The following is a 69,744-nucleotide window of genomic DNA, read 5'->3' on the forward strand; positions in this document are numbered from 1 at the left end:
AGGCTCACAGATGACGCTGGAAGGGACACTCAGAAATAGTGCAAGGCATGGTTACAGGAGGGGATTGGCATTTCTGTCATTAACCTTGGGCTGAATTTGGCCTCCTTTTGCTAGGGAACAATTGCAAGCTTCAGGTCAGTGTGTGAGCTGGCAGTGCTCCAACAGCCTCTGCTGAGCCCCACCTGTGGGGGGAGCCCCTGCCTACAAGAACTGCTCCCAGGGACACTGCAAGGACACGCAGGCAGTGCCTTGAGCTCGAGCCTGGCAGCAGAGCTGGGCTTTGTCAGGCTCCCAGCCCTGCCTGGAGCCTGCAGGGCACAAATGCTTTCAGCAGCGAGCCCTGCAGCCTCACCAGAAACTCCATGTCCTCCCTGCCAGCACATGGAGCCAGCTGAGGATCTGCCCAGTGACCGCAGCAGGGGAAGGGGTGGGTGTAGGGAGTAGGGTGGGTGGGAGGAGGAAGAGAAGGAGGAAGAGAATGTTCTCAGCTACCACTTACCATTGGCTCATTAAAAAAAATGTCATCAGAGAACAGCATGGGGTCTTCTTGCACCTTTGCCATCTTCTCCTGGACCATGCTGCTCAGGAGGGCACTGTGATCTCCACAACAGCCGTTCGCCTTTTCCATTTCTTTCTCCTCTGTGAAGTTTTCCTGGGACACCTCTTTGGGCGGCCGCAGCAAGCACTGCCTGCAGCCCCAGGGAGAGACAAGGCCAGCAGATGGTTTCATGAGCCACAGATTTGCAGAGAGAAGTGTGAGCACAGGAGAGCAAAGCACTTGAGGAGGAGCAGCAGCAGCAGCTCCCCAGCAAAGGCTGAGCCCAAGCCACGAGGGTCCCACAGGGATCAGAGGACAACTTGCTGTTCCCTGGCCCAGCAGGGAGTTTCACTCCACCCTTGCAAGCTCAGCAGAGGTTTGCAAAGCCAGCATCCCTCCAGAGAGCCTCCTGCCTCAAAGCCTCTGCCACAGCTGAGGGAGAATCAACCAGCCATTTCAAGTGGCTTTTCTTCCCACTGAGCTGCTCGGGGGGGCACAGAAAGATCACAGAGCACCCACTGCAGCATTTCCCTGGCAAGGGGAGACAAAGCTGGCTTGCAGCTACGTGTTACCAGCATCACTCTTTGTTTCTTCCAGTTTGGACCTACGCGGTTCCCTTTCACAAGAGCATCCCAGAGCACTTCCACAGGAAATTGATGAATTCAGGCACCGAATCCCTTCAGGGACATTCAAGTTTTTATATGCAATATGCATGAAAACAGAGGCTCTGAGAGGGGAAGGAACTTTGTTGTGCGGGAGGGAGACAGCAAACTCCTGGAGAGACCTTTCCATGAGCCAGAGCTTTTTGGATCCCATCCCAGTGCATGGCACTAGAATGTCCTGAGAGGGAAAGGATCCTGCACTATCTTCTCTCACAAAAAATCCTCTCTGCTCTGAGAGCACAAAACCTCTCTGACAGCAGCACAGGGACACACTACCAGCCCGCATGGGCAAGGAGATTTTGAAGGAACTAAAGGGAAAAAAGAGGCTGTATCACCTTTGGAAAGAGGGACTGGCAACTCAGGAAATGCTTAAGGATGTTGCCAGGTCATGTAGAAAGAAGAGAAGAGAGACAAGAGCCCAATTAGAACCTGAGGAAATCCAGTCATCCCAATCAACCTTTCCTTCTACAGCCCCACTGAGGAAACCAAAGTTCCTGGCCTTGGTGCTTTGTTGCTGGTCAATCTGTCACTTCAAATGTGTTCTGGGGACTTTGCTGATGAATGCATTACACACAAAAACAAAGAGAACATCTGTCAAGCTGAACTTTGTTCATGTCAGTAGTAACAGCTGATGAACTTGCTTCAGGTTCTGCTCATTCAGGACCTCTTGCTGTAATTATGGGCTGACCTGTTCCCATTGCCACTGGTGAGGACATCACTGCTGGCTGATGGAGAAGCCTTGGGCCAGCAATGTTCATGTGCTGGACGTGAGACTTTGGAGGGAGGGGAGGAAAGACAAGGCCCCAGCAGCCCCAGAGCCAGATCAGTGCTCGTGCTCCTGCATCTGCCCCCTGCTGTCCAGGAAATCTGGGACACAGAAAGCTCCAAGGCCACTGGAAGCAAGAGCAGATGCCTTCCATCCTGCTCACTTCCAGCCAGGCTGCAGGGCAGCAGATCCGGTGCTTGGTTCCTTCTGTAGCTCTTTCCCAACTCCGCTCTCACCCAAAGGTGTTTGCACAGGGACAGATGAGCTGCCTCACCTCTGCGTGCTCAGCTGGTACCGAGCTGCCCGGGCACCGACATTGCGCACCAGCAGAGTCTGCTGGGTGCTGACCTTGACTGGACACTTGGAGAAGTCCAGCTGGGCAGGGAAGTCCAGCACAGCTCGGGCACCAATGGCCCGAATTGGCACAACGATCCTTTCCCTTGCAGTGAGGCACACCAGCTCGTGGCAATAATCCTGCAGGAAAAGAAACTGGCTCAGCACAGGACATTTAGTGCCATCCCCATGGCAGAAGAAAAACCATTTCCTATACCCCTTCAAGGGCATCCATTTACCTATTGCACCCTCACATGAACACTAAGTTCTACTGCTATGTCACGTTTTAAAGGCACCTGCGCACTTTGCAAAATCCGTCTCAGTGGCATTCAGCTCTTGTGTCACTTGGCTCATACAGATAACAGCCCTAGGCCACCATCATTTCTACTCTAAACTTTAATGATGTTAAAGAATTCCTAAGCCCCTTCTAAGCAACATGGAGCTGGGGAACACAGGGCATTGCTCTTTAGGCTTCTATATTCCCACTGTCTGAGAATAGGACAAAGTGTTCAACTAACTCTTAGCAGCAAAAGGAAGAGGAGAAAACAGCTGCACCCAAAGACATCCTGCACCTCTGGCCTGGTGCAGAAATATCAGTTGGTTCACAACTCCCCTCTAACTTTGCCTGTCCAACCAAGTCAGGAGAAGAACGGTGCTAAGAGGTAGCAGGATGCTGTTGGAAAGGGCCTCTCTTTGTTTCCCTGCAAGGCTTCCTCCCTTCCATGCCATGCCCTCAACCCTTCTGTATGAACAAGCCTCCAGATCAGAACATGAACCCTCCAGATCCCAGCACTGAGATCAGACTTGCCAGGGCCTCAGCACTGCTGTTCAAAGCTCCCCACAAAAGCACCTTTGGCACGGAATGGGTGCCAGCTGACAGAGCAAGCACAGGGACAGGCATGAAGACAGAGCCCCAGCAGTGTCACTGCCACGGGCTCTGGGCTCACAGCTCTGCCTGCAGCTTGTACCTGCCCTACACCAGCTCCTTCAGGCAGGTGTCCAAGTGCCCTGCAGCTCAGCAACCTCCTGCTGACCAAGGGCACCCAGGGCCCAGTGTGCCTGTGCCAGGCCGGGCTCACGGGCACAGCACATCCTCTGCCCTGGCCCTGCAGCTGTGCCATGCTCACTTGTGCTCTGGGACAGCACAGCTGACAGGCTGCACAACAGAGGGGGTGAAAAAGCACCGGCTGTGCTCCAGCCCAGGGGCAGGCAGGGAAGCTGTTGGCAGTCCAGGAAGGAGGAAAGCTCTCTGACCTCTTTGTTCCTCTGGTGTTTTCCATCAGAATGAAACCCATTCCACTGGACCTAGAGATGGCCCAACATCTATCAACAGCCCTCTGTCATTTTCATCCTGTTTCCCGTGCATCTTCCCTTGGCAATGCTCAGCAGTGTGCAGGGAGGGCAAGCAGAGCCTGTCAGGCCTGGCTGCAGTGCCTGCCAGCAGTGCCAAGGTGTGACTGGCTGCAGGCTGCCTGCCCACGCCTGGAGCCCAGCTCACAGCATGCAATGGGCTGGAGCCAGAGTGCAGGGAAAACAATGGCTGTGGAGATCATTGTGTGCTTTGGCTCCTCCAGCCTCACCTTGTTCCTGCTGGGGGTGAAGCGGATGCGCACAGGGGCAGAGGCGCCCGGCGGCACGGCACGGTACGCATCGCTGGAGCTCACCAGCTGGAAGTAAGGTGAGCTCTCCATGGAGACCTTCACGTGAAGAAACTGCAGCAAAGACATGAAATTATGATTTTGCCACTTGTGGAAACAGGACGAGGGGAGACCTGTCCATGCCCTGCTAACATCCCTCCCCTGCCCCTTTTCCAAAGCACTTCCAGCTGAGCAGGCACAGGCACATCATTCACAAGGCTGAACTTGAATCCCTTCTCTCTGGCTCCAGCATTTTGGCCAGGGCCAGTAGGGCAGCGCCTGCTGGGAAGGAAGGGCCGAGCAGGTCAGCACCAGCAGGATGGAGACACAGCACCTGAACCAAGTCACCTGCATGTTCAACAAGGCCAAAAAACCTGCTGGCTTCTGCCTGCACACAGCCATGAAGTGGTCATGTTCCAGAGGGGGAATGTGCTACCTAAAAGCAAACCAGCCCATTTCTGTGGGGGAAGGAAGAAATTCCCTTCTAGCAGATCAGGTTTAGGTAGGGACCTTCTGGGGATACAGTCAGGCAGGCAGAGCAGCAAGACAGGAGACCAAACACTGTGGTCTTACTGGGAATAAAAGCAAACCTGAAAAGCAAAAGAAGGAATGAACACAGCAAGACAATCCCTAAAACAAGGAGATGGCAAAGAGAATTTAAATGGGCAGTAAAGCAGTAAGGAACAATCATAAAACCATGAGAGCAACCAGCTTGCCAACAGTGACAGAAACACAGACAGGCGGTGTCTATTGACCGTGGGGCTTCAGAGGCATTTTCTGCCTGGAGAAACAGGACCAGCACTGTCTGACAGTGTGGTTCCAGTATGAAAAGCCAATCTTGGCTCTCCAGGGCTTCCTGCTGCCTGTGCAGGCAAGCTGGGCTGCTGGGCATTCCTGCCTGCAGCCAGCAGGCCAGGTTCGGCCCTCTGGGGTACACATGCACAGCACACATGCATTTTCTAGCACACTGATCTCATCAACCCCTGAGCACCAAAATGCTCTCCAAAAATCTAAACCAGGTGATTTGGACTCCCTCCTCTCTCCTCCCGCCAGCCCACTCTTGGCACAAGCCTCACTTGAGAAAATGTTTCCCTGACTGAAATTCAAATGGTCTCAAGTTTTCCTCCTTACAGTGGAACACAATTGACATTTTTCAACTTTTTCCCTCTCAGCTCTCTTGGGAAACTGCAAAACAATCCCAGTTTCTTCAGGTGAAGGTGGAAACCTCCAGGAGCACATGGCTTTGGATGTGCTGTGCTTCTGCAAAGGGAAAGCAGAGCACCGTGTTGCTTCTGGAAAAGTTGAGCAGAGCTGGATGAAGCTGAGCAGGAGCCTCAAGTGGAACCTGAAGGCCTCTCACTGCTTCTGCTCCATCACTCTGATTGCAGGGCTCTTGCAGAACACGGTTCCTGCAGGGCCAATGCCATTAATGAGAAGTGATTCCAGCATAAAGTGCAGAAGGCTCAGCCCCTGAGCTTTGCCTGTGAGCTGCACAAAGGGAGCCAAACTGGCTGAGAGAGGCAGAGATTCCTACCAGGAGCCAAGATTAACCAAGGACACACAGGGTGTGCTATAGACCCAAGGCAAAGCATGAGAGCAGGTAAGAACTGTACAGCCCTCAACATTCCTGTCAATCCAGAGCTTTCAAGAGAAGGAAACTCCTTTGGGATAGACACCATCAACGCCTGGCCAAAATCTGGGGACAATTCCCAGCACAGCAAGATTTCCACCATCTTGCAGAAGAAGGTGCTGAGACATTTTCTTCTGCATGTGCTGCAGCAGATAACTTGCTTTGCTGTACACTGAGGGAATGACAGCACTCTCCTCTTCCAGCACAGCGTTAAAGCTCTGCGTGCCAGCACTTACCTTGTCCTTATTCATGAGAGACAGCACCATTTCCGACACCTGCCGAGCGACGAAGTTCTGAAATACCAGCTCTGGTGGGGAAACCCCAAACCAGCTCTGTTTCGGGGCAGCTGACGGCAGCTGGAGAGGAGAGAGAGCAGGGAGAGCTTCAGCTGCTGTGAGGAAGGTTCATGCAGGAGAATCTTCCACTGATCCCCAGTGAAGTACAGACTCCGAGGGAGCACGTCTGCCCAGCCCACACTGGGCAAACAGTGGCTCACCCACCTCTGCTCTGAGCTCATCCACAGCTGCTGGGCCACACAGAGCAGGCTCAAGCCAAGCTGCTCTTTTGGCATGGATTTCTCCAGGTTTCTTTCTCCAGAATGCCAGGCAGCACGTTCCTAAAACACAGCCCTGTGCCCATGCGGTCACAGAGCTCTGGGGCACTGACTGAGCACTCATGGAGTAAGTAAAACCCATGAATTTACAGGAGACTCCATGGGAAAGGATTTGGGATGTCTTTTACTCTGAGACAGGGAAACCGAGGCCCACACAACTGCAAATATCTTTTTTGCTCTAGAACTTAGACTTCAGTAAGAAGAGCACAGGACCAGAGCAGGTGTGAGAGATGAGGTGACATTTGGCTGAAGCCAAAAGGTTATTAAGCAAAAGAATGGAATTTGTTGGCTCTGTGTGTTATTTGTGGTTTGCATTTGTTCAGGTTGGTTTGTTGAGTGTCACAAATAGAGGGACAGGGTTGAAGACCTGACCAAAAGGAAGGAGGACGAGCAGGGAGCGGACAGAAAAGTTGGTGCTCAGTAGAGAATGGAAGCTCCTGAGTACCCATCCAATGGCAAAGGGCACAGGGACCGCCCCAGCCGGGTACAAAGGGGATACAAAGATTGCCATTTTCTCAGAGGGTGTGTGTGTGCCCTTGGCTCTCAGGGAGGGAGACATCCCCAGCTCAGCTGAATCCTTACTAAGAAACACTTTTCTTTTGCTTTGATCATTTTGTTCCTTTTCATTGTATTTAAAAGTTAGTGTGTTCCAAAGAGAGGAAAAGGCAAAAATAAAAAGACAAATGAGCTGAAAATAAAAAGACAAGTAAGGTGGATGCTGAATGAGGATAAGTTTCAGTTATTTTCTCAGCAACTTGGGTAAAAGTAGAGTTGGTATCTCCTTTTTCAATGGCCTTTAAATGGGTGCTTTCCTGTCATTACTGCAACCTTATTTCATGCCATTGTAGAGGCACGTCTGGAATGACACAACAACAGCAAATGCTTCTGGAGCAGAGACATTGCTTGGAGAAAACTCTGCCCTGCTTTGTCTGCCTTCTCCAGCCACACTGCTGTCACCGCAGAGACACAAGCAGGTCTCCTCTGTGACTTCACAGCAGACACATTCCGCTGAAGGGAGTGGCTGCAGCACACTGTCCCTTAGCTGTGCCCTTTCCTGAGGTGTTCCCAAGGCCCCTCTCCAGGACAATCCTTAACCTGGATTGTGTTCCGTGTCTCTTGCTGCCAATTTCCTGCTCAACAGCCCACCTCAGTCACCTACCCGTTTGGACTGTGCTTTATACCGAGCTAGTCCTGCCAGAAAAGCAGCTTTAAACACACCTCTGAGTAGGCACTGATCCAGACAAAGCACATCCATTCCCCTCTGCCCAGGGCCAGTCCCCTGTACATCTGGCAGCCTGCAAAATCTAACACCCCGTCAGGCTCCAACACATTGTTCCAGCCCAAAGCAGTAATGCAATTTGTTGTGTTCCATCTGAAGGAATTCCTGCAGATCCTTGGCCTTCAAAGGCCAACGCTGCCACTCTGCAGGGAATCCTGTGACCCCGAGCATTTGATGGTGACCACACCAAAGCAAGAGGTGGCTCCTTCAGCAGGAGAATGGCAAAGGGCAATTTTGGGCCTCTGTGTCCCCAGCCTTCCTCCCATTGTTTTAGCAATGGCAGCTGCACTCCAGCACACCCCAGCAGCTTCAGCAGAGGGTATTTGTGTTGGCTTAGTGCAGATCAGGACTCCCAGTCCACCACTCCCAGCACCTTGCAATGACAGCAGGACCTGGACACTGTGGTATTTTGCTGGAGGCAAGCCTGTCACAAGCACACACCCTCTTCAAACTTCATGTGAAACAGAAAGGAAAAGAGCAGGAAAAGGCTACCTTTGGGCGAGTCTCACTCCTGTCTAGAAATGGGCCAATTCTGGGCAGAATACTCCCCCCAGTGCTGGCCTCCTTCTTCCTGCTGAGAAACTTCTCCCTCTGGAACTTAGAGGGAAGCAGCTGAAAGGCAAAAGTAAACCAGCTAGAGCCTCAGAGTTGTGCTTGTTCAGAAAGGCTTTTCTTGAACAAGTGGCACTGGTGAATAACTTGTGATCACAGCCACTAGGACATTCCTGGAAGCCCTGGGAGTTTCCTGCTGAAATACTTAGCATCAGTGAATTAATAATACAGAGTGGAACACACATACTCCAGCCATATGGCTCTGTCCCATTGGCTTCTCCATGACTGGATGGGACATGGTTGGGGATTTCTGCTCTTTGGGCATTTGTTTCCTCTTACGTTTCATTGGATTGAGGCAGTGACCTTTCCAGAGAATGGGGAGGAGCTCTCAGAACTGCCTGAACTCCATCCCTGCACAACGCTCAGAACTCACAGCAAGGAGATATCGCTGCTGGATGAGTCCAAGAGATGCAAGAAAGGAACGCTGTACCAAGAGTGAGGTGCACAGCAATGTCTCTAGGTTTTAGTTCTCCCTGTTGATTGTTTTCTCTGCCTGGGCTGACAGAGCCCTCCACAGAAGAAAACAGAGGCATCTCCTTGACAGAGCCTCAGCAGTGGGGCATCTTCAGCCAAGTGAGCTGCAGACAGCAAGGGACCTTTGCGGCCCTGGCTCCAGCGCTGCCTGCAGGCCTGCATCTGTGCCCACACAGGAGCTGGGAGAGAGCAGCTGCTTTGGAAGCTCTTCCAGCTGGGACCAGCCGTGGCTCTCAGGGCTTTGGGCAGAGTTTGAGCTTCCCCCCCCGCCCCCGCATGCCCAGGTGCCCAAGGGCAGCATGGTCAGAGCAGCACCGGTGAGTGGTGCCCAGCCTGACAGAAGGAATTCCTGTGGCACAGGGAAAGGGACAGAACACATGCTCAGGCCTTCAGCTGTACATTGGTTTCACTTGGCTCTGCTGGCACAGCCAGGCAAGACACAGATGAAGCATCCCACAGTGTTCCCTATTGCACCAGGACAGCCCCAGCAACAGCAGCACAGCACAAAGGGCTGGGCAGGGGCTCTGCAGCTTCACAGCACTGCTGGACAACAGGGGCAGGGAGAGCAGGGACACCAGGGCAGTGCCAGCCTTAACACAGCCCCAGGGGGTACTCACAGTATTAGGCTTCAGCCCTTCCCTGGACAAAAGACGAGGGGTCGGTGTCTTCTTTGGCAATCCAGACGCCATTTCCAAGGGACGGTGTCGCAGGTGAGCGACAGTGCCTCAACAAAACTGGAAGGAGCAACAATGGAACTCTGAAAATCCACAACCCAATTCATGGCAGATTCAAGGCATATTCTGGTGCTAAAAATCTTACATTACTTGAAAGTAGCTAAGTGCTTGTTTGGTGTAAGTAGCTAGTATAATTAGGCATCCAGTTGGACTTTATTTGAACTCTATGGCTACCTTGTGCAATTCAAAGTTAGATCATACTGAAACCTGGAGCTAAAAATCTGAACATTAATAGCAGTTCAAACAGACAAAGCTGTAGCTTAAATATTACTCAAAAATAGCTAGAGTGGGCCTCCTCTTCTTTAGGCTAAAGCACCCTTGCTCTCTCAGCTGCTCCTCACAGCTGAGAGACTAATGAGAGACTGGAATGTTATGGCTAATGGCTTAAATATCATTATAAAGGACTTTCTGCCCATTGTGACAAAACTCTATAAAGAAGCTGCGAACACCCAAGCCCACCCCTCCCTGAAAATGCCTCCTGACTGGAACTTGGCACTGTGAGTTAAGCTGCCTAAGGGAACTTGAGACAAGATCAAGGTGACACTATTGTCCCATTAGCTCAGGTCTGGGGACAAGTAAACAAGGCTGAGGAGTAAAACCTATCCACAACAAAGCCAAACCCAGCAGCTGTCCTGAAAATCAGCTCTGTCTGGGTTCAGGCTGGGGAAGTCATAGCCACAGACTCTTCTGCTGAGGCCAGGTTTGCACACAAACCTCCCAGCAAAGACCTCCACAGTGCCTCCAGACCCATTCCTGAGGCCTCGCACCAGAAAACTGCAGAGCATGCAAGCTAACAGAACAAATCTGAAAATCCAGAACCCAACTCATGGCAGACTCAAAGGATATATGGGTGCTAAAGATTTTATATTATTTGAAAGTAGCAAGAGACAGAGTCCAACTTGCCCCACTCCTGGGAGGTACCTGGGCAAGGTATCCCCTTGCCCAAATCTGCATTAATCCATTGGAGTCTTACATTTTGCCAGACCTCACCACAGAGAAGACCAGAAGAGGATTTAATGGTAGGCCAATGGGATCCAGGGAATGGTGATATTTTCTACTAAACCTCTCTCTGTCACTCTCTTTCTCCTCCCCCCTTTCCCAACCTCCATCCGCCTCCCACTTTTTCTTTTCTTTCCCTCTCTTTCTCCCTCACATTTACTGTTCTATAAAATCCAGACCATTGACTTTGGCATATGGTCTCCTTTGCACCTCAATACAGAGGCATCTCCCTAAAAATTTTAAAACCCAGATGATAAAAAACCTACTGAAGCTTGAACAGAACTCATTCACCTTTAAGCAGTTTAAGCACTTACCATAGGGAAAAAATGTATAGACTACTACCTTTAGAAAATGTTGCATTTCTTCAGTAAAAAAAGCACAATCAGTAGTCCATTTATTGTTCATCCTCTCAGGTGTACATGTCACTGAACTACTGCGCCAGAAGACTGGCATGATCACATCCTCTATTTCCCTTTGGCATTCTCTTTCAGAGCACAGATGAAACAAAACCAAAAAGTTCAACTTTAGTCGGTCTTTACCTTCAAGTGAAATTCAGGACTCCCCAGCAGACACCAGTGTTCTGCACGCTGCGGAGCTTTTCGCAGAGGCCAATGCTCTGCACCTTTAGCAATTCTCTACGCCGACAATTCACCCGGCGAATGGCCCGGTGCAGCCGCCTGCAGGAGCCCAGGCTGCGCACACCCAGCCAGGGCCGCGCTCTCAGGCAGCTGAGGCCGCGCCGCTGTCACAGGCGCTGAGGGCCCGGGCGCGGTTACCGGGCAACCGCGGCGCCGAGTGCGGGGCCGGGCCGGGCCGCAGGGCTTTGCCAAGGACATTGGCACTGCAGCGACTGACTGCAGTTTGGGGCTTCCCAAGAGTCTTTCTGTAACCAATGAAAGGTTAAAATGTGGTGACAAAGGCACCTATGCCAGGTCTGTACATTGCTCTTTGCAGCACTAGTATCCGACCCTGGCTGGAACAGCAGGAGGCGGTGAGGCAGCAGGGAAGGGGGCTCAGCCTGGAGAAAACGAGGCTCAGGGGGGACCTTCTGGCTCTGCACAACTCCCTGACAGGAGGGGACAAGAGGCTGCTGCAAGTTCAGGCAGCGCCGGAGCCGCCTGGCTCCCCCTCTCTGCCCCCGCTCCGCCTCTTCCTCCCTCCCTCCTCCTCGTCCTCCTCCGCTCCCGCAGCCCTTGCAGCCCCCGGCAGGGGCGGGGATGGAGCCGGGACAGGTCGGAACGCAGAGAGGCCTGGGGGGATGCCAGGACTGGGAGTGACTGGGCTGTACTGGGATCATCCTGGGAGCAGCTCCTGGGTGACTGAGTTCTACTGGGATCATCCTGGGATCACACTGGCAGTGAGGAGGAGCAGCGCGATGGCTCCAGCGCTGGGGCTGAGGGCGCTCCTGGGGGGCAGGGGCGAGTGGGACCCCCGGCACCGGGACCCTGAACCGCCACTGCCAGCACCGGGACCCCCCTGCTCTCCTTAGTCTGCACAGGGACCCCCTGAATCCCCCTGTTCTGGACATCAGGTCCCGCTGCTCCCCTTTTCCCGGCCATCCCATGGCTCCCAGCCTCCAGACTTGGCGTAGGCCTGACTCTGGGACAACCTGGAACGCCTTGGTCTCCCATTCCTGCCTTTCCCAGGCACACCTTTCTGCAAAAGCAGAGACAGCCTGAACTGCCCCTTCCCGAACATCCCGGGTGTCCCCACTCTGGTCCCCCCTTTTTGGGAAACCCTGGACTCCCCTTTCCTGGGCTCAAGGAACCCCTGGAACTCCCTTCTACCTCTCCACATCCCTGCCCACCCCCCCCATTCCCATGACCCTGAGACCCCCCTGGCACCCCCATTGCTGAGAACCCAGACCCCCCTGCATCTCTTCATCGAGCACCAACGCAACCTTTTCCCAGCCCCCCGCCTCTCCCAGCCCCCAGCCCCACCCTTTTCTCTGGCCTGGGACCAGAAGTGCAACTGACTGAAAACAAATGTGACAGAAAGAAATAATTTTGCACCTTTTATTTACTATTGAAATACAATTTCCTCCCTTTCTCACAAATCTCCTCCCAGTGTCATTCAGCAGGGCTGTCAGAAAGTCCTTAATTCTGAGTGGGTGTTCCAAGCTGCAGCCACAAGGAAACAGGGAATGGGGATTTTCCTGCTCCTGGGAAGTTTGACATCCTCAGCTGAGGAGAGGAGGAGGCACCAGAAGGAAAGGGCAGCTGGGCTTCATCTTTCCACAGGGAAGAGGGGGGGGAAATCTCTCATCCTATCTGCAGCTGCTCCCACAGGGATGTGAGGGCTGATCCCAGAGCCCTAAGGGTCACAGTCAGGGCTGCCCTCAGGGAATGCTTGCCTGGTATTGAGGGGCAGCGTGGGAGCACCTGGATCTTGGGGCACCCAGCTGCCCCTCATGTTTGGAGGTGCCTGAGGAGGGCTGGGATGATGCCAGGGACATCCTGCAGTGACATTCCCTCTGTCCCGCTCTGGGTGAGCTCAGTCCCAAACCTGACCTTGATCCTGGTCTCAATCTCACTCCACGTTTAGACACACTCACAGTTCTGTATTTAATCACATTCCAATTCCAAATTTGTCTAGTTTGGAACCCAACCCCAGCCCAAAGCCAATCCCATGTCTAGCCTTAACCTCAATCCCAGCTCTAATCCAAATCTCAGCCTCAACTCCAACCCAGCCCCAATTCCAGCCCCTTCCTAAATCCTCAGCCCCAAACCAAATCCCAGGTTCTGCTGTTCTGGGGGTTTGCGGGTGTCTCTGTCCCTCTGACCCCGATGATGTTTGGGTGGGGTCACACCAGGGCTGAGAGGGACAGAGACTGCCCCGACCTCCACAGGTGTGAGAAGGTCGGAGAGCTCCCCCAGCCCCAAGCACCCTCATCCGTGAGCAGCACCCCTGCCGTGTCCTTTCTCCGGTGACAGCACAGACATGGCTTTGTGCCCGGGTCTGTGCCAGCCCCGCACACAGCACTGCTCTGCGGCAACGGGGACACGGGAAACGGTGCCCGTCGTGTGTCCCCTTTGTGTTGCTGTGTGTCCCCCCATGTCCGGCTGTGTTCCCCCGGCCAGGGAGCTGCTCTGGCCCGGGATGGCCGGGCCCAGCCGCTGGGCCTTGCCGGCGGCGGGAAAGAGCCGGCCCGGGCTGCGGGACACGGCGGGGCTGCCCGGCTGGAAAGCAGCTCTGGCTCCCGCCAGGGAGCTGTGGGCCAGGGGCTGCCGGCTGTGCGGGAGGAAAGCTGCTGGGCCGGCCCCTAACGCTGCCCCGCAGAAAGGAAGGGGAGGAGGGAGCTGACAAATGAGCTCGGAATGTGGCAGTGCTGAGATGAAGGACAAGTGCCCTTGGGGCCGCGGGTCGGGGCCAGCCCTCGGGCACGGCTCCGAGCGGCTCCTGAGCCGGCATGAGGGCTGCCTGTAAGGATTGCAGGCGGCAGCCGAGAGCAGCAGCGCCGGCATTGCCAGCCGGGCCCCATGGCCATCTGCCCGTGCCTTCGCAGCCCGTGAGGGCCGCGGGCTCTGCAGCGCGGCTCCGGCTCCCACAGCCGGCCCGGTGCCTCAGGGCTGCCCCGCAGGCGCTGCGGGAGCAGCAGCGGCCTCAGGGCCTGGCCCGGGGCTCGATCTGCTCAGCACGGGGGCAGAGCCACAGCAGGGGGGAAGGAGCTGAAGGAGCACCAGGGAGCCTGGGGAGAGACAGGCTGTGAGACAAGGCTCTGCCCGTAATTTTAACAGTTTTTATTAACCTAATAACTATGTACAACTAACTTAGTTATTATATACAAGTAAAAAGTCAAGTTCCTTATGACAGTTGTCACAGGTGTTTCTCGCTTCGGACAAGATGTCCCAGGCCGAGCATTGGGCGCTGAGTCCTTTCCAGCTGGCCGGGGGCTGTTGATGTCTGGCGGGGCTGGAGAGGCTGCTCGAGCCCTGGGGCCCATGAGACCTGTCAAGGAGCTGTGCCTGGCCGGTGCTGTCCTGAGGCGGCAGGGCCTGGGCGGTGAAGGACAAGGGTGAGCTGCCACAGGTGCTGGCCCCAGCGCACCAGCACTCAAGGTCTTGTCCCACACTGGGCATGGCCATTCTCCCACATAATTGCGGCTCCAAGCTCAGTTGCCCCATGTGCCAGTCCTCCTGCTCCATTCTGCCCCTTCCTTCTTACCCCAGACACAAAATACCCATGCCACATTACCCAGCACACCACTCATCCCCCAGCTAGCACCCTGCAGATAATCAGCCCCCTGTCATCACTGACCCCCTTGCCCCGACAGGGCCATGTCTGACGCATCCTGTGTCCTGATCGCCGTGCAATGCTGGTCATTACGGCCCCTCCAGATGTGTCCATCACCGTGCAGCAGGGTCACACGAGGCTGAGGAGGAGAGGGCAGCTGGCTGCAATGCAGGGCCCAATCCAGCACCCCCCAATAATCCTCCTAACCCAGGTCTCCCTGGGGACTGAAGGCACAGATTCCTCCTGGATAGTCAGCAATGCTTAAAGCCTCAGTCACCATTCTGTGTCTCTACCTTCATCACACCTGCCTTGTTGTGGTGTACCAGGAGACGCTGCAGCTGTGCAGTTGTATGTGGGGAAGCCTTGATGTTCTGCATCGTAAAACTGCTGCTTTGATGGTCCCCAGAGATCTGAGGCATACGGGGGACACTGGCACAGAGCAGCGGCCTCCTGTGGGATGGGACAGAGGAGGCTCAGTGCCCAGCCCTGTGGCATGCAGGGCATCACCCTGCTGTGCCAGGGAGGGCACTAGCAGGGCTGCTTGCAGGGGCATGTCCCTGCCAGCTCCTGTCCATCTGCTGCAGGAGCCCCAAGCCCATCCCACCAGGCTTGATCTGCTGGCTCTGTCCCCACAGCAAGGTGTGCTGGCCATGGCCATGGCAGGTCCCTGTGCACAGGACACCAGCTGGCAGGAGCTGCGCTGTCCCAGCTGCAGGGATTGGTTTTGGGAATCCTTTCACAGGAGGCACACAACTCCCCACCAAGCCTGAGCTCAGACTGAAAACAGACACAGCTCATCAGATGTGCTTTCAGCAACCTTGGGACAGAGAGGTGGGCCAGACAGGGCAGTGCAAGGCAAGGAATGCAAAAGCCCCCAGCCCTGGGGCAAGCACTGGCCCTCCACAGCTGCCTTCTGCTCCCCTACCCTGCCCCGTCCCCCCAGGCTCCTCTGCCCCAGCCCAGGTGCAGAGCCCTCCTTGCTGTGTCAGGGCTACCCTGCACCCCAGGCGCGGGGAACGTGTCCTCAGAGCCCTTACCTTTGGCTGGGCGGTGGCTCCTTGCTAAGGGGCATTGGCTGCAAATACGGGAGTTTTTCGGGGTACCTGGGGAGGGCAGGAGTCACAGGTGTGGGGCAGGGGACAACGAACCTGTTCCTGTTGGAGGCAGCACTCCCAAAGCCATGGGATTGTAGCCCATGGCATCTCGCTGCCTGTAGCCCTTAGGATGAGCCCCCACAGGCCCTGCTGATGGGCAGGGCTGCAGAGGGGGCTCCCCACATCAGCCCCTCCCAAGTAGACACTGTCACCCCTGTGCCCAGCACAGCGGGTCACTGCTGGCACCCATCTCCCCCCATGCCAGCCCTGCTGCCCCCGATGCACGGGTGCTACTCACTGGCCAGGAACCTGCATGCTGAGCATGCGGTCACAGGACAGGCACGTGAAAGGCACTGGCAGCTGCCTAAGGAGGGTGAGGGAAGAGCGCCAGCTGAGCTCCTGGGCCCACAGGCCTGCAGCACACAGGCAGCAGCTCCCTGCAGCAGCCAGCTGCTGGGCAGGTCACTGCACAGGCTCACGGCCATTGCAGGCTGAACCGTGGGCTGTTGAGCCTGTTTCTCCCCATCCCCAAGGTGCTGCTGATGCCAGGTGAGGGGCACAGGCACCCATGCCACCATCTCAAGCAGCCCCTGCAGCGCTTTCAGCCCCTCTCTGGCACCAAAGTCCCCCCGTGTGCACGGTCAGGAGGGCAGGGCACGGCCCAGCTCAGGGACATAGTGTGTGACAGCCCTGCCTGGAGGAGCAGTTGCCATCTCTGTTCCCAAAGCCATCAGAATCTCCATCGCACTCACTTCTTAATCCCAGCGGCGTTTTCATGCAACAGCCTATCCTCGACTTCCTCCATGTTCCTGTTCCAGGAGTCCTCCAGGTGTTTACGGAAAGTCTTCAGCTCCAGGCGATCCAGCTGTGAACAGGTGCACAGCCTCAGCCAGCTGCTCCAGGATGTGACATGGAGCTCTCCAGGGAACAGCCTGGAGGGGGATCCTCAGAGGGATGCTGCCACAGGCTGTCAAGTCCCAAAGGTGCCAGTTCCTCATGGTGGGGACGAAATACCCCTCACCTTGTCTTCAATTGCATTGCTGAACTGCTGCTGCATATTGTTCCAGTGCTGCTCCTGGCCTGAAATCTGGCTCTGCAACTCCTGCATTCTCTCATCCAGCTCCTCCATGTTCTCTGCAAACTGGCTGCAATTGACTTTGCTGTCCAAGGCAGCTTTGTCCGCCTTCTAGCAGAGGGGAACGGCAGGAGAGCGGCGGGGAAAGGGATGAGGAATGCCAGGCAGGGCCAGCGTGTGAGGGGCAGAGGGAGGAGTGCTTCCTCCAGGCCATCATGCCCTTTTCAGGCTGCTGTGGCCCCATTTGCCCCATCACCCTGGTGAGCTTGGTCCCACCATGTGAAGGGTGAGGGACCCCATGAGCTCAGGAAATTCCCCCTCCCAAGGGGACAATTTCTGCCACCCAGCCCCCAAGGGACAAGGGGCATTTGTCACCCTGCCCGGGAAGCCCTGGGCTGGCACAGAGGCCCCTTAGACTGTACCATGTCCATGGCAGCCATCATGTCCTGCTGATCTGCTTTCTCCTTCTGCAGCTTCTCCAGGAACTGGGTCAGCATCTTTCAGCACAGAAAGGAACCCATGACACCACAGCAAGGTTGGGGCACACCCCAGGATGTAGGAGCACACTCCTCTCCCGCTGTCTGCACACACTCTGTCCCTGATTTGTCACAAGCCTTCTGCCCAGTTGGGTCTGTCAGGGATGAGCAAAATGGACGACAAACAGGGTGAACAAAAGGGTGATAGAAGCAATGAGCAAAGCAATGATAAAAAGGACGAGCAGCCAGCAGGCTCTTTCTCCTTCCACATCCCTTGCAGGACTGAGGCCCTCCTCAACACAACTCCTGTAGCCAGGCAACGCACCCCACTCCACTCCTGGGAGCCAGTGGGGCCCATGAAGTCATAGATTAATGGAGCCTTGGAATGGCATGGGCTGGAAGGGACCTAAAAGATCATCTCGTTTCACCCCCTGTCAGGGACAGGTAAAGGAACATTTTCCACTAGACCTGGTTGCGGCAAGATCCCATCTAAGCTGCTCTTGGACACTTCCAGGAATGGGGCAGGCTCTGTTAAGGCATCACCATGCTCACAGGGAAGAATTTCTTCCCAATATCCCACCTATCTCTCCCCTCTGTCATTGTGACGCCATTTCCATGCCAAGCCCTTGTACAAAGTCCACCTCCAGCCCTTTTATAGTCCTTTTAATTGCCATAAAGTGCTCAAAGTTCTCCCAGGTGAGTACAGCCTCATTGTTTTTCTTTGGATCAGTTTAAGATGTGTGTCACATCTGAGCCAGTTCCCCCACTGCTGCAAACCCACAGCCTGGTTTGGAGCATCCATTGGGATCAGCCTTTGCCAGGGGGGCTGTGCATGAGCCCCTGGCTGAGCTATGGGGTTGTTGGGGCACAGAATCCTTTCTTCTCAGGAGTTCAGGCAAAAAGTCTCTGTGGGTGAAGCCTTTGGACATTTTCCTCCAAGTCAGGTTTTATGTCAGCTTGACAGTCCATAAAGAAGACAATGACATCATTTCTCCTGCCAATGTCCCCAAGACTGTTGGGGAAGACAGATCAAGTTCTTCCCTTCAATACCTGCCATTTACTAAACGTTCTACTTTAGGTGTCCACAGAGCCCCATAATTACCTTGGGCCGCCTTGATTTGTTACTGAGCTCTCAAGGTAGCGCTGACTGTTCCATTAACTGCCACTTTTGCAAAATTTGCTCCACTTTCAGCCAGGTTTTATTGTCCCCTGGGGAATGGCCTGGGGTGACAGGGACAGGGACAACACTCCCAAGCCCCTCCCAAGCATCCCCCAGGGCAAGAGGCACAGAGACCCCTTGAGCATCTCCTGGGCACTGGACAAAATAAACTTGGCAGAAATCAAACTTAACTCTGCATAAATCACTTTGAAGAATATTTGCTCTTCCCACAAGTAACTTGTGATGGAAATGCAAACAAATCCCAAATATGAATAAACTGACAATCCAAGCAGTGATGTGGCAATTCCAAGTTTCATTGGTTCCTGCACAGCTCCAGCTCAGCTGCTGGCAGGTTCTAAAAGAAGAAAAGAGAATATTTGGCCCAATACAGATTATTAAAAGGAAGGGGAAGCTCTGTGTAGCTGTCACAAAGGTGACAGGGATCAAGAGAAAAATGATTCTCACATTTGGCAAAGAACCCAAGCCTGGGAATTCAGGAGATATTCAGGAATTTAGGTACTTGAGCTGGGCTTCTTGTAGGACTTTCAGCAGCCTTATGTTCCTCACCGTGGGGTGAATGAACCTTGTCAGTCTCGCTGGTAACATTTGCTCCCTTTCCTCCAATGATTTTAACACACTTTTCAAGGAAGGACAACAAAATATTTTCTTTTCACTGGCCACCCACAACAGCCATTTTCCTCATCAGTTCTCCCGTAAGTTGCTCAGAGGAAGCTGTGTCCAAGTTTCCAAGAGTTCCTCCAGAGAGAACCACAACCTCCTCAGAGGACGGGAACCATGCTGTTGTCAAAGGCACCTGGGGACAGACAACAGTGCCCTGAACTCACTGTGCCAAAATCATGTGGCAATCTGGTTAAGAAAATTGTTAGAGAGATGCCTCAGCCCCAATTAAGGCGCTAACAAGACCAAATCCAAAGTGGATTTTATTGAACAGTAAATGTGAGGTAGAGAGAGAGATGGAAAGAAAGAGAAAAGGGGGGGAGAGCAAGGGAGTGACAGGGACAGAGACCTCCCCTTGAGCAGGTGTAAGAGTCTGTCCGAATTTTCCCTCATCTGCCTCACGATCGTCATTTGAGGACCACTGAAGAGAAGATCCCCCCCTCCCCCCGTCTCCTCTGTAGGAGAAAGTCATATGCCACAAGGCCCTGAGACCTGAGAGCATTGCTAAGCTACTGTTTCCACAAGTGTTGTTTGCTGTATGCTACACTGAGCCCAATGAGAAGGGGGCACCGTGCCCTTTTTGCAACAACAGCCTTGGAAGATGCCCCACCTCTCGGTCTGGCTGGACTTCTCCTGAGTGGTGGAACCCTGCAGAAGACCCCTCTCACTCGTTTGCAACCACCGTGACACACAGACTGAGATGTAAGAAGCCTCTTCATCAAGAGACCCAGACATCAAACCCGCATGTGAGAAGCCCCCCTCTTATACTTTCCAAGGACTGGGACTGAGACCCCCAACCCGAGGGAGGTGTGTGGGGAGAGGCAAGCTGACCAAAGTGAGATGGATGTTGCAGGTGTGAGCATTGGGCCACAAAAACAATGGCTCATGCCCACTGCCGAACATGGACTGTGTGTACCCTTTCGAAACACCATTCTTTCCCCAAAACTACCTTTGATTCGGTTGCAAAATTCATTCCCCCTTCCCCCATTGAAAAAGAGTACAATTGGGGTCCAGATGAACTGCGCCTCTGAGATCTCCCCGACGTAACAGGCGGATCCTCAACTGGACTGGACCAAAGGACTTTATGTTTGGCAGTTATATTTCCCTCTCTCTCTCTCTCTCTCTCTCTCTTTCTCTGAATTTTTCTCTCCCTTAATCCCTCTATTGCATTTTGCTGTGGTCATTCAATAAAGGTGCGTTTGTTTTGATTATTACTGCAAATCCCCCTGTCCTGTGTCGGTTTTTGCACCCTGAGATCAATCCATGAACGATCACGAAACCCGTTCATAAGGACGGATCGTGACACTGGGGTTACTGGGAGCTACCAGGCCCATGCTGGGAGCTCTCTGTGCACACAGTGGGAAGAACTGGGAGCAACTGGGAATGACAGGATGCATGCTAGTGACAACTGGGATGTCCTGGCAGTGACTGGGATAAAACTGGGGGCAGCTGAACCATGCTGAGGTAACTGGGAGTGCCTGGCAATGACTACGAGAATGTTCAGGGCAGCTGGGATATACTGGGAGTGCCTGAGACCATGCAGGCGATGACTGGGACTGGACTGGGAGCCACTGGGAGCCACTGGGAGCCACTGGGAGCGTGCTGCGGGGAACTGGGACCATGCTGGGGGCAACTGGGGGCAAGTGTCAATGACTGTGGCCCTGCTGGGAGAGACTGGCATCATACTGGGAGTTACTTGGGGCTACACTAGGGGCAACTGGGAGAACTGGGAACACACTGGCTCAAAGGGGGAGCAACTGAGACCAACTGGAACTGTGCCAGGGGCAAATTGCATCATAATAAAGAATGACTGGGAGCAACTGGGATCATACTAGGAGCAGCTCCTGGGTGACTGAGTTCTACTGGGATCATCCTGGGATCACACTGGCAGTGAGGAGGAGCAGCGCGATGGCTCCAGCGCTGGGGCTGGGGGCGCTCCTGGGGGGCCAGGGGGGAGTGGGACCCCCAGCACCGGAACCCCCCTGCTCCTCTTAGCCTGCACAGGGACCCCTGAATCCCCCATTCTGGACATCAGGACCCCCTGCTCCCCTTTTCCCGGCCATCCCATGGCTCCCAGCCTCCAGACTTGCCATGGGCGTCACCCTAGGATGCCCTGGAGCACCTTGGATCCCCATTCCTGCCTTTCCCAGCCCCCAGCCCCACCTTTCTGCAAAACCAGAAACCCCCTGAACTCCCCCTTCCCGAACATCCCGAGTGTTCCCACCCTGGTCCCCTCTTTTTGGGAAACCCTGAACTCCCATTTCCTGGGCTCAAGGACCCCCTGGAACTCCCTTCTACCTCTCCACGTCCCTGCCCCTGTCTCCTGTCCCTCAGTTGTCCCCTGTCCCTCGGCTCTGTGGGGCCAGGGACAGCAGCAGGACCCAGGGCAGCCCTGGGGGAGAACAACCCTGAGCCCCAGCTGGGCCAGTTCCCCCCAGGTCACTCCCAGCATGGGCCCTGTGGCTCCCAGTCACCCCCAGGATGGTTCCAGTCACTTCCAGTTACACTCAGTGTGATCCCAGTATCATCCCAGTCACTCCCAGTATGATCCCAGCATGGTCCCAGCACAGTCCCAGCTGTTCCCATTCACCCCTACCATAGTTCCAGGCACTCCCAGTATGGTTCCAGTCCTTCCCAGTATGATTCCAATATGAACCCAGTCACTCTCAGTACAGTGCCATTTGCCCCCAGTATGATTCCAGTCACTCCCAGATACTCCCAGTATTATTCCAGTAACTTTAAGCTTCCTCTGTGATCCCAGTCACTCCTGGTCTCCCCCAGTATATCCCAATTGTCCTTAATGTGTTTCCACTCACTCCCAGTTGCTCCCAGTAGTTTCTAGCATTATTCCAGTTCTCATAACCACTCCCAGTCACCTCCAACATGATTCCTGTCACTTCCTGTATATCCCAGTTGCCCCATCATGGTCCCAGTTGCTCTCAGCCTGCTCCCAATCACTTCCAGTATGATTCCAGAAGGATCCCAGTCACCCTCAGTGTGGTGCCAGTTGCTCCCAGTATGATCCCATTGTTCCCCAGCATGTCCCCATTTCCTCCCAGTGTGATCCCAGTTGCCTCTAGCACAGACCCAGTCCCTCTCAGTATGATCCTTCTCTGATGCCGTGATGATCCCAGTTGCTCCTAGTATGGTCCTGGTTGCTCCCAGTTGCTCCCAGTCTGATCCCAGTTGCTCCCAGCGGCCCTGTGTTATGCTTTGGAGTGGGAGGAAATTTAGGGAAGTGATGCAAAGCTTTTTGTGTATCTGACAGTCTGTTGAGCTACTGAAAGCTAGACACGCTTTTGTGAAACACACATGGTAAAGATGAAAAAATTCAGAAACCTTTTTTCTTTGTTGGTCGGCAGGGAGCTGCTGGGTTTTGGCTTCTGCTCTGTGTCTGGGCTGTGCTGGGCTGGGCTGGGCTGGCAGTCTTGTTGCAGGCGGGGCTTCTTTTCTATTTTCTGGGCTGCTTGCTGGCTTCTCTCTCCATGGGCTCTGGTTTGGCCGGGCTGGGCTTCAGCAGCTGCCGGGCAAGGAGACAGGGGAGGCTGCGGAGCTTTAGCCAGAGCAGGGCTGGCTGTGGCTGCGAAGATCTCGCTGTCAGGCTGCTGCTTCTTCTTAGCGTGGCTGAGACCAGAGACTTCTGTGGCTGGTGTAGAAAACGAAACTCCAACTATAAAGCTGATCTGAACACAACTGAGCCACAGCTTTCTGTTACAAGTTATTGGTGGGTTAGGTAGGCCTCATGTGTGATGTTAAGTTTTTCAGTACTTCAGTCTTCTTCTGAGTGAGAGAAAAGAACAAAATGCAAGTATATAAAAAACAACATGAAGACACTCAAGTCAATAAAGAAGAAGTTAAGTCTTAGATGAGAGGGCTGAGAAGATGCTTTGTTTTTAGAGCTGAAATTTTCTTGTAAGCTGTAAAGGAGAGGAATAGTGAATTTGTTTTTACTAACAATCTGTGGGTCTGCTCGTAGATAAAACTAGCTCTGGAAGATAAAAGAAACAATGGGAAGGATTCCACTGATCGATAATTGGAAAAAGATATTTGCTTTTACAAATACACTTTAGGTTTGCAGATAAACGAAATAAGCCATTGAGAAATGAAAGAAACAATGGGGAAGAAAAACCCCTAAACTCCGTAAGAATTAAAAACTAAAAGGGAGGGTTATAGATTAGAGGGAAATCTTTGGGAAATCTTCGGTGTCAGGCGTATCAGGGCATCTGTACCTCTCAAGCACCTCAGCCAAGGGGAAAGAGAGAAGGGAAATGTGGCCAGGAAATGAGGATAAAAAGAAGGCTGCATCCTCCAAAAATTCAAGAGATCCCAGGGGAATGCCCCATGGCCTCTCCCTTTATTGGAATAAAGCCAGAAAGGATTCCTCTGTCTCCTTTGTGAACATAAACCTCTGGTGTTTCTAACAACAAGAAAATACTCTTTTTCTTCATAACGCATTAAACTATAAAGAGATTAAAGTGTTCAAATTGATATCAAATAAAGGCTTCTATGTTAAAGTAAGCAGATGTTAAAATAGTTGTAATCCCATGAGGAGTTCGAACAGACAAAGAGTGGTCTTGTGCTTCTAAAAAACGAAGAAGGGGCTGGGAAAAGGTTGAGTTGGTGCCGGATAAAGGGTGTAGGGGGGTCTCAGTACTGAGCAAAGGGGTAAAAGGGCATCTGGGTTCTCAGGAATTGGGGTGCCAGGGGTGTGTCAGGGTCATGAAAATGGGGGGGTGGGCAGGGACGTGGAGAGGTAGAAGGGAGTTCCAGGGGGTCCTTGAGCCCAGGAAAGGGGAGTCCAGGGTTTCCCAAAAAGTGGGGACCAGAGTGGGGACACCCGGGATGTTCAGAAATGGGGACTTCAGGGGATCTCTGGTTTTGCAGAAAGGTGTGCCTGGGAAAGGCAGGAATGGGAGACCAAGGCGTTCCAGGTTGTCCCGGAGGCTGGGAGCCATGGGGTGCCCGGGAAAAGGGGAGCAGCGGGACCTGATGTCCAGAACAGGGGGATTCAGGGGGTCCCTGTGCAGGCTAAGGGGAGCAGGGGGGTCCCGGTGCTGGCAGTGGCGGTTCAGGGTCCCGGTGCCGGGGGTCCCACTCGCCCCTGGCCCCCCAGGAGCGCCCTCAGCCCCAGCGCTGGAGCCATCGCGCTGCTCCTCCTCACTGCCAGTGTGATCCCAGGATGATCCCAGTAGAACTCAGTCACCCAGGAGCTGCTCCCAGGATGATCCCAGTACAGCCCAGTCACTCCCAGTCCTGGCATCCCCCCAGGCCTCTCTGCGTTCCGACCTGTCCCGGCTCCATCCCCGCCCCTGCCGGGGGCTGCAAGGGCTGCGGGAGCGGAGGAGGACGAGGAGGAGGGAAGGGAGGAAGAGGCGGAGCGGGGGCGGAGAGGGGGAGCCAGGCGGCTCCGGCGCTGCCTGAACTTGCAGCAGCCTCTTGTCCCCTCCTGTCAGGGAGTTGTGCAGAGCCAGAAGGTCCCCTCTGAGCCTCCTTTTCTCCCGGCTGAGCCCCCTTCCCTGCTGCCTCAGCCCCTCCTGCTGTTCCAGCCAGGGTCGGATACTAGTGCTGCAAAGAGCAATGTACAGACCTGGCATAGGTGCCTTTGTCACCACATTTTAACCTTTCATTGGTTACAGAAAGACTCTTGGGAAGCCCCAAACTGCAGTCAGTCGCTGCAGTGCCAATGTCCTTGGCAAAGCCCTGCGGCCCGGCCCGGCCCCGCACTCGGCGCCGCGGTTGCCCGGTAACCGCGCCCGGGCCCTCAGCGCCTGTGACAGCGGCGCGGCCTCAGCTGCCTGAGAGCGCGGCCCTGGCTGGGTGTGCGCAGCCTGGGCTCCTGCAGGCGGCTGCACCGGGCCATTCGCCGGGTGAATTGTCGGCGTAGAGAATTGCTAAAGGTGCAGAGCATTGGCCTCTGCGAAAAGCCCAGCAGCGTGCAGAACACTGGTGTCTGCTAGGGAGTCCTGAATTTCACTTGAAGGTAAAGACCGACTAAAGTTGAACTTTTTGGTTTTGTTTCATCTGTGCTCTGAAAGAGAATGCCAAAGGGAAATAGAGGATGTGATCATGCCAGTCTTCTGGCGCAGCAGTTCAGTGACATGTTGTGGTGGTTTGACCAGGAAGAAGTGGGAACATTTTCTAAAGATAGTAGTATATACATTTTTTTCCTATAGTAACTGCTTAAACTGCTTAAAGGTGAATGAGTTCTGTTCAAGTTTCAGTAGGTTTTTATCATCTGGGTTTTAAAATTTTTAGGGAGTTGCCTCTGTATTGAGGTGCAAAGGAGACCATATGCCAAAGTCAATGGTCTGGATTTTATGGAACAGTAAATGTGAGGGAGAAAGAGAGAGAAAGAAAAGAAAAAGTGGGAGGGGGCTGGAGGTTGGCAAGGGGGGGAGGAGAAAGAGAGTGACAGAGAGAGGTTTAGTAGAAAATATCACCATTCCATGGCTCCCATTGGCCTACCATTAAATCCTCTTCTGGTCTTCTCTGTGGTGAGGTCTGGCAAAATGTAAGACTCCAATGGATTAATGCAGATTTGGGCAAGGGGATACCTTGCCCAGGTACCTCCCAGGAGTGGGGCAAGTTGGACTGTCTCTTGCTACTTTCAAATAATATAAAATTTTTAGCACCCATATATCCTTTGAGTCTGCCATGAGTTGGGTTCTGGATTTTCAGATTTGCTGTGTTACTTTGCATGCCCTGCAGTCGTCTGGTGCGAGGCCTCAGGAATGGGTCTGGAGGCACTGTGGAGGTCTTTGCTGGGAGGTTTGTGTGCAAACCTGGCCTCAGCAGAAGAGTCTGTGGCTCTGACTTCCCCCGCCTGAACCCAGACAGAGCTGATTTTCAGGACAGCTGCTGGGTTTGGCTTTGTTGTGGATAGGTTTTACTCCTCAGCCTTGTTTACTTGTCCCCAGACCTGAGCTAATGGGACAATAGTGTCACCTTGATCTTGTCTCAAGTTCCCTTAGGCAGCTTAACTCACAGTGCCAAGTTCCAGTCAGGAGGCATTTTCAGGGAGGGGTGGGCTTGGGTGTTCGCAGCTTCTTTATAGAGTTTTGTCACAATGGGCAGAAAGTCCTTTATAATGATATTTAAGCCATTAGCCATAACATTCCAGTCTCTCATTAGTCTCTCAGCTGTGAGGAGCAGCTGAGAGAGCAAGGGTGCTTTAGCCTAAAGAAGAGGAGGCCCACTCTAGCAATTTTTGAGTAATATTTAAGCTACAGCTTTGTCTGTTCGAACTGCTTTTAATGTTCAGATTTTTAGCTCCAGGTTTCAGTATGATCTAACTTTGAATTGCACAAGGTAGCCATAGAGTTCAAATAAAGTCCAACTGGATGCCTAATTATACTAGCTACTTACACCAAACAAGCACTTAGCTACTTTCAAGTAATGTAAGATTTTTAGCACCAGAATATGCCTTGAATCTGCCATGAATTGGGTTGTGGATTTTCAGAGTTCCATTATTGCTCCTTCCAGTTTTGTTGAGGCACTGTCGCTCACCTGCGACACCGTCCCTTGGAAATGGCGTCTGGATTGCCAAAGAAGACACCGACCCCTCGTCTTTTGTCCAGGGAAGGGCTGAAGCCTAATACTGTGAGTACCCCCTGGGGCTGTGTTAAGGCTGGCACTGCCCTGGTGTCCCTGCTCTCCCTGCCCCTGTTGTCCAGCAGTGCTGTGAAGCTGCAGAGCCCCTGCCCAGCCCTTTGTGCTGTGCTGCTGTTGCTGGGGCTGTCCTGGTGCAATAGGGAACACTGTGGGTTGCTTCAGCTGTGTCTTGCCTGGCTGTGCCAGCAGAGCCAAGTGAAACCAATGTACAGCTGAAGGCCTGAGCATGTGTTCTGTCCCTTTCCCTGTGCCACAGGAATTCCTTCTGTCAGGCTGGGCACCACTCACCGGTGCTGCTCTGACCATGCTGCCCTTGGGCACCTGGGCGTGTTGGTGGGGGGAAGCTCAAACTCTGCCCAAAGCCCTGAGAGCCACGGCTGGTCCCAGCTGGAAGAGCTTCCAAAGCAGCTGCTGTCTCCCAGCTCCTGTGTGGGCACAGATGCAGGCCTGCAGGCAGCGCTGGAGCCAGGGCCACAAAGGTCCCTTGCTGTCTGCAGCTCACTTGGCTGAAGATGCCCCACTGCTGAGGCTCTGTCAAGGAGATGCCTCTGTTTTCTTCTGTGGCGGGCTCTGTCAGCCCAGGCAGAGAAAACAATCAACAGGGAGAACTAAAACCTAGAGACATTGCTGTGCACCTCACTCTTGGTACAGCGTTCCTTTCTTGCATCTCTTGGACTCATCCAGCAGCGATATCTCCTTGCTGTGAGTTCTGAGCGTTGTGCAGGGATGGAGTTCAGGCAGTTCTGAGAGCTCCTCCCCATTCTCTGGAAAGGTCACTGCCTCAATCCAATGAAACGTAAGAGGAAACAAATGCCCAAAGAGCAGAAATCCCCAACCATGTCCCATCCAGTCATGGAGAAGCCAATGGGACAGAGCCATATGGCTGGAATATGTGTGTTCCACTCTGTATTATTAATTCACTGATGCTAAGTATTTCAGCAGGAAACTCCCAGGGCTTCCAGGAATGTCCTAGTGGCTGTGATCACAAGTTATTCACCAGTGCCACTTGTTCGAGAAAAGCCTTTCTGAACAGGCACAACTCTGAGGCTCTAGCTGGTTTACTTTTGCCTTTCAGCTGCTTCCCTCTAAGTTCCAGAGGGAGAAGTTTCTCAGCAGGAAGAAGGAGGCCAGCACTGGGGGGAGTATTCTGCCCAGAATTGGCCCATTTCTAGACAGGAGTGAGACTCGCCCAAAGGTAGCCTTTTCCTGCTCTTTTCCTTTCTGTTTCACATGAAGTTTGAAGAGGGTGTGTGCTTGTGACAGGCTTGCCTCCAGCAAAATGCCTCAGTGTCCAGGTCCTGCTGTCATTGCAAGGTGCTGGGAGTGGTGGACTGGGAGTCCTGATCTGCACTAAGCCAACACAAATACCCTCTGCTGAAGCTGCTGGGGTGTGCTGGAGTGCAGCTGCCATTGCTAAAACAATGGGAGGAAGGCTGGGGACACAGAGGCCCAAAATTGCCCTTTGCCATTCTCCTGCTGAAGGAGCCACCTCTTGCTTTGGTGTGGTCACCATCAAATGCTCGGGGTCACAGAATTCCCTGCAGAGTGGCAGCGTTGGCCTTTGAAGGCCAAGGATCTGCAGGAATTCCTTCAGATGGAACACAACAAATTGCATTACTGCTTTGGGCTGGAACAATGTGTTGGAGCCTGACGGGGTGTTAGATTTTGCAGGCTGCCAGATGTACAGGGGACTGGCCCTAGGCAGAGGGGAGTGGATGTGCTTTGTCTGGATCAGTGCCTACTCAGAGGTGTGTTTAAAGCTGCTTTTCTGGCAGGACTAGCTCGGTATAAAGCACAGTCCAAACGGGTAGGTGACTGAGGTGGGCTGTTGAGCAGGAAATTGGCAGCAAGAGACACGGAACACAATCCAGGTTAAGGATTGTCCTGGAGAGGGGCCTTGGGAACACCTCAGGAAAGGGCACAGCTAAGGGACAGTGTGCTGCAGCCACTCCCTTGAGCGGAATGTGTCTGCTGTGAAGTCACAGAGGAGACCTGCTTGTGTCTCTGCGGTGACAGCAGTGTGGCTGGAGAAGGCAGACAAAGCAGGGCAGAGTTTTCTCCAAGCAATGTCTCTGCTCCAGAAGCATTTGCTGTTGTTGTGTCATTCCAGACGTGCCTCTACAATGGCATGAAATAAGGTTGCAGTAATGACAGGAAAGCACCCATTTAAAGGCCATTGAAAAAGGAGATACCAACTCTACTTTTACCCAAGTTGCTGAGAAAATAACTGAAACTTATCCTCATTCAGCATCCACCTTACTTGTCTTTTTATTTTCAGCTCATTTGTCTTTTTATTTTTGCCTTTTCCTCTCTTTGGAACACACTAACTTTTAAATACAATGAAAAGGAACAAAATGATCAAAGCAAAAGAAAAGTGTTTCTTAGTAAGGATTCAGCTGAGCTGGGGATGTCTCCCTCCCTGAGAGCCAAGGGCACACACACACCCTCTGAGAAAATGGCAATCTTTGTATCCCCTTTGTACCCGGCTGGGGCGGTCCCTGTGCCCTTTGCCATTGGATGGGTACTCAGGAGCTTCCATTCTCTACTGAGCACCAACTTTTCTGTCCGCTCCCTTCTCATCCTCCTTCCTTTTGGTCAGGTCTTCAACCCTGTCCCTCTATTTGTGACACTCAACAAACCAACCTGAACAAATGCAAACCACAAATAACACACAGAGCCAACAAATTCCATTCTTTTGCTTAATAACCTTTTGGCTTCAGCCAAATGTCACCTCATCTCTCACACCTGCTCTGGTCCTGTGCTCTTCTTACTGAAGTCTAAGTTCTAGAGCAAAAAAGATATTTGCAGTTGTGTGGGCCTCGGTTTCCCTGTCTCAGAGTAAAAGACATCCCAAATCCTTTCCCATGGAGTCTCCTGTAAATTCATGGGTTTTACTTACTCCATGAGTGCTCAGTCAGTGCCCCAGAGCTCTGTGACCGCATGGGCACAGGGCTGTGTTTTAGGAACGTGCTGCCTGGCATTCTGGAGAAAGAAACCTGGAGAAATCCATGCCAAAAGAGCAGCTTGGCTTGAGCCTGCTCTGTGTGGCCCAGCAGCTGTGGATGAGCTCAGAGCAGAGGTGGGTGAGCCACTGTTTGCCCAGTGTGGGCTGGGCAGACGTGCTCCCTCGGAGTCTGTACTTCACTGGGGATCAGTGGAAGATTCTCCTGCATGAACCTTCCTCACAGCAGCTGAAGCTCTCCCTGCTCTCTCTCCTCTCCAGCTGCCGTCAGCTGCCCCGAAACAGAGCTGGTTTGGGGTTTCCCCACCAGAGCTGGTATTTCAGAACTTCGTCGCTCGGCAGGTGTCGGAAATGGTGCTGTCTCTCATGAATAAGGACAAGGTAAGTGCTGGCACGCAGAGCTTTAACGCTGTGCTGGAAGAGGAGAGTGCTGTCATTCCCTCAGTGTACAGCAAAGCAAGTTATCTGCTGCAGCACATGCAGAAGAAAATGTCTCAGCACCTTCTTCTGCAAGATGGTGGAAATCTTCCTGTGCTGGGAATTGTCCCCAGATTTTTGCCAGGCGTTGATGGTGTCTATCCCAAAGGAGTTTCCTTCTCTTGAAAGCTCTGGATTGACAGGAATGTTGAGGGCTGTACAGTTCTTACCTGCTCTCATGCTTTGCCTTGGGTCTATAGCACATCCTGTGTGTCCTTGGTTAATCTTGGCTCCTGGTAGGAATCTCTGCCTCTCTCAGCCAGTTTGGCTCCCTTTGTGCAGCTCACAGGCAAAGCTCCGGGGCTGAGCCTTCTGCACTTTATGCTGGAATCACTTCTCATTAATGGCATTGGCCCTGCAGGAACCGTGTTCTGCAAGAGCCCTGCAATCAGAGTGATGGAGCAGAAGCAGTGAGAGGCCTTCAGGTTCCACTTGAGGCTCCTGCTCAGCTTCATCCAGCTCTGCTCAACTTTTCCAGAAGCAACACGGTGCTCTGCTTTCCCTTTGCAGAAGCACAGCACATCCAAAGCCATGTGCTCCTGGAGGTTTCCACCTTCACCTGAAGAAATTGGCATTGTTTTGCAGTTTCCCAAGAGAGCTGAGAGGGAAAAAGTTGAAAAATGTCAATTGTGTTCCACTGTAAAGAGGAAAACTTGAGACCATTTGAATTTCAGTCAGGGAAACATTTTCTCAAGTGAGGCTTGTGCCAAGAGTGGGCTGGTGGGAGGAGACAGGAGGGAGTCCAAATCATCTGGTTTAGACTTTTGGAGAGCATTTTGGTGCTCAGGGGTTGATGAGATCAGTGTGCTAGAAAATGCATGTGTGCTGTGCATGTGTACCCCAGAGGGCCGAACCTGGCCTGCTGGCTGCAGGCAGGAATGCCCAGCAGCCCAGCTTGCCTGCACAGGCAGCAGGAAGCCCTGGAGAGCCAAGATTGGCTTTTCATACTGGAACCACACTGTCAGACAGTGCTGGCCCTGTTTCTCCAGGCAGAAAATGCCTCTGAAGCCCCATGGTCAATAGACACCGCCTGTCTGTGTTTCTGTCACTTTTGGCAAGCTGGTTGCTCTCATGGTTTTATGATTCTTGCTTGCTGCTTTGCTGCCCATTTAAATTCTCTTTGCCATCTCCTTGTTTTAGGGATTGTCTTGCTGTGTTCATTCCTTCTTTTGCTTTTCAGGTTTGCTTTTATTCCCAGTAAGACCACAGTGTTTGGTCTCCTGTCTTGCTGCTCTGCCTGCCTGACTGTATCCCCAGAAGTTCCCTACCCAAACCTGATCTGCTGGAAGGGAATTTCTTCCTTCCCCCACAGAAATGGGCTGGTTTGCTTTTAGGTAGCACATTCCCCCTCTGGAACATGACCACTTCATGGCTGTGTGCAGGCAGAAGCCAGCAGGTTTTTTGGCCTTGTTGAACATGCAGGTGACTTGGTTCAGGTGCTGTGTCTCCATCCTGCTGGTGCTGACCTGCTCGGCCCTTCCTTCCCAGCAGGCGCTGCCCTACTGGCCCTGGCCAAAATGCTGGAGCCAGAGAGAAGGGATTCAAGTTCAGCCTTGTGAATGATGTGCCTGTGCCTGCTCAGCTGGAAGTGCTTTGGAAAAGGGGCAGGGGAGGGATGTTAGCAGGGCATGGACAGGTCTCCCCTCGTCCTGTTTCCACAAGTGGCAAAATCATAATTTCATGTCTTTGCTGCAGTTTCTTCACGTGGTGAAGGTCTCCATGGAGAGCTCACCTTACTTCCAGCTGGTGAGCTCCAGCGATGCGTACCGTGCCGTGCCGCCGGGCGCCTCTGCCCCTGTGCGCATCCGCTTCACCCCCAGCAAGAACAAGGTGAGGCTGGAGGAGCCAAAGCACACAATGATCTCCACAGCCATTGTTTTCCCTGCACTCTGGCTCCAGCCCATTGCATGCTGTGAGCTGGGCTCCAGGCGTGGGCAGGCAGCCTGCAGCCAGTCACACCTTGGCACTGCTGGCAGGCACTGCAGCCAGGCCTGACAGGCTCTGCTTGCCCTCCCTGCACACTGCTGAGCATTGCCAAGGGAAGATGCACGGGAAACAGGATGAAAATGACAGAGGGCTCTTGATAGATGTTGGGCCATCTCTAGGTCCAGTGGAAGGGGTTTCATTCTGATGGAAAACACCAGAGGAACAAAGAGGTCAGAGAGCTTTCCTCCTTCCTGGACTGCCAACAGCTTCCCTGCCTGCCCCTGGGCTGGAGCACAGCCGGTGCTTTTTCACCCCCTCTGTTGTGCAGCCTGTCAGCTGTGCTGTCCCAGAGCACAAGTGAGCATGGCACAGCTGCAGGGCCAGGGCAGAGGATGTGCTGTGCCCGTGAGCCCGGCCTGGCACAGGCACACTGGGCCCTGGGTGCCCTTGGTCAGCAGGAGGTTGCTGAGCTGCAGGGCACTTGGACACCTGCCTGAAGGAGCTGGTGTAGGGCAGGTACAAGCTGCAGGCAGAGCTGTGAGCCCAGAGCCCGTGGCAGTGACACTGCTGGGGCTCTGTCTTCATGCCTGTCCCTGTGCTTGCTCTGTCAGCTGGCACCCATTCCGTGCCAAAGGTGCTTTTGCGGGGAGCTTTGAACAGCAGTGCTGAGGCCCTGGCAAGTCTGATCTCAGTGCTGGGTGCAGGCCAGAGGTGCAGGATGTCTTTGGGTGCAGCTGTTTTCTCCTCTTCCTTTTGCTGCTCAGAGTCAGTTGAACACTTTGTCCTATTCTCAGACAGTGGGAACATAGAACTGTAAAGAGCAATGTCCTGTGTTCCCCAGCTCCATGTTGCTTAGAAAGGGGCTTAGGAATTCTTTAACATCATTAAAGTTTAGAGTAGAAATGATGGTGGCCTAGGGCTGTTATCTGTATGACCCAAGTGACACAAGAGCTGAATGCCACTGAGACGGATTTTGCAAAGTGCGCAGGTGCCTTTAAAATGTGACATAGCAGTAGAACTTAGTGTTCATGTGAGGGTGCAATAGGTAAATGGATGCCCTTGAAGGGGTATAGGAAATGGTTTTTCTTCTGCCATGGGGATGGCACTAAATGTCCTGTGCTGAGCCAGTTTCTTTTCCTGCAGGATTATTGCCACGAGCTGGTGTGCCTCACTGCAAGGGAAAGGATCGTTGTGCCAATTCGGGCCATTGGTGCCCGAGCTGTGCTGGACTTCCCTGCCCAGCTGGACTTCTCCAAGTGTCCAGTCAAGGTCAGCACCCAGCAGACTCTGCTGGTGCGCAATGTCGGTGCCCGGGCAGCTCGGTACCAGCTGAGCACGCAGAGGTGAGGCAGCTCATCTGTCCCTGTGCAAAAACCTTTGGGTGAGAGCGGAGTTGGGAAAGAGCTACAGAAGGAACCAAGCACCGGATCTGCTGCCCTGCAGCCTGGCTGGAAGTGAGCAGGATGGAAGGCATCTGCTCTTGCTTTCAGTGGCCTTGGAGCTTTCTGTGTCCCAGATTTCCTGGAGGCTGCTGGAACATGTTGGGAGCTGGCTTGCACCCTGCTGAGCACAAGCAGCTTCAGAAATGCTTCCTCAGCACTGTCAGCCAAAGAGAGCCATTCTCTGGGAGGCCACAGGCACGTGGCTTTGCAGTGATCCTGGAGGGGACCTCTGGAAATCATCTGAGCAAAGACACTGCTCAAAGCAAGAGCAGTGTCTGGGGGTTGCAAGGTGCCATTGGGAGACATGGACCTGTCTTTAGATGCCTTACAAGAAAACAAACATGTCAATGGACCTAGTTATAAAAGCAGAAGAAAACAACCTTTTAAAACCCCCTCCATACCTTATCTTTTCTGCCTGTCAGGTGCAGTAGTGATTCATTGAGAGGATGGATCTAACAGGATGAGAAGTGTCTTAAGGAGCAGCTGACAATTAACAGAGAAAAGCCCAAAATTTAGCTTTCCAGGCCCACCTCTTGACAGCGATTTTAATTTGGTTCTTACAGTGTCAGGGATGTCTCCTTCACAGCTCTTCTAGCTGTGGGCTCAGGGAACAGTTTAGTGGTGTTGGCCGAAATTCAGAGGAGTTAAGTTTAGCTGTGGAGCTTGTGTCTTTGGGTCTTGGGGAGCCAGGTGTGTGTGAGAGATGACTGCTAGAGCAGGGACAGAGGAGTCTGGTGGGTAGAGCCCAGGGATGGAGGCGATGCGGGGGCTGATTTGCACTCAGTTTTTCAGTCCTGACAGCTGAGTCCTGAACTTGGCTGGATCCTCTTCTCCTGATAATTTGAAAAGAAGAAGACACCTTCTTTCTCAGGCAAGCCCTGAAGTCATCCCTGGAATGTTATTCCCATCCTGCCACCTGAAGGCAGGAGCATGTAAAATGGGGCAGGAGTGGGAAGGGAATGGAATGGAAGGCAGTGCTGAAGCCTGGCCAGGGATTCCCCTAACTGGCAGCTTCTCTATTGCGGTGAAATTTCTGGCCAAAGACTAAGAACAGAATGCTGTGCCTTGCCCCCAGCAGGCCCTGATCCCCCCAGCCCCAGCAGAGCTGCAGCAGTGCTGGCATCAGCCCCGGGGCAGATGCAGGAGCACGAGCACTGATCTGGCTCTGGGGCTGCTGGGGCCTTGTCTTTCCTCCCCTCCCTCCAAAGTCTCACGTCCAGCACATGAACATTGCTGGCCCAAGGCTTCTCCATCATCCAGCAGTGATGTTCTCACCAGTGGCAATGGGAACAGGTCAGCCCATAATTACAGCAAGAGGTCCTGAATGAGCAGAACCTGAAGCGAGTTCATCAGCTGTTACTACTGACATGAACAAAGTTCAGCTTGCCAAATGTTCTCTTTGTTTTTGTGTGTGATGCATTCATCAGCAAAGTCCCCAGAACACATTTGAAGTGACAGATTGACCAGCAACAAAGCACCAAGGCCAGGAACTTTTGTTTCCTCACTGGGGCTGTAGAAGGGCACAAAGCCCAGCAGCTGCTGGGCAGAAGCACATTTCCCCTGAGCTGTCCCTGAGCATCAAAGCACAGAGTCTTGTGTTTGTCAGGCAAGAGCTGTTTACCTGGTGACTAAATCCTGATTGCTCCTGTTAAATCCAAAGTGCACCAACGCATCTGCATCATTATTTCCAACACATTGCACAGAGTTTCTCTGCTGGGCCAAGCAAACAGTTACCAGCCTGCATGACAGCCCAGAGTCCCAGACTGCATTGCTGGCAAACACACAGAAACCTCCGGTTCTGCTTCCTTGATGTGCTCCTGCTCATGGTGCTTCATTTAGCTGGGATTGGACCCTTCAGACTGTAAATGGCATCGTCCTTTTGGGTTTCCATGTCACTGTATTGCTCTAGTCTGCATTTGCACTCTTTCAGAGTTTTGATTACTCCTCTTCTTAGAGCAGCTTTCATTGAAATGCCTTTAAAAGTTGCCCTTTTTAGGCTAAATCACGATGATTTCAAGGTAAAATAAACCAAAGAAGCACACTGCAAATTCAACAGGAACTATTCCTTGGTCTTCAGGGAAAAGTTCCTTCTCCCTGTCTGATTCCTAGGCTGTAATCTCCCAGGACAGGGAGTGCCCTACCATTTGCATCTCTTGAGATGGGATTTGTAGGCAGCAGGAAAAGAGAAATTCCTGAGGCAGTCAGTGTCAAGTTGTGCATGCAAATAGCTCTGAACCCTCTCTGTGCTTTTCACAAACCATTCTCTGATGGGATTGCTGGCAGTGGGAGCCTTGAGGCTCATTGCAGAGAGCTGGATGCAGAGAATGGGGAGCTGAGGCCCTGTTACCCCCAGGGTCTTGTGAGGGCTGGATCTTGTCAGCAGTGGCTCAGTGGCTGTTTGTGATCCTGTCTGTTCTGTCTCTTGTGCTGCCTGTGCTTGGTTTGCTCCCTGCTTGGCCAAGGGAGCTGCAGGGAGCTGCAGTGCAGCAGGAATCTCATGGCCAGGCGTCCCCAGGCCTGACCCCTCTCTCTGTGTTGCAGTCCTTTCTCCGTGGTGCCGGCCACAGGAGCTCTGGGCGCTGGTGACACCGTGCAGGTGACAGTGGCATTTCACCCGCTGGCCAGCGGTGCCCATTGCGGCTCCCTGGCCGTGTGCTGCAGCTCAGGTGAGTGCTGGGCCCTGCAGGGCACAGGACAGTTCTGCACATGGCTCCCTGCTGTCCATCCCCTGCATTGCCTCCAGAGGTGCCTCCCCTGTTCAGCCTTACCCCAAAGCAAACTGAGAACTCCTTGGTGTTTAGGGGCTTGAGAAAGGCAAAGATTTTTGACTGCTGTTTTGCTGGGACTTGCTGAGTGGAGGAAGGAGGAACTCTGATTCTCCACTACCATGTGGCTATGCCTGGGTGAAGTTTTATTTGATTCCTGGGCAGTGCTGTAGGTGAGGTCTCCATCAGACTGTCTCCAATGCAATGGATTTCTTGCACACCTTTGTCCCATATGCTGCTTCTCCATTGGCTTGTCACAGGCCCTTTTTCTGTGTGGCCCTTACACATAGATGTAGTTTCTGTCTAACAACATTTTCAGGCCTTTAAGTTCCTTTTTTGTGACAAATCAAAACAATTTTTTCCCTGTCCCCATTTCCCAGGCTGTTGAAGCTGTTGCAAACCTCTCACATCTATCTCCCATTTGATTTCTAGACTGAGGGATCCCATTCAGTCTTAATGTAGAAACTGCTCTGTACTCACTGATCTTTCCTTTGTCCCTTTCTTCTTTGATTTGCAATGCTCCAGCTTGGTTTTTCAGATCAGAACAGTATAAAATATTTAAAGACTGATGTGGCTGTGGGTTTGGACAAGGAGATGATTTTCACGGTGCTCATTCTGTAGTGGTTTGTCACATTGCAGAGCCAGGCTGGTTGTGTTTCCTCACCTGTGTCCCCTCCTGCTGTGGGCTGTCACTTCACTTGTTCCTCTGGGCCTCCTTTTGCTGCCCAGCTGCCCCCAGGCATATTTGCTGGTCAGCAAGAAGGGATCCAAGGGATCAGGAGTCTCCTGGGATGCCCAGGGAGAGCCTGGGCAAGGCAGGACTGAGCAGGGCTCCTCAGCCCTGTCACCTGAAGGACTTGGATGCAGAAATCCTGGTGATCTGAGTGGGTCACCGGAGCACATGGACCAATCTCCCTGTCCATCCTGTCCCCTTGGGGCCAAATCTCTACAAACACCCTCAGAAATAAGGTGTTTTAGGAGGTGCCCAGGACATCCTCACGCTGTACACACAGAGCTGAAGGATGTGATCAATGGGGTGGTCCACAGAAGTGCTCCTTCAGCGCAAAACTGGGACACTTTCTTCTGTGCCCTGTGCTTTGCTCTGTCCCTTGTGCTTCCATCAGCCAGTGAGCTGAGCAAAGACTCCCCTTTGCTTTGTTCCAGGTGAAGAAAGAATCCACACAAAGCTCCAGGGAGAAGCTGTAGATGTCAACATTGGGCTGAGCCCAAATTCCGTGGAGCTTGACAAGACTTTCACCAGCATGTCAAGCCACAGAACCCTGTTCATTGAAAACAGGAGTAACATCACAGCCCACTTCCAGTGGAAGGCTTTTGCTACTGAGGAAGAAGAGAATGAAGCGAAGAGGAGGTTGGTTTGAAAGATGCATTTCAGTGAGATACAGGCCCAAGACTGAAACTAACGTGTGGCCTCAGGGGATGTTGGTGCTTTTGAATGGTTTAGGCCAAGTGAACCATGCCCGGCACTGGGGTGTGTGTCCCTGGGCTTCAGGAGCTCAGCACTCAGCATTCCAGGTCATTTATACTCCAACCAGGGATGGCATTTTGGGAAGGAAAGGTTGATTGGGATGACTGGATTTCCTCAGGTTCTAATTGGGCTCTTGTCTCTCTTCTCTTCTTTCTACATGACCTGGCAACATCCTTAAGCATTTCCTGAGTTGCCAGTCCCTCTTTCCAAAGGTGATACAGCCTCTTTTTTCCCTTTAGTTCCTTCAAAATCTCCTTGCCCATGCGGGCTGGTAGTGTGTCCCTGTGCTGCTGTCAGAGAGGTTTTGTGCTCTCAGAGCAGAGAGGATTTTTTGTGAGAGAAGATAGTGCAGGATCCTTTCCCTCTCAGGACATTCTAGTGCCATGCACTGGGATGGGATCCAAAAAGCTCTGGCTCATGGAAAGGTCTCTCCAGGAGTTTGCTGTCTCCCTCCCGCACAACAAAGTTCCTTCCCCTCTCAGAGCCTCTGTTTTCATGCATATTGCATATAAAAACTTGAATGTCCCTGAAGGGATTCGGTGCCTGAATTCATCAATTTCCTGTGGAAGTGCTCTGGGATGCTCTTGTGAAAGGCAGAGTAGGGAACGGGGCAGGTCCAAACTGGAAGAAACAAAGAGTGATGCTGGTAACACGTAGCTGCAAGCCAGCTTTGTCTCCCCTTGCCAGGGAAATGCTGCAGTGGGTGCTCTGTGATCTTTCTGTGCCCCCCCGAGCAGCTCAGTGGGAGGAAAAGCCACTTGAAATGGCTGGTTGATTCTCCCTCATCTGTGGCAGAGGCTTTGAGGCAGGAGGCTCTCTGGAGGGATGCTGGCTTTGCAAACCTCTGCTGAGCTTGCAAGGATGGAGTGAAACTCCCTGCTGGGCCAGGGAACAGCAAGTTGTCCTCTGATCCCTGTGGGACCCTCGTGGCTTGGGCTCAGCCTTTGCTGGGGAGCTGCTGCTGCTGCTGCTCCTCAAGTGCTTTGCTCTCTGGCGCTCACACTTCTCTCTGCAAATCTGTGGCTCATGAAACCATCTGCTGGCCTTGTCTCTCCCTGGGGCTGCAGGCAGTGCTTGCTGCGGCCGCCCAAAGAGGTGTCTCAGGAAAACTTCCCAGAGGAGAAAGAAACAGAGAAGGTGAAGAGCTTTTGTGGAGATCACAGTGCCCTCCTGAGCAGCATGGACAAGGAGAAGATGGTAAAGGTGCAAGAAGACCCCATGCTGTTCTCTGATGACATTTTTTTCCTTGAGCCAATGGTAAGTGATAGCTGAGAACATTCTCTTCCTCCTCCTCCTCCTCCTCCCACCCACCCTACTCCCTACACCCACCCCTTCCCCGGCTGCGGTCACTGGGCAGATCCTCAGCTGGCTCCATGTGCTGGCAGGGAGGACATGGAGTTTCTGGTGAGGCTGCAGGGCTCGCTGCTGAAAGCATTTGTGCCCTGCAGGCTCCAGGCAGGGCTGGGAGCCTGACAAAGCCCAGCTCTGCTGCCAGGCTCGAGCTCAAGGCACTGCCTGCGTGTCCTTGCAGTGTCCCAGGGAGCAGTTCTTGTAGGCAGGGGCTCCCCTGACACGTGGGGCTCAGCAGAGGCTGTTGGAGCACTGCCAGCTCACACACTGACCTGAAGCTTGCAATTGTTCCCTAGCAAAAGGAGGCCAAATTCAGCCCAAGGTTAATGACAGAAATGCCAATCCCCTCCTGTAACCATGCCTTGCACTATTTCTGAGTGTCCCTTCCAGCGTCATCTGTGAGCCTGGACACCAGGGTGGAAGGTTAAAATGGGCCTTTGGAGTTGTCCTGCACACAGGGACAGAAAACCTTTTCCTTTTCTGGTGGTGCAAGCAAACTGCCACATGCTCCCATCAACCAGAGCCTTGATTCTGAGTACTGGCATTGTGAGAGATGATGAATGCCTGGTGTGTGCACAGTGGAACACCCTTCTCATCTTGGAGTAAACCCTAGAATAATCCCAACCTCTGCTTTCTTTCAGTAGAGGTTAAACTAATATTTTTATTTCCAAGGAAGGGGATCATGTTCTCTTCTTGGTTACAGCTATGGCCCATCTAAGGCCAAGAGCCAGCAGGGCACAGTGGCAGTTGCATCCCACTGTAGCTGACAGCAGCATGATGTGCCCAAGAGCTTGTGTCAGAGCAGCAGGAATATTGTGGAGAGTGGGAGCTGACCAGCTGAGCATTGAGAGCTGTGTTGGGCTGGGTTTGGAGTGTTTCCTTGGCCCCTTGTGTTGTTCACTCATCACTGATGCTCTAAACAAAGGCTTACAGGAGGGTGGTGAAAACAAGAATGTGAAGTTTGCAGACCAATCTTTTGCTGTCCCTTTCTGGTGTAGGAGGGAGAAATCAGGCCGAATTGTTCAGCTGAAATCAAGGTGACCTTCAAACCCCTGGAAGCACTGGAGTATGGAAGTGTGGCTTACTGCAGCATCTCAGGTGCAGCTCCTTTGCCCTGCCTCTCTCCCCCTCAGTGAAGCCATGGTGCCAGCCTGAGCCCACTGGGCTCCCATGGAAGTGCTGGGAAGGGTCCCTGGTCAGCAGGGCAGTGCTGGCACATCCCCCCTGGCCCTGCAGCTCCCAGGGAGTCTCCCGTGCCAGGCCAGGGCTCAGAATGCTGTGTGTGCCTGAGTGATCCCAGAACAGCCCAGGCAGTGCAGGGAGAGGTTTTCATGCCGTGGCTTTGCCAGCATTCCCTCAAAGGCCAGAGAGCTCCAGAGCAGAACAGCTTCAGTGAACAAGGACTCAGCCCCTGCAGGACCCTGGCCTCCAGGATGGCTCCATTTGCCATGGATCCATCATCAGGGAGCAGGAGCTGAGTTAGAAATGGGCTCCCTGAGCCTGGACCACCTCCCAGTGCCCAGACAGCAGCAGAGCAGAGGGGGCTGAGCCCACTGAGCCCGGGCTGTTGGTAGAGGGAGCAGCCTTGGCCAGCAGCTGCTTCTCTCCCTGTGTGGCAGTTGTCACCTTGCAGCTCTCAGTCTGTGGCAATAGAACACAGTGCTGAGTGTCACAAGGGGAGCACCTGGGCAACAAAGTCCTGTGCTCCTGGGCCAGGGAGTTTGGCAATTGCCAAACCCTGTTGGAGCTTTGTGCCTGCACTGAATGGATTTCAAAGCTCCTCTAGGTGCAGGGGAAGGAAACCACAGAATCACAGTATGGTAAGGATGGAATGGACCTTAGAGATCATCTAGTCCCAAGGCCCCTACCATGGGCAGGAACACCTCCCCATAGAGCAGGGAGCTCCAAGCCCCATCCAGCCTGGCTTGGAACACTTGCAGGGCTGGAACCTCCACAACATCCCTGGGGAACCTGCTCCAGTGCCTCACCACCCTCACAGGGAAAATTTCTTCCCGAATATCTCACCTAAATCTCCTTTCTCTCCATTTCTACCCATACCTCCATGGCCTGTCACTACAGGAACCAGAGATGTTTTAAACTCAGCAAACTGGTGGCTCAAATTGGAAAGCAGCCCAGGGAATGGGTTAGAAATTGCAAGTCAGCCTCAGGGGATATGTCCTGAGGGAAGAGAAGGGTCCATATCTTCTCCTGCAGCATCAGGAGCTGGTTGCATCCAGCTCAGAGTCGGGGACTAGCACTGAGGCAGCCTGGAAAATCCAGTGTAGCAGAGGGAATGATTGTACTGCAATGGACATCTCTCCCCAGGCTGTGAGAGCAGGCTGCCCCTGCAGCTCAGAGGGGAAGGCCAAGGACCCTTGGTTGAACTCAGCTCTCATACTCTGAACCTTGGGAACGTTTTCGTCAACACCCCCCATGTCTATGAGGTGAGCAGCAGGGCTTGGAATGGATCCTGATGGCTCCTGAGGCAGCAGCAAGCCTGGTGCAGCTGTGGACTTGCTGCCAACCTGGGCAGCTGTGAGCAGGGAATATTTGATGGACTGCTCAAATCTGGGGGGACACAAAGGTGTGTCAGTTGTTCCTGAAGCCCCAGTCCCTGCCTTTGGGCAGCCTTCCTTAGGGATCAGCTGGGAGGCTTCCTACAAAACAACTCCTTGGCCCATGAAACCAAGCCTGGGTCAAAAAGCTGCATGTTCAGAGGCTTTTGTGGCAGTGCCAGACACAAGGCACCTTTGGACTGGGCTCTGCAGAAGCAGCTGCACCAAAGTGGCTGCCTTTGAGCTTCAGCCCACTGCCAACAGCTGCCAGCCAAGTGTCTTCTGCTTATTGCTGCAATCACAGGAAATCCTTGGGAGTTCTCTCCCTTGCTGACCAGTCCCTCACAGCACTTCAACCTTGGTGCATCTCTGGCTCTAGAAAGAGAAAAGTGTTCCTGGGAATAAAGCAAAGGGTTTTTCTACCTATTTGTCTCCCCCCCAGTAGAGTCAAGCTTGCAAAAACTTCATGAGGCACTGCATCATGGCAGACACTTTCAAAATCTTGGCTGTGGATGGGAAAGACACGCTGAGATTTGTTACAAACGATGGTGCTCTCTGTACGTTTTGACGCTGATGCCTCATTCTCAATGTATTGTTTTCATGGTCTGGGAAAAGGTGAATGAGCAGATGGTGCTGTTGGAGCTGTGCTCACTGGGGCAGCAGCAGCTCTGGGGTGATTCCCTAGGCAGCTGCAATCAGCCCACGTTGCTCTCAGCGCCAGCTCTCAATGCGCTTGGTGCTGCTGGGCAGAGGGGCACTGCTCTGTGTCCATGGGATAAGCCCAGGGTGACTGCAGTTCTGTGGAGTTGCCACTGCTCTGCATGAAAACCCAAAGGCAGAAGTTGTCCTGTTGAATCTTTGGACTTCTGCCATTCAGCAGCACAAAACATCTTCTGCCTTTTCTGGGTGTTCATTGCATCATTAGACAATAACTCACAAGAAGGGGAGATTCCACACGTATTTCCATTTTGCTCTCTTGCTGCTGCAGGTGAAACTGATGAACCAAGGAGCTATTGATGCTCCCTTCACCTGTCTCCCTTCAGCCACCAACCTGGGTTTGTGTTTCAAGTTTGCCCCCGAGGAAGGCATCATTGCAGCAGGTGGGAGCCAGAGTGTGCAGATCTCCTTCAGTGCCACCGTGCTGGGGAGCTTTGAGGAGGAGTTCCAGTTCAGTGTGGCTGGATCTCCTACGCCTGCCATCCTGACCATCAAGTAAGGACCCTGGGAGCTGGGTGGGCACATCTGTAGCTGTCTCTGGGACATCCCCCACCTGCCTCCTTTTGGGGTGGAGCAGAGGAGAAAGGTGTTTCCTGAGGTCTGAATCTCTGCTCTGCCGCTGGCATTGCTTTGGTGTCAGGCTGCCTCCTGCCCTGTGTGGTGGCTGGGAGCTGGAATGACTCGTCCCTGCAGGGATCTCCCTGTGCCTTGGGCCATGGCAGGCAGTGGGATGGATCAGCTTTGGGCAGCAGCTGCTCTGGGATGTCCCACCTGAACACCCAGCAAGGCCCCCAGGGCTTTGCAGATGGGCCAGCCTGGCTGATTCTGCAGCAGCAGCAGCAGTGTTTGTAAAACCTTGTGTGAATAATCCATGCCAGATGGGCAGCAGCAGCCTCAGCTCACCTCTCATGGCCATGCTGTGGGGCACAAGCTGTGCCCCCAGCTCCTGTGCCCAGAGGGCTCTGGTGCCTCCTTTGCACAGCCAGCAAAGCGCTGATGTGGGAGTCAGGAACTGTGCCAAGGACTTGGGCACCATCCCGTGGGCTGGTGCCATGGCAAGAGACAATCCTGGCCCAGCCACAGGGAGAAGGGCGGATCATAGGGGAGGCAGAGCTCAGTGCTCAGCACCACAGCAGCGTGAGGCCTTGTCCCTGCCAGCCTGAGCCATGTGCTGCAGGATAATGGAGTGGAAGCAGGAGAGCTGATGCTGGCTGCTCTGCAGCTTTGGAGCTGGGCTGCTGCTCTTGGGCAGCACTGGCTCAAGGCAGTGAAGAAATGAAAGCAATCTGCACCTGATGGTACCAATGAGATAAGGGAGATGGGTAAAGAAGAACAAGGAAGTTATTCCTTAGCAAGAGAAAAGTGGTGAGCAGGTCTGCCCATAGTGCAGAAACAAATCTGCTGCCTTTGTTTTTGGAGGAAAAGTGCTGCTTTTTTCATTTGGAAATCAAGAGGGAACCTTTCACCATCAAATAATTGATTCTCCTCTGTCCCTCCCCCAAAATGGCCATGGGGTGTTTGTGCATAAGCAGCTTTCTCCTTGAGCAGGGGCAGGTGTCTCTTGTTGAGATGTGCAGAGCAGAGCCAGGGGCAGTCCTGTGAGTACAATAGAGGACACAGCTGACTGGTTCTTGATTTTGAACCAAAAGGCAGAGTGGGCACTGATTGGCATCAACCATGAAATCAACTGGTGAATGTTGTGCAGCTTCAAGTGCTGATTTCAGTGGATGTTGGTGGCTTTTGGAGTGTGCCTGCTGAGTTCAAGGGAAGGTGAGGTTCTGTGCTAGATTCAGGACAGCCAAGTTTGGTTGTTGAAGCTCTTGCTCTTGGCTGTGCCAGCTGGTGCACTGCTGACAAGCTGGTCCTTTCCTCTAGGATTCATCTGTGCCCTGGGTAGAACTGTTGCTGCTCTTTTCAGAGGATGTTTGGGAATGCCCTGGATTTATATCTCAGAAAGTGTCTGTAATGATTGTGTGGGTCAAACTCTCTTGAGAAAGCTCCTCCATGGGAACAGCAGTTGCAGCTCAGAAGGAGCAAAGCAGGGAAGCTGTGGCTGGAAGGGCTGCTTACAGAAGTTAGTGGGGACACCTTGATGTCCATGCCATTGCAGATGGGGAAACTGAGGCACGGAGCCATCTCTGGGTGTGTGTTCAGGGTCCTTCATGGGACCCCCAGCAACCCGGGGGCTTCTCCTGCCTGCCCTGTGCCCAGAGCCCATCAGGGGCTGTTGGCTGCTGCCCCTTGGCTGGAGCTGCCTCCTGTGCCCAGGGCCCTGTGCTGAGCACACGGGGCTGTGTTGGTTGGAAACCCCGGGTGCCCTGAGCCCGGGTTTTGTGCCCCCGAGCCACGACAGCCGGAGCTTTGCAATGCCTTTAACCGAGCCATTGCCTGCTCTGTCCTCGGCCTGCAGGGGCAGCGTCACTGCACCGAGTTTACACTTCGACCTCGCTGAGCTCGACTTCGGGGACATCTCCTTTGGTGAGTGTTCCCTGGGCTGGGACACAGCCTCAGGGATGTGTGCCTTCCAACAGAAAAGCATCCCTCACTCCTGCTCTGCCCCAGCAGCCTCTTCAGGCTGTGAACTGCAGAGCTGCTGCTGCTGCTGCTGCCTCAGGGGGCATTTTGCCATTGTGAGATCCAGTGGAAGCAAGGAATAGAAAGGCAGAATTTTCTGGTGTCTCTGTGCTGCTTTAAAAGACAGATGTCTGCCAAGGAAGGTGGGAATCTTGCTGCAATGGAAAGATGAGCCCCTCCCTCCAAATGATTATCCCTTTGAAATGACAGGGCTCCCAGGCAAAAGTGTGGGAAAAGGAATAACAGTTCTTTGCTAGACTGTCTCAGGAGAGCACAGACAAGAAGGCAAGAACAGACATTTCCCAGTCCTGTTTTTCCCCTTTGGTGGAGTTCTGGTGACAGCAGGAGGAGCTGTGGGCTCTGGCAGGCCAGGGATCCCCCCCAGCCGGTGCGGGAAGGGAAGGGAAGGAGGAAATGCTCCTTTTGCAAAGCCCCAGAGGGCAGGGGGATGCGGGCAGTGCCCAGCAGCAGCAGCAGCAGCAGCGGGGCAGGCAGGCAGGGTCGGTGCCAGCGCTGAGCTGCAGCCAGGGCAGCCCCGGGCCAAGCACAAACCTCCCGCAGCAGCAGCGGCCGAGCTGCGACCCCCGAGCGGGAGGAAGGGAAGCTCCGCTCCCTGCCCAGCCTCAGCTCCCACTGCACAGCCGCCCACGGCATCACGCCACAACTCCCAAGAACCCCCCAGGGAAAAGCCCAGCCCAGGGCCAAAACCCCCCAAAACCCCCCAGAACCCCTGTCCCCCTTCCCAGACCCAGGGCAACGTTCACTGCCAAGCCTAAAGCCAGAACAATGAAGTTCATGAACTTCTGAAGGAAACTCATTGCCTTTCTTGAGCTTCTTCTTCCCCAGCCTGCATCACCACAGAGGCGCTTGTCAAGTTGACTTTGGAAGGAATGAAACACGAAAGGAAAGAGATGGAAATATGGTTCTGAAGCAGGAGATTGATCCTGCTGAATCAATTTTCATTCCTAAGGGCTCTTCGGCTGAAGGCAGCTGTTGTATTTTTGCTTCTTTGTAACTCTTGACTGTTGTCTGCATGTGCTGGCCTCAGTCTCCTTGGAGGTTTTGACATCTGGGTTTGTCCTTTTTGTGCCTCTCTTGCCTCCCTGCTGGAGTCCCTGCTGGAGCTGGCAGTGGTCACTTGGATGGGCACAGAGAAGCTCTGGGCTGCAGCTGCAGTTGTTTTTCCTCCCCATCTGTGTCCCATTGACTCTTGGTGAGCAGGCCTGGGGAGAAGTCTCCTCCCCACAGAGCTGGCCAGCCCAGCCAGATGTGCAGTGCAGAGCAGGCTGTGGCTGCTCTGCGCGCTCTGCAGGACATCCCCACCATGAGTGGCTGTATCTCTGGCTTTGCAGGATGGAAAGCAAATCTCAGAGCCAAAGTGGGGTAAACCCTTGCAGGCAGCACTCTCAGTGAGCAGCACGGCTGTGATGTCCCTGTTTGTGGGCTGAGGTGGGACCTGGTTCCTGATTGCTAATCTCAAAGCAAGGCTCGGCTGTGCCCCCAGCTGAGCGGGCTCTGAGCTGTCACGTGCTCAGTCTGTTTGGCCCAAAGCAAGAGATGCCTTAAGGATCCTGCAGAGAGAAGCTGCATTAGGGTTCTTTGCCTCACGTTCTAGTTGCGGATTCCATCCTCACTTTCTTTTGCTGTAGCTTCTTCTCACTGACAACTCACTCTTTATATGTCTTGAAAAAGGTGGGAGTGTTGGCAGGCTGAGCAGGGAATTGGACAGCTTGAATTCTCAGAGTAAATGCTGGGTCTGGGTGCACACTCATCACTGAGAGAGAACTGGTGCTGGTTTGGGGCAGGTGAGGGAGCTTGGCCCCATCACAAAGAGAGAAGCTTGCAGTGTTCAGCAGGGCTAGGAGTGGACATTTTCAAGGCTGCAGTCTGGAATCTGTGTCAAAGGGAGCTAAGTGACGATTAATTCCTCACGCAGCTTCTGGGTGAGCTGTAGTTCAGATCATAGAGAGCTCCACTCCAATGCCACTTTGATCCTGCCAGGATCTTGCCCCCAGGATCATGGCCTGCTGGGTGCCTGAATGGATATTTGTGTCCTTGCCCAGGCTTTCCCTACACGCAGCGCTGCCGCCTCACCAACAGCTCCGCGGTGCCCCTGACGTTCCAGCTCCGCATGTCGGACGATGGCACGCAGCCGGCTGTGGACAGCGTGGATCAGATCCGCAGGGACACCGACCCGGCCTGGAGCAAGGGAATCCATTTCCATGTGGAGCCCAGGGAGTTCACCATCAATCCCAGCGGAGGCACCATCCTCCCCCAGGGACACCGGGACATCGAGGTACGGCAAGAGCCCAGCCACAGCCGCTGCAGCACCAGGGCTGGAGCTGCACTGCAGGGTGGGAGGGCTTTAGCTCTGGTGCCAGCTTGGAGCATGCTGGCACTGAGAGATCTGCACTGCTGGGACGCCTCTGCTGGCTGGCTTACTCGGGATGTTCCTCAAAGAGCACTGTTTGCTTTCCAAAATCATATGCCTGAGTTCACAGACCTTATGGTCAAGGCCTGAAGCCATTCTTGTGTTTTTGAGAGCGATTGATTTGATTGCAATGGGGCAGAGCAAGGATGAGGGCAGAAGGTGGCTGTTAGAGAGATGTCATTGTATCAAGCAGTGAGCTTTTCTTTGTGGTGTCATTTCCCCCCTCCTGGGCAGCAGAATGATTTGTGTTCACTGCAGGAAGCTCCAGTGGAGACAAAAAACTCTGCAGCCATGTGTAGCGGTTCAAATTTATTGTATTGATTCCTTGTTAAGTGGTTTGTTCTGTGGTACCCCGTGTTCTCCCTGAGTTGGTTTACCCCTGGGTTTTAGCCTCCCTCAAAGCTGTCCCTCATGCCATTCCCTGCCCCTTGTTCCAGCTCTTTCCCTGCCTGTCAAACCCAGCCCCTTTTGTTCCCCAACCTTCTTTGCCAATTTAACCTGGAGCCAATCCCTGTCTGCAATGCCCCTTTGGAATTCCCCTATTCCTGGAGGCCCCATTGGCCCAAGTGAGCCATCCTCCCCACCCTCCTACCCAAAGTGGCCCCAGACACTTGATGTAATCCCCTCAGTGCTCCCCTGAGGATTCCCTTTTGGCTTGCTGTTTGTATTCACCCTCTGATTTGTATCTGTACAAAAGCCCTTGCACGGGAGTGTCCAGGGCTCTTTTGGCTTTGACCCTTTTGCTTGGAATAAACCCTTCCTTGTGGAACTTCAAGACAGAGATCCTCCTCCTTTCTCCTCTGCCTGGTCCCGTTGGTGGCTTGTCTCTTGCGGCGTAGAGCAAGAGGCTCTGAGGGTTCTGCCTGTGGTAAATGCCCACCCTGGGGCAGTTCTGAGGGTTCTGCCTGTGGTAAATGCCCAGCCTGGGGCAGTTCTGAGGGTTCTGCCTCTGGTCAGTGCTCACCCTGGGGCAGTTCTGAGGGTTCTGCCTCTGGTCATTGCCCAGCCCGGGGCAGTTCCCCACTCCTGGCGTGGGGCCGGAGTTCTCAGAGCCAGCCTGGGGTCAGGGTCCAAGGGCAGCCATGAACTGCCCAGCACCTGCTGGGCCACACTTTGCCCTCAGCCTCCTGCTGTAAAGCTGAACTCGTTGTGGTCGAGTCAGATTTCCTCGGCATGGATGTCTTTGTAGTCAGATGAGAAATTGGCCCCTTAATTTGAATGCAGTGTTGCATGGAGCTGTAGTCTAATGTTTTAACGTAGCTGACCTGACATAGGAAGGGGACCAGGACACCAGGTGGTTCATCACAGGTCCAGTTTATTGAAGAAAGCTTCAAACACTTATACAGCAAATAATAAGCTTATGAATATTCTGTAAGCCAAGCAATCTATTGGTTAAACTATACCATTAACTCTTCCTCATTCCTTAGGGGTTACATCTCTCTTTTCTCATGTCTCTCTCACTATTTGTTATCCTACTACAGCTAGGCCCAAGGACACGCTATCTCACAGGTGCAGGACTTGGAATTAGCCACAGTCTTGTACTTTTACATTCTCTAGTCTCCTAAATTTCCCAACACTGACCTGTGCCCTTATAGCAAGGTGTGTTTAACAAATGTGGTATTGCCAGAAGGCTTTTGTTACTCTGAGACTGTGCTCTACACATGGAGCAGCAGAAGAATGAAGGGCAAATCCTCCCTCAGGAACTGGAGGTTATCACCCGTGGGTAATGAGCTTTTGTAAGGAAGCATTAACTGTTCTTCTCTTCCACCAGGTGACCCTGTGCTCCAACACGGTGATGGAGTTCTACCGGAGATTGCTGGTGGACCTGGAGGGTATTGGCAAGGGAGTGGCATCCCTGATCATCACAGCCAGGTACCAGCCCTTGCCTGGCCTCCCCCAGGCACTGCCTTGCCCAGGCTGTGCTGGCTGCAGCTGCCAAGGAGAAGTGCTGCTGAATGTCCTCATGTTGTGCCAGCTGGACACGAGAACAGCAGTGCTTGGGCAGCAGCCCGTGGTGAAAAGCACGTTTGCTCACAGCCCAGCACGGTCCTGGGCCCTCTTCTAAAGGCACCAGGAATTATATCATTGATTGGCCTTGTTTTTGGTGCTTGAGGTGGAACAAATTTCCTGAGGGCCTCCTCTCCTTCAGGCTGCAAGAGGTGGAGTTGTGCTGGCTGTGAGCACGGTGCACTGGTTTGGGCCACACCAAGCAGCTGCTGAGAGTCAGGCTCTGCCTCTGTCCATGAGGGCACATGGCAGGGGAGAAGTGGCTCCCAGCAAGAGTGGGGAGGGCAAGGTGTGACAAGGGGAAAGCAGCCCTTGATGTGGCAGGTCAGCTCCAGTTTTTGTCCTTCCCTCTGCTTCCCGTTTTGAGCTTTAATGTTGTCAGAGTTGAGAGCAAAAGTCGTTGTTGCTGCAGCAGAATTCCATGCTGCTGTGCTGCTGTGGGTGTCAGTGTGATGCCCAGAGGGATGCAGCTCCCTGGTGCTGTTCCCTGTGCCAGGCAGAGCCATCCAGGCAGTGCCTGGGCTGCCACTGTGTACAGCAGGTGGAGCTGGGGCCAGGCAGTGCCTGGAGCTGTGCAGTGAAGGAGCCAGGGAGCTGCAGGGCCTGGCAGGGGCTGATCAGCCCCTCTGTGGGGCAGCTGCTGTCTCGTGCCCTCCAGGGCTGGGGCAAAGAGCTGAGTTCTCAGGCAGGGCAACAGCACAATGGCAGAGAAGGGAGTCAGTTTTACTGAGACCCTGGAGCTGTGTGTTCCTTGAGCCTTAGGGAGCACTGATCCTTGTTGGGAAGGCTTCCCCAGAGCTCGTGGGTCACTGGCACTGTTGCAGGAGTCCTTGCAAGCCTTCTTGGGTAAAGGAGGGGCTGAGGCAGCTGTGGGGCAAAGTGCTCTGCCTGGGGCACTTGGCAGCCTCTGGGTGCTGCCTCTCAGGGTTTGCCCCTCCTTGACAAGACATGTGGGAGTGGGAAGAGGTAGAAGGCAATTTATCCCTGTAGGGCTCTTCAATGTGCATTTGACAGTGACCAATGGGTTCTGCTCCATTTCACAGTCTTTGGGGGTAGGCATTCTCCATTCTCTCAGTATCTCTGATTGTCCTGGGGTCATCTCTTTGCCCAGATGTCTCGTTCCTGAGCTCCAAGTGTCCTCCCCAGTGGTGCTGTGTGATGAGTGCCACCTGAAGGTGCCCTACGAGAGAAAGATCCTCATTAGGAATCCCAGCCACCTTCCTGGCTGCTACGGGCTTATTCCCCAGGTTTGGCATCACATCCACCTCCTCCTGTCAAATATTCCTGAGGAGATTATTAGGGGAACAAAGGGTTTGGATAAGACCTTGCTGCTTTCTATTCAGTCTTAAAGATCTGCTGAGAGCAGGATCCTACCCAACTGTAAACTTTAGGAGGCAGTTTAAGCTCCTGAAAAAACAGTTGATGCTCTAGTCCTCAGGGTGTTTTCCTGTGGGAGATCTTAGAGGGTTGTGAAAAGCTGCTGCACCCACAGACACCAGTGCCTGTGCTGGCAGCCTCCTTGCAGGATCCCCTGGGAGTGCTAACCCTACAATTCTTGCATCTTGTTTGTGCCTTTGACCTTTGTCCTGGGGAGCTTTAAAGGTGTGTGTAAGTTTCTGTTGTGGTGGATGTTAAGGAGCCTACAGTTTCTTGAGAGGTCCCTCTGAATCTGCGTTTCATTGTGTCCCTTCCAGAAGCGCAAGGAGGACTCTGCTGTGCTCTACTCCAGCCCCAAGCCCTGTGGGATTGTGCAGCCCCAGAGCACAGCAGAGATCCCAGTTGTGGTGGCAGTGCAGGCCCTGGGCACTCATCGCACCAACGTTCTCATCGGCGTGTTCGGGGATGAGAGAAACCCCCTGGTGAGGGCAAGGGGAGATGTGAGCCTGTGTGCAGCTGCTCCTGGCAGGATGCACAGGGACAGGGATTCTGCCGGGGAAAACAGGCACAGGCTGCTGGGGAGAAGGACAGGAGGGACGGGGGCACAAACAGCTCCTGCCTTAGAGGTGGGAATCTCAGTGTCTGACACAGAATGGAGTTGGGCTCAGCTGGAATCCAGGGGGCATTTGAGGTCATTATTCTTTCAAATGCTGGTAACTTTGGAAACATCTGTTTGAAAATGTCATCTCTCTGAGCGCAAGAGAGGATGTCAGAAGTCTTCTGGGAACCTTGAGCTTTCTGTAAAAGAAAGGAAAGCTGGCATTTGAAGAGTGGTTGCAAGGACTGAAACTTCGATTAAAACATATGGAAATGGCAATGCCAAATTCCCCGGATGGCACCAAACATCTGAACCCGGGCCGTCGTGGCACTGCCTGTAAATCAGTGAACAGGAAGGAAAGGCAATGCAGGCTGTGCCAGGGAGCCTGAAGTTTGAGCAAACAGTTGCTTTTAACTATCAGGCTGCTTCCCTTAAAGAGGAGGGTTTCTCCCCACCAGAAGAACCAGTTGTTTAACCGTCAGGCTGGTCTTACCTAGAGATTTCTTGCAAAGATAAAACCTTTCGGACAGTAACTTTTAGTTTGAAAGGTTCTCTTAGCTTAATCCTTTTCAATTTGGAGGTGAACATGTAATTTTCTTTTTCCCCAAAAGCCCAGCATTTCAGCTGGAGAGTGGTAGCTGTCCCTAAAGAAATAACTTGAGCAGGGTTGAGCTGTTGAAGGTTTTTTAGGTTTCTCTGTTGTGGTTTGTTTTGGGTTTTTTAAAATCTTTCTTGCTTGCTTCCTGGAACAGAGAGCACAATTACGGAGCTCAGGACGGCTGGCAGAAATCTCCCCAAGCCCAAGGCTGGCAGAGCTTGGCAGGATCCCAGCACCACAGCCTGTGTATGTATGGATGGAAGGAAGGATGGATGGGGAATGCGACCTGAGTCACCTGGGAGTGTTGTAAAATGTCAACCAACCCCCCAGCGGTGTCAGGGGAACATTCCTGATAAATCCCTGGTGGAGCTGCAGAGTTTCTGGCCTTGGGCACTGGGTGGGCTGTGCTGGCTGGGCACTGGCTGGGTCTGCCCCTCGGTGTCTCAAATCTCACCTTTTTGCTGCCTTCTCTGTCTTTTCCTCTCCCACTGTGCTTTTTGCATCCCCACCAGGTGTAAATGCCTGTCCTCTGTAATTGCTCAATGCGAGCAGTTGCAGCTGCTGCAGCACCTCAGTGCCATCCCTGGGCTGCCTTTAGAACAGACCTGCCCCAGCCTGGATTGGGAAGGGCTGGATCAAACCATTTCTCAGTCCAACGAGCCAGCACCCAGCCAGGGGCTGCATCCTGGCCAGGAGCTGCTCGTGCAGGTGTCCCTCCCTCCCTCTCTCCCACTGCAGGTCCCTGTTCATAGTTATTTATTTTCCAGAGATGAGCTCCACCCACCTAAATTCAAACCCCAGCCACCGAAGGAGAGGAGAACCAGTCTGGATTGTGCGGCAACTCGATGGAGGCACTTCAGGACTGGACAGGAGGAGGCAGCCAGAGCCCTGAAAGAAGTGCAGGATTTTACCCACTCTTCAGGAGCAGAGGTAGATTTTCTTGTACACCGACTGCTTGCTTTGCCTCCCCAGCCTGCCAGCACCAAGTCCTGCTCATGCTGAGCTCCCTTTTTGCTGCCCTGCTGTGCTGTGCCCTGACAGTGGGCTGGGCAGCAGGGCACGTGGCTGGACATGGGCTGAGGGGGAGGGAGAAATAGGAGAGTTTTCCTTGGAGAAGCTGGCTCAGATCCTACAGGCCTGTGCTGAGTGTGGGATTTTTTTGCCTTGTTTCCTTCCCAGTGTAAGATGAGGCTTTTCTCTGCATCATCATGGTAACACCTCCAGCTTCCCTCACAGAGCAAGCTGGGATTATGCTGATCTCCATGGACCCTCTTCCCAAGGCAGCCAGACTCCCTGTTTGCAGGGCTCTGCTTTCACCCAGAGCTGCTATTGCACTGCTGGCCCTGGAGCTGTCTGACAAAGGCAGACTTTGCAGAGGGGCTGTCTCTTCCTCCCAGCACCGAAAATGGCTTGTTTTTTGGGTGCCAGCACCAAGTCCTGAGCACCCTCACCTGCCTCGAGGCTTGGAGGGATTCAGGTGCTCCCTGGACGTGGCGCACACTGCCCTGGGAGCAGAGAAGGCAAGAGGGAATCTGACTCCCTTGCCCATTGTCAGTGTGGCAAGCAGGGCTGGAGCTGCCAGTGCCACTGGGGGCCCTCAGCATTGGCCACAGAGGGGCCTCCCATCCCTGCAGGCCATCGCAAAGTGCTGCTGGAGCAGCTGCTTGTTGGAGAGGCCGTGCAGGACACGTTGCAGGGCTGCCCAAGGATGCTGTGCAGCACCTGTGGAGGGCACTGCTCCCCCTGGAACTCCTCAAGTGCTCCACAGGAAATTGTTGCAGGAGCTTTTGCTGTAGCACCTTGAGAAAGAAGCATTTAAATCAGAGAGAGAGGGGAAGAGCCTCAGGAGTCAGATGAGCTGGACTGGACTCCTTCCCTCAGCTCCAAGAGCTCTCACTCTGAGTCTCCTCCTTTTCTAAAAGCAGGAGGTTTTGAAACTTTGTAATGGCAAATTGTGCATCAGAGAGAATTTCTACTGCCAGGAGACATCCTAGTTCACTTTCATGTAATGTACTAATTAATGCATTGTGCTGTGAGTATGGGAGAAGATTTTCCCCATGGTCCCTGCACTGGTCAATGGCATGGATGCAGGATGAGGTGAGGGTGATTCTGGCAGTGTTTGGGGAATAGGCCCCTCTGGCTACAGCTCCAAGATGCTCTTCTGCATCCATTTCCATGCTCAACACCTCAATCTCACTTGTCTTCCATCCAGTCTTTCAATATCCTGCCACTGCCAGGTGTGCTGCAGCCAGGAGAGAGCCAGCAGGTCACCTCCACCTTCTCTGGCCACCTCAACACCACCTGCAATGTCCCGGAGCTGTGCCACATGGAGGGAGGCTCCACCTCTGAGGTGCTGGTGCCCAGGGCGGCCTCACGTGTCAGCTCCTCCCTGAGCCCCCAGGAGATCAACTGTGGCTCTCAGGCCTCTCTCAGGGACAGGTGAGTCAGCCTTCCATGGGTTCCTGCTCTGCCACGGGTTATTGTCCCTGCAGGGCTTCCCTGCTCCAAGGCCTCTGAGCTCAGAGGAGCTGCAGAGCAAAGGCCAGCAGCAACATAGGGATGGCCACTCTGAGCTCCCTGGCTGCCAAGAGAGGAAGGACCTTCTTCTGTTGAGACAGAACATCATCTTCTCTATTTGAGTGCTGAGCCCTCCTGGCTTAGCTGCTCTCTGCGGGGAGCTGGGCTCTGGGCCTGCCTTGGCACCGCATTTAGAGGTGTCTTGAAGTCCATGGTGTTGAGTGGCATCTTCTTCATCATCTGCCTTCTTCACCAGAACAGTGGGATTGTGGTATGGGCAGGCGTGGGGCACAGAGCAAACCTTGCTTTGGGTCCTGCTCCTGCCACAGATGAAGTCCTTGCACTGCTGATCTGCCAGGGTTCTCCTTATGGTGGCATAGCAGCCAGAAAAACTCCTGTGCTTTAGGCTCCCCTGCAGCTGCAGCCGTAGGCAAGCACAGGAGAAGCTCAGCTCCAGCAAGGCAGCCCAGCTCAGGACACACAGGCCAAGTGTGGAGCTGGGAGTGGAGGTGCTTAAAGCAAGCCTGTGCATCAGGACTTCTTCAGGCCAGGCTGAAGTTGGTTTCATGGGGAGGAGACGGACGAGGCTGCTTCCAGTGGTTTCCATGGCAGCCAGCACTGGTTTGCTTGGTCCCAGCTGGGTTCCAGCAGGAAATCTGCCCGACAAGAGCCTGTCTTGCAGGAGAGGAGTTCCTGCAGCCTTTGCTTTCTGACTGATAGGATTGTTCTCATGAAGGAGCAGGCTAGGAGTCGTTAAAACCGAAGATCACGGGCAGAGACTCTCTAACTAATTAAAGTTAGACAGTGGGATGTTTATTAACACCGGCGGGCGGCACCAGAGCCGTCCCTAAAAGGCGTGACCGCGCTGTCCAAGGTTCTTTGCCCTCTCTTTATTTCCCAAGATCTTACACACAATACATCTGCACAACCCCAGCACCTCCCATCCCTGCTCTGTATTCAAATGAGGTCATTGGTCCTTCACTCCTGTGCAATTCTTCCCTTGAATTGGGTTGGTGTCTCGAATTGGGTCAGTGGTCTTAGGGGATGAAGTCAGGAATGTCTTCATCAGGTCTCTGTGACCCTCTGGCACCATCCAAGGTCCCCTGCTTAGTGATTGATTGACATCAAGCCCAGGTGCTAACCATTGTTCTACTGGTTTCAAGATGTTCTTATAACAGTTCACTTCCTCCACTTCCCTCTCCTAATGGTAAACAATAGAACAATCTGCTCCAGCTTAAGCATCTCATAATCATTAACCTATGGTCTGCCTATCTAACCTACATCCTGATCAATGGGAATTGCTTCTAACCCTCAGCTGAAATCTGAACTCTTTAAAATCATGCTTCAGCTATGCCCAGGGAGAAGGGGGCTGAATGAGCTGAGTAAGAACTGTAGGAGAGCTAAGCAGATGTCAGCAATCTGTGCTCTGCTTTAAACTGGGAAGCCAAGAGACAAAGGGCGTTTCCAGGCACCAGTGCAGAGAGCTGCTGGATCAGCCTTTGGCAGGGGCTGGAGGGGTCTGGCTGTGCCTTCAGAGGGAGCTTGCACAGTCAAGACCTTATGATGGCAAAGCTCAGGTTTGGCCGGTCCTGGAGGTCCCCTTCCACCCATGCCCTCACTTGGGATGTTCCCAACCTCTGTGGGTTGAGGAGAATTCACGGAAATGGCCTCAGGGTCAAGGAATGAAGTGCAGGGCCAGCCAGGACGAGGGAGCCCAAGGTTCTGGTGGGACTCTCAGCCATATTTTCTGTTTTGTCTGCAGAAGGGAGCTGAAGGAGCCAGCTCAAAAGGTCGAGGAGGAGGCAAAAGCCTTAGAGGAGGAAGAGAGGAGGAAGGAGGAAGAGAGGCAGAAGAAGGGAAAGAAGAGTGTCTCTGTTGGCAAGCAACCTCCAATACCAGCAAAGGGGAAAACCAAGACCCGAGAGAATAAGGAAACCAAAATTCCAAAAAAAGAAACCAAAATCCCAGAGAGGAAGGAAAGCAAAGCATCAGAAGGGAAGAAAATCAAAGCATCAGAGAAGAAGGACACCAAAGCATCAGAGAGGAAGGAAACCAAGATCCCAGAGAAGAAGGAAGACAAAGACCCAAAGAAGGCGGAACCCAAAGCTCCAAAGAAGGGAGAACCCAAAGCCATCAAGAAGGGGGGAACTGAAATCCCATAGGACTAAGCTAAGATGGAGAAGAACTCTTTATTCTTTATTCATACAACTCATTTTACACAGTTTAACAGACCTTGTGTGCACCTTTAGTTCATTCAAAGGTTTCTTATCAGTTAGTCGATTATTGGTTAATAAAATAGATTTTACTTGTGCATCAAATCTCTCTATTGTTTACCTCTTCACTGATTCTCATGGGACAAATTACTTGTTATTGCAGGTGCATTTGTTTTTCACCCTCAGAATAGAATGGTCACAAAGTCTCATTCTCAAAATAGCTTCACATGGGAACTTGTAACTGCTTAGTTGCACACAGAAGAGATGATAGGCCAGCTATTGATGTGGCTGAACAAGGCTTCATTTCAAAAGGCTTTTCTGTCGCAGACATTTTTTCACAGAAAACCTTTCTTTCAGTTTTCTGTGTCTTCTGGAAGGCTGAGGCCTCAGAGGAGAACATAAACAATTATTATCAGCTTCTGGGGAATGCAACAGGGGCACCTATTTTGATTGGTGATTGGTTCATGTTCCCATGTTTATAATTAAGGGCCAATCACAAAGTGTAAGCCAGGGGACTGAGTCCTTGGCCACAGCTTTGTTGGGATTCTTTTCTATCTCTTCCTAGCTAGCCTAGCTGCTCTGCAAACCTCTCTCCTTATTCTTTCTAGTATAACTATAATGTATTATATCTTATATTAATAAATTCAGCTTTCTGATTCAAGAAACAAGATTCACCGTCTCTCTATCACCAGCAGCGCCCACTCAGGCGCGGTAATATCTGGTGACCCAACGTGTCAGAGCAAAAATTAATTTAATAAGACCAGAGGAGCAAAATTGCTGCACTGGGTAAAATCCTGTATGTGTGGCATTTGATGGTTGCTTTGAAGTGACCAAAGAAAGTGGATTCAAGCCAGGAGCTGAAGAACTGAAGATCCTGATTTGGACAGAGTTCACAGCCAAGGCTGACCACAACAGAACCTTCTTCTGGAAAACCATCAGGAAAGATGATGGAAAAGGGCAGCAGACCTGTGGAGCTGGCCAGAGCAAGCTGGACTCTTTTAGAAGGTACTGTGGGCTTTTCTATCCCTGATGAACCAGCCCTTCATAGCTTGTGGCTGTTTGTTTGGCAGACACATGCCTTGCCAGAAGACATTCAGTTCTCCGCTTCAGAGGAAAAGCTTATTGCCCTCTGGAAATATTGGTGCAGAGAAGATGGTTGCTTTTTGTCAGAAACAGATATCTATGGGTTCTTTCGATGGGCAAAGCTTTTTGGGTTTTTTACTGATGTCCTGTACGCTTTAGATGTTTTCGTCTGGGAGTGCATGGACTCAATTATCCAGTGCGTCTACAGTCAGGGACGCGTGTTGCCTTCTATCTACCCAGCATTTATAAAGCTTTTCCCAGTCCTGAAGCGCAGAGCAGCTTGTTTTCAATGGATCTCTAACTGTTATGGACAAGCTCCGTTTCCACCGCCCTTGGCAGAAGACCCCATGGGTGATGACTTTGGGCTTTTCGCCCCCCCCTGCTTCGCGGCGCGGGGGGCTGAAACTTCGCGGCGCGAAGAAGTTTTTTTTACTCTTGCTCCGGAGCATGCTCAGATGGAGTGTTGTCCTCCCCCCCCTTCTCTCTTTCCGGGGGGATGGGAGTGGCCGCTCAAGCCAGCGCCGGCCTCTCAGACTCCGCCTCCTTCACACATCGGAGCGGCACCGGTCTCCGAGGCTTCCTCCACGCCCCTGCTAGAGCCGTCACTCCAGGAGGTCCCGCCCGCGGTTTCACCGGCCTCCCCGCCCCCGCCAGAGCCTGTGTCGGAGAAGGCAGAAGAGAACAGCACTTTCGGCGATTGACCTGTTGCTAAGCAACAGCGATGCCCCGCCGCTTCTCCCGGCTCCGCTGCTGCCTGTTTGCGCTCCGAAGGAGACTGCGACTGCGCCTCTGCAGCAGACCCCGGAGTCAGCGGCGGGGCACGGCGCCGGCCCCGTGTCGTGCCTGCCGCTGCTTTCAGGGCTGGGGGACGCGGCGGAGGTGGGTTCTCGCGCATCCCCGCCGCTTCAAGCCGAGACAGTCCCAGAGTCAGCGGCAGAAAACGGCGCTGAACCTGCGGGACTCTCGGAGCAGCCCGCGGCTGATCCCACGATCAGCGTGATTCCCTCCTCGGCCGGCTCCTCCGTGGCCAGAGTCACTGCCGCGTTCCAGGCCAGCCCCAGCGTCATCCACAGCCCCGTGGGCCCCCACCCTGGCCCAGCGCCCCCCATGGCCGGCCCGCCAGCCCCGGGCCCGCTCCAGGAAGCGGCCCCGGAGTCTGGTCTCTCCTTCAGTGGAGCGGGGGCTGCCCGCCAGCTGACTCTTGCGGCAGTCCAGCTGCCGGCTTTCAAGCTCGGCGGTTTGGGGGGTGGTGTTTCGGTTGCTGTCCCATAGAGGCTGCCATCTCTGCCGCCCATCTTGTGCCCTAGCGGCGAGGGGGAGGGGGCTCCCGAAATTTCTGCCTCTGGTCCCCAGCCCGGTGGGGGTGGTGACATGTTGCTGTGGGAAACAAACATTCCCAGACCCAAGATGAAGATTCTCGGGGCAGCTTCTATTTCCCTGCTGCTGGCATGCCTCAGTGGTTTAGGGGAAAGGAAGCGTCTCACTACCCGTGCTGCCATTGTACTGGCAGCAGGGTTCAGGCCTGCAGGAATGCAGAGCCTTCCTCATGGGTTTGGCCTGGGCCGTTGGGCTCAAAAAATTCCTGGGCTGGTCCCACTGCGTGGCCTCCTTATGTTTTTGGGGACTCTGGTTTCTCCTACCGGTCCTGGTCCCCCTTTGTGAGCCAGTTTTGGGGTTCCTGGTCCAGTATGGGACAGAGCCCCCAGGGCCTTTCCTTGTCTGGCACTGCTCTGCTCGGGTGCTGCTCTTTTGTTTTTCAATAAAAAAAAAAAATTAAAATTAAATAAAAAAGATTGAAAACAGCGGGCAGCAGCTCTGAAGCATTGAAGGGCCAGAAAGGACATTCCACAAACTGTTTAAAAATTGTGTTATGACTGTCAATGGTTTTTTGATAACTATTGATGGGATTCCTTTTGCAGCAAGTTGTTTTCAGGACCAAAAAGGACTCTCAGATATTCCAAGGGAAACAACTTTGGCTCTTGGACTGTTCCTGAAACTCAGCTGCATGGACTCAAATTCTCTTTGCATTGTATTTTGCATTTTTCTTATATTGTAGCATTGTTCTAGTGATTTGTTAGTTATTGTATATTCTACAGGTAAAGAAATTTCCTGTTCATTCCACATCAGCATTTTTTTTTATTTTATACAATTTAGAAAGGTGAGATGTCGCAGACATTTTTTCACAGAAATCCTTTATTTCAGATTTCTGTGTCTTCTTGAAGGCTGAAGCCTCAGAGGAGAACATAAACAATTATTATCAGCTGCTGGTGAATGCAACAGGGGCACCTATTTTGATTGGTGATTGGTTCATGTTCCCATGTTTATAATTAAGGGCCAATCACAAAGTATAAGCCAGAGGACTGAGTCCTTGGCCACAGCTTTGTTGGGATTCTTTTCTATCTCTTCCTATCTAGCCTAGCTGCTCTGCAAACCTCTCTCTATATTCTTATTAGTATAGTCATAATGTATTATATATAATATCTTAATAAATCAAGCCTTCTGATTCAAGAAACAAGATTCACCGTCTCTCTATCACCAGCAGCGCCCACTCAGGCGCGGTAATACTTTTCTTCTATCATTATTCTACCTATGACATCCCCCGGTGTGTCCTTGGACCCACATTGTCACAACTGACCCACGGTTCCATGAGGTTCCCCTGTGTCACCATGGTCACTGTCAGAAGCTGGATGAGATCAATGTCCTGAGACACTGTGGGATGAGCTGTCAATCAGTCACACAGTGGGTACAGTGCTAACCCAACCTGATTGCCTGTGTGATCAGAAATCCCACCTGGGGGAGGCTCACAAGGGCCTGGGGGCTTAAAATATAGAGCACAAGGTGAGCCCCTGGTATGGACTCTGCCCTCTCCTGGGGTTTGTGTCTCACCCACACTGGAACCCTAGGAGCTGTTAGTCATATATGTGTCTTTCTATAGAGCTTCTGTCTTTCTGTCTCTCTCTCTTTCTTCTTGTTCTAATGCTCTTTATATGGAACATTTTTGGATACCCTAACAGCTTACGTGTTTTAATGTTTCCAGGATAAATGGGCTAAGTTAATGAAGTTACTGCTATGATTAGTGTTTTATGTGTAATTTGATGTTGCGTTAAATCCTATTCCAAAGTTCTTGATTTTTTGCACTTTGCCAGTAGAATTTTGTGTCATTTTGACCTCTTACAAATATCTGGCTGGTGTTTTTCCTGTGCACCAAATTTGAGTAAAGGTGGCAGATGAATTGGTGAGTTGGCACGCAAGCCCTGAATGGAGCTCCGGGTGCGTGGAGGATCGGGGCAGTGTGAGTCGCGCACAATCCCTGCAGTAGGAGGACACGGGTCCCTAGCGGGGTTTAGGGTGCCCCGAGTACAGCGGCAGCACTGAGTAGAGCCAAGAGGGCCCCAGTGCCCAGGGTGGAACGGCGGTGCTGGGGGTTCAGGGTGCCGCCCTTCAGGTAGAAACCGTAAACCCACTGAAGGCCCCTGAGGGGATTGGGGTCACAGGGCAGGGCAGGGCTGGGCTTACAGGGCAGGGCAAGGCTGGACCTGCCCCTTCCTCCCCCACACACAAAATGTTTAGAGCCAACAATCTCCTCCAGTCTGTCAAAACAGGCAGTGTTGGAGGTGAAATCCCAATTGTGGCCATGGGCACCTGGCTGAGAAGGACAGTTCTTTTCCATGGGAAGGAAAGCACAGAGCCTCAAGGTTTGGAAGGCAAGTGAGAGCCTCAGCAGGCCACGGCCAGCTAGATTGTCAGTAATTGCAGAGTTTGGATTTAGGGAATTTTGGAGGTGGAAACCCAATCTCAGCCATGGGCACCTGGAGAAGCAGACAGTTCTTTCCTTAGGAAGGAGAGCATGGAGCCTTTCCCAATGTTTTGGGGACGGATGAGAGGTGACCCTTGTGAAACCACTGCCAGACAGACTTGTCCTGGCAATATTCCTATTGGAAGAATCCCTGGATATAAGGACCTCTGGAGGTGAAATCCCAATTCTGGCCATGGGTGCCTAGAGCAGGAGGACAGTTCTTTTCCATTGGGAAGGAAAGCACAGAGCCTCAGTGCTTCAGCAGCAGATGAGAAGTGACACTCAACATGCAAAGGTCAGTTGGACCAGTCAGGCAGTCTATGGGAGGCCAAAGCAGCCAGACTTGTTTTGTGTTCCCTTGGTTTTGTGGGGCTCCATATTGTCACAATGGTTCCTTGGATCCATGGGGCCCCGCAGTGTCAGAATGGTGACTTGATTCCATGGGTTCCAGCAGTGTCACAATGGCCCCTTGATTACAAGAAGACCTGCAGTGTCACAAAGGCCTCTTGGTTTCACGAGGCCCCACAATATCACAATGGTCCTCCCAGGATCACAATGGTCTCACTGATTCCATGAGGCCTCACAGCGTCACAATGGTCTCTGCGTTTCCATGAGTCCCCTGAGTGTCACAATGGTCTCTGTGTTTCCATGGTGCCCCTCAGTGTCACCATGGCCCCTTGGTTCCATAACACCCCAAAGTGTCCGAATGGTCTCCATGGTTCCATGCAGACCCACGCTGTCACAATGGCCCCTTGTTTTGATGAGGCCTCTCAGTGTCACAATGATCCCTACATTCCATGGAGCCACACAGCGTCAGTACAGTCCCCATGGATCCATGAGGCCCAGCAACGTCACAGTGCTCTCCATGATTCCATGAGGCCCCACAGTGTCACAATGGTCCCTTGTTGTCACAGGGTCCCACAGTGTCACAATGGTCTCTTGGTCTCACAGGGCCCCACAGGGTCACAATGGTCCCTTGGTTCCATGCCCGGTGCTGCTGCATTCCCCCCTCCCCTTCTCAGGCCGCCCTGCCAGCTGAGAAATGCTCCCTGGGCAACAAATGCTCGCCTTGGCCAACAGCCCCTGGGCTCAGCTCCTCTGCAGCTCATCACAAACACTGTCTGCTCCAGCCACTGCTGCTGCCCAACCAGCTCCTGGTTCCTATAGGAGCAGCCCTGGGACCTGTTTGTGTTCCCTGAGCGGCACAACATCCCTGTTCTCACCCTGCCAAAGAAAGCTGCTGATGCCAAGTGCGGCCAGGATGAACCATTGCTGGGACTGAAGCCCCTCTCTTGGGGCCCTGCAAACAGCGCTCCAAAAGGAGCCCTTGGAGCTCTCCTGGGCCAGCCACTCCCTCTGAGTGGGGCCTCTCCCAGCCGGGAACTCTCCCGTTTGCTGCACTCGGGGATCCTGAACAACAACAGAGCCTGGACCGATCCCCCCACTCCTCCAGGCTCAACCCTTCACCCGCTGGGGAGATGCCAAAGGACCCACAGTGAGCATTTCCTGCCCTCAGGGGAATTGCTCACAGGTGCCTTGCACTGACTCTTTGTGTCTGTGTGCACACAGGAGTGCCTGTGCTGGGGAAATGTGGCAGAAATGCTGCACTCTGAGGGGCTTGAGTGCCTTGGATAGCTGAGTCAGTCAGGCCTGTAGGGAAGGTTAAATCACAAGGCCTAAGTGAAGTTAAATGCTGCTGAGAGGTTTTCTTTTGCTAAGCAGTTACCTTTAGTATAAGTTTTATGTTAAGTTCAATATTGTTAAGTGTTATTCCTCTGTTAAATTGTGAAGTCATAGGTTTAAGTTAGGTTACATGCTGTCATACTCTGCTCTTTTGCTAAACTGTGAGGTTGAAAGTATCAGTTAAGGTTAATGTATAAGTAAAGTCCTGTTAAGTTTGAGCTCTGTTAAGCTTTCAGGCCATGTTCCTTTTATCCTTGCCCTTGCTGTCCTTGTGTCACTCACACATGCACACACAGGGACAGTTCCAGGTTAATTTCTGGTTTTATTGCCTGGATTCTGTTTGGTTTTGTAGTTGCTTTGTTTCCTTGGTGTGCCTGAAGTGTCCAGTCAGGAGCAGAGTGACTCTTGCCAAGGAACTTTGTGCTGCTGTCCCTTAATATTAAATCTGGTTTTGGCTGATCCCTTGCTGGGGGTTTTTCAGCGCTCTCAAGGCCTCGTTTGTAACAGGGTGAAGGAGCCCTGGCCCAGGCTCTGGCCCTGGGGGACATGGGGACGCTGCCGGGGAGTCCCTGTCCCCCTGTCCCACCCCCAGGGCCCCGTCCCCGTGTCAGGCTCTGGGGTCGATCCCGTGGAACATCCTCTGGGGGAGGCTGCGGGGCCGGGGGACCCGGGGGGACAGGGGACCCCGCTGTGCACGAGCAGGGTTGGACTGCTCTGGGGGGAACTGTGAGGGGGGCCGGGGCAGAGTGACCTCACACTGCACCTGTGATGTCACATTGCCCCTGTGATGTCACACAGCTCCTGAGATGTCACACAGCCCCTGTGATGTCATGCTGCCCCCATGATGTCACACAGCCCCTGTGATGTCACACTGACCCTGTGATATCACACTGACCCTGTGATATCACAGAGCCAACTCTATGTCACCCTGTGATTTCATACAGCAGTGCTGTGACATCGCAGAAGACTGATGTCACAAAGTCACCCTGTGATGTCACAATCTGGTCTGTGATGTCACAGCCTCCTCTATGATGTTACACAGCCACCAGGTGAGGTCACAACCTACTCTCTGATGCCTCAGAGCCACCCTCTATGAGAGCAGACACTGCTCTATAGCCTCACACCCTGCTCTGTGATGTCACAGCAAGCTCTGTGATGTCAAAGCCAGCTTTGTGATGTCACACAACCCTCAAGAACCCTTAAGAACTCAGTTCTATTGAAACACTGAAGTTTCTTGTACTTTGAAGAGATCCCTGTCAGGGACACCACAGGGAAAGTGTCCCCAGGCCCCAGGCAGAGCAGAGAACTGGAGGCAGTGATGACAGGTGGGGACAAAGAGAAGCCAAGTCTTGGTGCCCTGGGGCACAGCAGGGTCTGTGCCACCAAGGGCTGTGAGGAGACACCTTGTCCTGAGGCACGGGGGCCTCCTGGCACAGCCCCAGCCAGGCTGGGCACTGTCAGCCCCTTGTCCTGCCCTCAGCATCCTCCCCTAGCCCACATCCCATGGCCTCAAGGATCTGCTGGAAGGAGTCCCTGGGGAGCCTTGCTCAGGAATGGTCCTGGGGGCTCCTTCATGCTTCCAGGGACTGCAGGTTTTTCAAAGGACTTTGGGTTTTGCTTTTGCCTTGGAGTCTCTGAGAGCTTTGTGCAATCATGGCCTCTAATTATGTGTTGCAATTAGTCCTTAGAGAGGCTTTGTCAGTAACACCACTCAGTGGGGCTCATAAATGCTTCAAGGTACTTCAGTTCTTTTAAGGTATTTGGTGTTTCCCTTGGGATAGACTCTGGGAGATATTTGTCCAATCATGGCCCCAATTATCTGCGTTAATTAGTCCCTGGAGAGCTTTGTACTGACACGAAATGGGGCTCATTAATGCTTTGAGACACTCAAGGTGTTGAAGGTACTTTAGATTTTCTTTTCCACACTGTCTGAGAGGTTTTTGTGCCATCCTGGCCACAAATTCTCTCCTCCAAGGAGTCCATGAGGAGCCTGTGTTGGAGAGGGACCTCAGAGGGAGCCATGAATGCCTGGAGACACTTGGGGTGTTTCCTCTGCCTTTGACTCCTGGCAAGGTTTGTGCAATCTCCTCCCAGGCCCTGAGGTTCAAGGGCTCACTCCAAATGCACAGTGAGGCTCATGAGGATCAAGCAAGTCCTGACAAACCCTGGCTCTGCCTTGATTTCCCTCTGCTCCAGTGTAGTTCATTAGGAGGTTTTCCTTTGACAGTTATGGAGAAATAGTTCAAAGAGCTTCCAGGAAATATGTAGTCCTATTTTAAAGGGTGTCTTTTTATTGCTGTTCTTATTACACAAGAGGTGATTGCAGCATTCAGTGGCTGATATTGATCCAGGGACTCTCCTAAGGAGCCCTGGCCTGCTCAGAGAAGTGGTGCCTTGAGCTCTGAGCCAGTGTGGACAACCTTGCTTCATATTTCCCAAGCCCATGGTCTCTCTCCTCACTCACCTGGAACCTGCTTTGCTTGGAGAAGTGGCTGCACACAGCCAAAGAGGGATTTTCCTTCATTTGTTTTTGAAGCAATCTAAAACTCCTGAGTTTCCCCATTGCAAACAGACATCCTCCTCAACTGTGTGCCAAGCCCAAGCTGCCACCAGAAGCACTCCAGACCTGCCCTGGGCCAGCTGTGAGGGTGCATCATCATCCCAACATGCAGTGGTGCCATTGCAAGGGACTGTTGCCATGGACACTGCAAGGACCCCACTGCTGGGTTTGGGTGCCATGGCAACCCCCATCAGTTCAGGTTTCCTTGGAAACCAGCCCAAGGAGCCATTTCTGCAGCCAGGTTCCATGGCCACTTGCCTGCAGAGCTGTTGCTGCCCTTGGCTGCCATGGCAACCCTGGGACAAAGCAGTGCCAGGGCTGTTCCAGGTACAATTGCAGTGACACTCGTTGGTGCCACCAGGTGCCATGGCAACGGCCACGGGGACCCGTTCCTTGGTTTGGTGCAATGGCAACCAATGCCCGGACCCGTTGTGATGGTTGGTGGCCATGGAAAGCTGCCCTGGGCCCTTGCTCAGGGCTGGTGTCAGTGCCCAGAGCCAGAGGGGATCCCTTGCTGGGGGCTGTGCCATGGCCACCTGCCCTGTGCCGCGCTGGCCGCTCTGGCACCAGGAACCAGCAGCCACCGGCACTGCCAGGGCCAAAGGCCAGGTCAGCCAGACAGAAAGGGGCAGGGCTGGGCACTGTTTCCATGGCAACCGGCACTGGGGGGACACCTGGGTCACCTGGCCTGGCAGTTGCCATGGAAACCCCCGGCAGGGACTGAGGGCACAGCCCCTGGCACTGAGACACTGCTGGGCCGGGTGCTGAGCACAGCGCTGAGCACGCAGAGATGGTTTTGTTCTTGCTGAGCTGCAGCACAGCCAAGGCCTGTCCTGCCCCTCGTCCAGCCACGCTGGGGAGGGGCTGGGGCTGCGGGGGAGCTGGGCAGGGGACACAGCCAGGACAGGGGACCCAAACTGAGCCCGGGCATACCCCAGACCAGAGCACATCATGCTCAGGGTATGAAGGGGGGAACAGGGAGGAAGGGGGGAATTTTGGAGGGAGGGCTTTTGCCTTCCCAGGTAACACTTAGGCAAAAGGGGGCCCTGTTTCACCAGTGGGCAGGGTCACTACCAAAGACACAGACACCAAGTTAAGGAATTGTGTCATTTATATCATGCACAGCTGCAGAGATTTACAAAAGGATAAGCTCAGCAAAGCACATCATCATTAGCAAAGAATTACAAAAGAAGCTCAACAATCCATCATAACCCATCATTACATTTTGATGACCAATCCCTTGGTGAAACACCAGAGGTATTTGTGGCAGACAAAGATTCTGGCTGACTATCAAGGTACACCTTACAGACATCAGTAGTACTTTAGTGACACCGTTCTTCATTATTTTTTCTCAATCTCATTCGAGTTAGGAACAAGAATTCTGTTGTCCATGGAGCTGGCACCTTTTTAATTCCAGAATAATGCCCCCAGGTCCTTTGCTGTTCAGCTTTCCCATGCTGTCTGTGGCTAACAAGGCTTGGGGGGCCCTTTCCCCTCTGGCTGGAAGGGGCCGGGTCCCAGTGCCTGAGGGGCACCCAGGCTCCTGGATGGAATTCCTGTGCAAGTCCCTCAGTGTCACAGCAGCCTTCACACGGAGCCCCGTGGATCAGAGCATTTTCCACAGGGGCCCTTAGAGCAAACAGGGTCTGGCAGGATGTGTTAAACAATATAAAAAATATATACATATTTTTTACACATATGTGTATACACATATATACTCACATATATATGTGAATATATTAATATATATATATATGTCTTTATATACTATAAATATGTATATAGATATTTATTATATCAATATTTCACTTGTACAAATGCATATTAGCTCAAGATTAAAACCTTCTGTTGCTCCATGTGGGAGCATTCCAATAATCATTGTTCCTTCTGAAAGTGCTGTTTCCTATGTACTCTCAACAAATTCATCTTTGTCTGCCCAAACCTACAAGGTGTTTTCCTTTTCCATTTGCAATTTTTGGATGCATTTGAAGCCATCCAGGGGTGCAGCTTCTTTTACCTGACTGCCCCACTGCTCACAAGGGGCTCCGACCTCAGCCCACTCCAGAGCCAGGGAACTCCAGGGAAGGGCTTCCCAGCTGGCAATTTCTGATGGGACTGATTCCTCACATTTACATTGAACAAATGACATTTTGTTGGCATCTGGCCAGACTGTGCCAGTTTTGTTTTACCAGTGGGCAGGGTCAGCACCAGAGATACAGACTCCAGCTGAAGGAATCAGTGTCATTTCCTGCAGCTCAGAGCAGCAAAGAATCACAAAAGGAGCAGCTCAGCAATGCACCCAACCATCCCCACCAAAGATTGCCTGCAGTGATTAACAAAGATCCAGCAGCATTTACCCTCAGCCTTTACCATCCCCCAGACCCACACAGCAGCTGGGGAAGCTGTCACAGCCAAGGGCTGCAGAGCCACTCCTGGACACTGGGAATTCCTGCAGGTGCCTCCAGCCCCAGGTGAGGCTCCAACCCCGCTGGGAGAGGGCCCAGCTCTGACAGTGCTGAATGAACAAACTGACAGCACTGCTAGTGTGGCAACATCTGCTTTCATCCTCCTCTTGGGTCCCTCCCAAAGCCTGGCCAGGGCTCAAGGAGGAACCAAGGGAGCTGACTTTGACCATACAGCCCCAAACAAGGCCAGATGTCAGATTTCATGGCCTTGTCTGGCTTCTAAATACACAAAGGTCAATCCACGTTTCACTAATGAGTGGCTACATCTATCTCAGTGCTAATGACCATGCATATTTCATTAGGGAGCAGATACAAAGATAACGTTTGCTAGGAAGGTTCATCCAGAGGCCACCTTTGGCTCAGGGCCTGCTGTCCAGGCCTCACTCAGGGCTGGTGTCCAGGCCTTGGCACTTCAGGGACGTGGTTTAGTGCTGGGCTTGGCACTGCTGGGTGAGCGGCTGAACTGGCTGAGCTCAGAGGGCTTTTCCAACAGAAAGGATTCTGTGTTCTGTGATTCCATGATTCTATCCACTGCATTCAGCTGGGTCTATTTTAGCAGCATTACTTTGCTCCAAAAGTTCCCTCTTGCCCAGCTCCTGTGGCCTGAGGCTTCAGCTCCTTCAGCTCCTGGTGCTCAGCTGCTCATGGTGAACGAGACGGCTCAGAGAGAAGAACACAGTCCATGCAATTCCTTCTGGGACACGGAGAGGGGAGGCTGTGCAAACAGGAGCTTGTTTGCTGTGGCCTCGTCTCTGCCCTTCACACCTTTCAGCGCTTTGAACCAGCCAAGAGCTTTCTCCAAGAGTGCAATGGAGCAGCTGCTCCTGCTCCCAGGCCTGGCTCTCTCCAGTCTCTGCCCTTGCCTGCTTCTGTCCCTCTTGCTGTGCCCTCTGTTCCCCCAGGGCTCGCTGGCTGCTGCCCAGGACTGTGGCACTGGCACAGATCCAGTGCTCCAGAGCCTCCTTTCTGTGCCCTTGCAGCTGCCTGGGCACAGCAGCCTTTTCCATCTGGAAGCTCCCCATGGACAGGGAGTGCCCAGCTCCGTTCCTTGCACAGCCTCCAGGAGCCCAGGGCTGCCATCTCCAGTCCCTGCTGGCCCTGGGGGCTCCCAGGTGCCTCAGGCTGCTGTGACACCGCTGCACACGGGAGGGAAGAGGGGCAGGGGCTGTGCTCAAAGTCAGCTCCATGTGCTGCTGCTGCTGCTGTGGGGTCATTTGTGCAGCCCTGTCTGCCCAGAGTCAGGGATCAGATCCTGCCAGTCTCTTCCAGCCCTGGCTGCTCAGAGTTTGGGCCTTGGAGCCCCAGGTGGCCAAAGGCAGCTGCTGCTGGTCCCTCTGTGTGCCCGTGTTCAGCAGTGCTGCTCCATCAGTCTGTGCCCAGCAACGGGAAAAAGCCTCAGCCCTGCAGGGCCAGGAGCTGCTGGGCTCTGCCTGAGCAGCTCAGCCAGCAGGAAGGGAGCTGCTCCACACGGGAACCAGGAGCAAAGGATGTTCCTTTGATAGGACATGTTTTCTATTGAAAGGAAAAAAAAGGAAAAAGTAATCAAAAACTATATAAAA

The 69,744-nt window shown here is 53.1% G+C and overlaps 1 protein-coding gene across 1 annotated transcript; it reads left to right on the forward strand.

Annotated features, from left to right (window-relative positions):
* Positions 1-29,916: 29,916 nt before the first annotated feature.
* On the forward strand, positions 29,917-60,504 carry LOC131561688 (hydrocephalus-inducing protein-like). The gene is made up of 15 exons (XM_058811064.1): positions 29,917-29,946; positions 31,738-31,872; positions 33,112-33,311; positions 35,952-36,076; positions 37,340-37,544; positions 38,729-38,918; positions 42,555-42,778; positions 44,694-44,761; positions 46,921-47,153; positions 49,060-49,160; positions 50,407-50,470; positions 51,092-51,154; positions 54,081-54,245; positions 58,477-58,758; positions 60,463-60,504. Exons 1-15 carry the CDS (start codon positions 29,917-29,919, stop codon positions 60,502-60,504), a joined length of 2,127 nt encoding a protein of 708 aa, XP_058667047.1.
* Positions 60,505-69,744: the final 9,240 nt, after the last annotated feature.

The sequence above is a fragment of the Ammospiza caudacuta genome, chromosome 10 (assembly GCF_027887145.1).
Source record: "Ammospiza caudacuta isolate bAmmCau1 chromosome 10, bAmmCau1.pri, whole genome shotgun sequence".
Taxonomy (NCBI): Eukaryota; Metazoa; Chordata; class Aves; order Passeriformes; family Passerellidae; genus Ammospiza; species Ammospiza caudacuta.

Coding starts and splice junctions, on each gene's coding strand:
- LOC131561688 (XM_058811064.1), top strand. CDS start 29,917: ATGGTGCTGTCTCTCATGAATAAGGACAAG. Junction 33,312..35,951: donor TACCAGCTGAGCACGCAGAG/GTGAGGCAGCTC, acceptor TCTGTGTTGCAG/TCCTTTCTCCGTGGTGCCGG. Junction 51,155..54,080: donor GGGATGAGAGAAACCCCCTG/GTGAGGGCAAGG, acceptor TCTTCCATCCAG/TCTTTCAATATCCTGCCACT.